Source organism: Pistacia vera, unplaced genomic scaffold (assembly GCF_008641045.1).
Source record: "Pistacia vera cultivar Batoury unplaced genomic scaffold, PisVer_v2 Contig403, whole genome shotgun sequence".
Taxonomy (NCBI): domain Eukaryota; kingdom Viridiplantae; phylum Streptophyta; class Magnoliopsida; order Sapindales; family Anacardiaceae; genus Pistacia; species Pistacia vera.
In genome coordinates, this window is record NW_022196228.1 from 1 (window position 1) to 72,089 (window position 72,089).

At 37.5% G+C, this 72,089-nt stretch overlaps 3 protein-coding genes and 1 non-coding gene across 5 annotated transcripts; 1 reads left to right on the forward strand and 3 right to left on the reverse strand.

The window, feature by feature from the left end:
- The first annotated feature begins 14,133 nt into the window (after window positions 1-14,133).
- Window positions 14,134-16,148, forward strand: LOC116141996. The gene is made up of 3 exons (XM_031427452.1): window positions 14,134-14,258; window positions 15,428-15,593; window positions 15,935-16,148. Exons 1-2 carry the CDS (start codon window positions 14,134-14,136, stop codon window positions 15,591-15,593), a joined length of 291 nt encoding a protein of 96 aa, XP_031283312.1. The 3' UTR covers window positions 15,935-16,148.
- On the reverse strand, window positions 15,929-21,244 carry LOC116141998. The gene is made up of 6 exons (XM_031427455.1): window positions 20,915-21,244; window positions 20,687-20,782; window positions 20,285-20,518; window positions 19,835-20,127; window positions 18,946-19,145; window positions 15,929-16,038 (listed from the first exon to the last, which is right to left on the reverse strand). Exons 1-6 carry the CDS (start codon window positions 21,242-21,244, stop codon window positions 15,929-15,931), a joined length of 1,263 nt encoding a protein of 420 aa, XP_031283315.1.
- Window positions 21,245-25,559: 4,315 nt separating this feature from the next.
- LOC116141997 (phosphatidylserine decarboxylase proenzyme 1, mitochondrial-like) lies at window positions 25,560-30,198 on the reverse strand. 2 transcript variants are annotated; one of them, XM_031427453.1, is made up of 12 exons: window positions 29,723-30,197; window positions 29,531-29,619; window positions 29,351-29,404; window positions 29,196-29,261; window positions 28,933-28,993; window positions 28,650-28,759; window positions 28,303-28,556; window positions 27,992-28,098; window positions 27,457-27,524; window positions 26,865-26,942; window positions 26,408-26,530; window positions 25,560-25,948 (listed from the first exon to the last, which is right to left on the reverse strand). In XM_031427453.1, the coding sequence occupies exons 1-12, from the start codon at window positions 29,880-29,882 to the stop codon at window positions 25,781-25,783; spliced, it is 1,338 nt and encodes a 445-aa protein (XP_031283313.1). In that variant the 5' UTR covers window positions 29,883-30,197; the 3' UTR covers window positions 25,560-25,780. The 2 variants fall into 2 exon arrangements, with proteins under 2 accessions (XP_031283313.1, XP_031283314.1); XM_031427454.1 differs by having other exon boundaries at window positions 25,848-25,948; window positions 26,408-26,514; window positions 29,723-30,198.
- Window positions 30,199-59,337: 29,139 nt separating this feature from the next.
- LOC116142000 lies at window positions 59,338-59,444 on the reverse strand. Its single transcript, XR_004129932.1, has one exon. It is a non-coding gene; the product is annotated as a small nucleolar RNA R71 (small nucleolar RNA).
- Between the last annotated feature and the right edge of the window lie 12,645 nt (window positions 59,445-72,089).

Below are 72,089 nucleotides of genomic sequence, written 5' to 3' on the forward strand. Positions count from 1 at the left end.
AATGAAGGGGTCTTCTTCATTTTATATCAGACTAAAGCGTATCATCATCACTAAATCCATGGTTTGGTGTGATTGTCAGGATGTAATCCGGCTTTACGTCCCCTTTCCCTTTTTCCAAGCTGACATCGCACAACTTGTTGCAGAAAAAAGGACGCGTGTGGGCTCCATATCACTTGGCAGGTCTGACGTGTTCGCGCTGCTCTGACGGGAGCAGGTCACCCTTCACGTGACTTTCCCACGTCAGCCCTTTATTTCCTTGGGCATAACAGAAATTGATAAAAGATTTGTTTGAAAAGAAATCATGTATTTGGGAAGAGTAAGTTTAGAATGGTAAGAGACTAAGTTAAATAACTTTTTGATAAACATTAAAAACTTTAATTCAGTTCAATTTTAAATGTAATTAAGACAAAAATTTAACTTTGATATATCAATTAAACTAATATTAATATTATAGAAAATAAATTAAATGTTATCCTTATTAATTGATTTTTTTTCATTGTTTTATGGAATATATTTTTGGGCTCCAGTTGGCACTGAGGCTACCATGTTATATGCAAGAAAGGAATAAATACTCATCTTATGATTGATTTTGGGTCGAAGATGAGAACTGGAATCTCTAACTCTGCTAAACTTCCTTAGATAAATAAAGAAATATTTTCAAAACAAAGCTAGAAGATTTGAAAAACTATAATTATTCATGCTAACACAAAAATACAAAAAACTCAAGCCCCTTTAAGTCTTAAAGTAGAATGTTGATGTAGAGTTTTACACCAACAAGAGATACGTGATTGACATCGTTAGAATCATATAAGATGTGTACGTGATTTTGCTAGATCAGAGATGAAATAATATACTAATGAATATACAAGGATTAATCTAGAAAATAAAGAACAAGAAGAGAGTTTTTAAAGTAGTTCAACTGCTCGTAATGCAAGGCCTACGTCCATTGTTATGTTACTGAGTGTATGTTATCAACAATCTGATCTACAAAGAGTTATTTGATTGATTTCCTCTTTTTCGAGTTATCCCTCTCGAATCCCTTTAAAACAAATTATAATGGGGTTTATATAGTACTAGTTACAAGGTTGAGTTGGAGATAAAACTCGAATTGGATAAAACAGGGAATAACGTGATCTCTGGCTTTGATTATGGAGTCTGTATCGTGAAATATCTTCATGCCAAAAGAGGAATCATCTGCTCTGGATTTCCTGCACAACATTTGTCCCCCAGTTTTTGAAGATCGAAGTCGGGCTTCAAAAACTACGAGCTTCTTCATCCGAGTTGACAATGTGTAGTCTACATGCTAATGCTGAGCATGTTAACTTCTAAGTTTGAGGCATGATCGAATGTTCTTGAGCTCTTATCGATGAGTTCTACTAATCGTCATGAGTCACATACAAGCTACAATGTTGTGTCGATGACAAGCTGTGACCCAATGAGACGTGCCCTTACTTAGCGTTGACAACAAACAAGTACTAGCACATCGAGCATTGAAGCAATAACAAAACAAGCCTTTTGTGTAACTTTGTTGAGGCAAAGTTGGTATTTTGCTTTCTGGGACGAGAAACGTCACATCCATGCATTTAATGCCATGTTCATCGAGCTAACATTCTTTTTCTACATGAAATGTGATATCCACTAGTCGCATCCAATTGACTTTTTCTCCGATGCATGCCATGTGGCGCATATTGGACAGTTGAGATTGCACATTCAGAGACCGTTTGGCTCCATGCTTCGATTCACACCACATGGTGAAGATTGGACAGTTGAGATTGCATCCTGCCCAAAGTATAAATTGAGGCTCCATCTTGAAAGTAGGGTTTTGTTTTACAAAAGCTTGCAAAACACTCTATCTCTCTTTACTCTTTTGAAAACTTCAACACTAATTTTTGGTGTTTTAACTTCTTCTGTGACGTTCTTCCGATGACTCTTACAAAAGTAAGTACACCATTCTTCTTTCTGCCCTTCTTATTGCCTTTATCTTTGTTGTGCTTGCTTGTATTGGTAGATTTATGCTTGGTAGTTGCATTAGGGCTACGAAAATTATTTGGTTGGTGGGAAGTTATCGCTGGGTAGTCTAGGAACCAACTCGATTTTGCCCACCTCTATTAAAAATTTAATTAATCCTACAAATATAATGCTTTCTTTGACACTTAAAGTTTTAAATTTAACACTTTGGACCCAATAAATGTAACTTCATGCTATTATGTGGCCTCTCTATTCATTGAAGATTGTTTTGACCCCCCATAATAAATCATTTGGCTCTACTTGCATATATATATATATATATATATATATATGAATTTATCACTTGTGGATATAGTATGATAGTCATTATGCATTTCAAACAATAAGGATAAAATAGACTTTTCAAAGTTTCTTAACCGTTAACTAATAGTATATTAATGGAATATGTTTGTAAGGATGATTTTTGACCAATTTGTTGAAAACTTAGGCGAAATTAATTAAAACCACAAACTAATCACCCGTATGTAATTCCTAAAATTTATTGGGTGTTGAAAGATTTTTCTCCAAGAAAAAAACAAAATGTGGTGACTTAAACTTAGGGGCATTTTATTAAAAGACCAAATCAAATTCAAATTTAATTAAAATGCCATGTAGTTTGAAAGTGTTAAGTAAATAGCCTTATTATTGATTAAGGTTAATTAAACATGATTAGTGGTTAATTAGGATTAATGAAGTATTGTGTAATCTTTTAAAAATTATAACATGTCCCCAAAGAGCTAAAATTCTTGCAAACAAACCCAAACACCTTCTTCTTCTTCCTCCCACCATTAACGCATCCCTCCCATGGTTGTTGTTTCTTCTAAACTTTGTCTACATCTTCTTCTGCATCTTCTGCTTCATCTACATCTTCTTCTTCCTCCTTCCTCTACATCTTCTTCTTCCTCCACCATTAACATTTTCTTCTTCCTTCGCCATTAACATCTTCTTCGCCACAGATCCGCCTCCTCCTCATCCTTCTCTTCCTGACATTTTGTCCAGGTATGTGTATATCCTCTTTGCATTTTATATTTCGATTTACCAAGATTTAATGATGGATTGGGTTTGGGTTATGATTTTGATTTAGTTGTTTAGGTTATCGAGTTGTGTTTGAAGTAATGCAAGTTGAAAGGAGTGAAATTTGTTGAATATTTTCTTGCATTGTGGGTAGCTGGGGGTGGTAGCACCGATTGTAGGTGGAGATGGTTAAAAATTATTCTGGATATGATGGATTGCTTAAGCGATTTGATGTATCGCTTGAGCGATCTGGTATGTCTGGTATAATACAGCAGATCGCAGATCGCTTATGTGATCAGGTATATGGCAAAAGATTGCTTAAGCGATCTGCTATAAGTCTGGTAAATGGTAGAATATCGCTTAAGCGATCAGGCTTCTTTATACCAGATCACTTAAGCGATATAATGGATCGCTTAAGCGATCCAATAAATGATATACTAGATCGTTTAAGCGATATACCAGATCGCTTAAGCAACTTTGCAGATGTTTTTTAAAATCTGTCAACCCTTAATACATCAGTTAATAATTTTTTTTTCTTGCATTATAGGTACTTGGCTATTATTAGACATGAGACAAGTTGTTTTAGGTGTTGAATATTTTGGTAAGTGGGTGGAGGAAGAAAGTTGCTAGAAGTGGATTGGGAAGAGCAAAGAAGTTATACCAATTGCTATGAGCACAGATGTTAGTTTTGATGAGTTGACTGATGAAATAATTAGAAGAGGTGATTTGAGTTGCTCACGTAGTGATATAGTTGTGAAGTATGTTTTAAGCAGAGTTCTTGAACATTATAAGGTACCTCCTGCTATATTAAAGTCGGATGAAGGTGTGAAGTTATATATAATTGATGTGGGCAATAATGGTTCGAGGCTGATTTTAAGGGTTTCTTTTGTAGATAAACCGTTGGAAGTTGGTTCAAAGGAAAGGGATAACGAGGAAGTTGGTGGAAAGAATGCTGATTTTAATTTTAACTATGAGGGCATTGATTTCTTAGTTGAAAATCAAGAGTAAGCGGTGATTTGGGTGTGAGGAGGACACTGTAGAAGAGGTTGGTCATGTGTGACAGAATGAAAATGTTGACAAGGAGGACCCCGTACATGTTCGCACAGATGTAGAGATTCCTATAAATACAGATTATGCAGAAGGTGTAGTTTGTGAGAAAGAGAACACTATGGTCCTTTATGCAAGTTCAGAGGTGACAATTGCGGGTAGTAGTGAATCAACTCATGTTTTTATTGATGGATCGAACTTGCTCATAGAGTATTTATTTGACAACAAAGAGGAAGTGGTGAGGAAGCTAAAACTTATTGCCGTGAGAGGTAATTTTGAGTTCATCACCAAAAAGTCTAATTCATTGGTAGTGACGGTTGCATGTCATGACCGAAAGTACAAGTGGCGGGTTTATTGTAAAAGGTTGGTGAAGTCTGAAAAATTTATTATTAGCACATATACCTGTGAGCACACATGTGGGTTAGGACATATTTCAGGTGAGCATCGACAAGCCTCCGCTGATGTTATTGGACAGTTTTTCAAAAGTAAGTTTGTTGAAGGGAAAAATCTATCTCCGAAGGACATTCAAAGACTTGTGCGCACAAAGTTGGGATGTGCTGTTAGTTATTGGAAATGCTGGAAAGGGAGACAACATGCATAGGATTTTGTGAGGGGCACGCCGAAGCATGGGTACGCAGTATTAGAAGCGTACCGTTATATGCTTGAGTTGACAAACCAAGGTAGCAAGACGGCTTTGAAGTGGGACAAGAATATGAGGTTTAAATATTTTTTTGTTGCTTACGGTGCTACTATAAGGGGTTTTGTAAACATGAGAAAGGTGTTGGCTGTTGATGGTTGCTTTTTGACGAGAAAGTATGCAGGTACATTGTTGGTGGCCACTGCACAGGATAGCGAGAATCACACATATCTAGACCTGGCAAAACGGGCAGTTGGGCTGGGTACTGGTCAGGTCTAAATGGGCACGGGTCTCACAGGTATGGGCCAAAAATGGGTTGATTTAAACAGGTCCAAAATATTAGACCCGCAACCTACCCTATGTGGGTACGGGTGGACCCGCGGGTGCCCGTACTATTCACTCCAGTTTTAGATTTTTGTAGTTACACCCCGAAATCTTCCTAAAATCTTGATTCTTGAGCAAAATTTGCCTTTCTCAAGTCCAAACAAAAATACTCTTATACCCAGTATAGTTTTAGTTTAGAAAAAACATATCAAAATTTCTATTATCATTCAAATTATCATCATAACGAATAAGGAGAATCAGAATAAACCAAATAAAGATCTATAATCCCCAATTTTAGATGTAAATTGAATCTTTTAACATAAAAGAAAATAACTGAAATTCTAAATAATTAATTTTGATGTACGCAAATTAACAACTCGGCTAACACAAGATTTAGATAAATCAATATGATCTCTTTTCTTTTTTCCCCACAATTTAGAATCATTTTCCCTAGTTTTTTGAGCTGCCAATCACGAACCAAAACCATACACACAAACAAGCCCAATTTAAAAAAAAAAAAAAAAAAAAAAAGTCCTTTACATTATTTTCTCCCAAGTTTTCTCACCAACCAAACAGAAACACAGAACCTAACAAAGAAAAAGATAAAAACTTTACCGATTGTCCTCTCATTCCTCATCAACCAAACAAACCCACATAAAATAAACTGAAAAAAAAGAAAAAACTTACAGAGAAAAGCAACAGCGACACAAGCTAGAAAGTAGCTACTAAGTATAGGAAATGGAGACAAGACAAATTAGAAAAACTTCTAGATTTACTTTGATCATGTTACTATGGTTTCCAAAAGAATACAAATGATTGACATCTGTTATCTGCAGAACAATAAGAATAAGGCAAGAAGAGCAACCTTCAATGTTACTAGATTGTAGCTGAGGAGAAGCTGAAGATGTTGGAGAATCGATTCCAAGAATTGGAGCTGTTGAAGAGTGAAAGTGAAGTTGAAGGAGATGAGATCAAATCGGCAACAGTGATATACATACCTTGATGCGTTGACAGTGGAGACTACAAACGTGGTTGATGAGAAGCGAAGACAGGAGAAGCGGCGATGGTGGAGGTAGGGAGTTCAATGATGATAAGTTTGAGAGAATGTTGATGAGAGAGTGAGTTTGAGTTAGGTTAGGGATTTCGTGATTTGGGGCAAAATGAAAAAGGGAAAGTTTTTTTTTTTTTTTTTAAACAAACGGGTACCCGCGGGTGTACCCGCTTCACCTATTGGTAAAACGAGTCAGGCCGGGTATAGGTCGTAGAAAAACGGGTCCAATATTAAAGACCCGCACCCTATATTTTTTATCCGAATATAGGGTTGACCCGCAGGTCCGAACCCGTTTTGCCAGGTTTACACATATCTCGTTGCATGGTGTGTAGTTGACTCTGAGAACGACAAGTCGTGGACTTGGTTTTTTCGGCAATTACGTACGATAGTGCCTGACAATGACGAGTTGTGCATAATATCTGATAGGCACAGCTCTATAAAAAAGGGGATTGTCATTATTTACCCTCAAACACATCACAGATTCTGTATGAGGTACCTTGGTGAGAACATAAATCAAAAGTTTAAATGTGTTGGCCTCCTTTAGACATACTACATGGCAACAAAAGCTTATCGAGTTGATGAGTTCAAGGAGCACTTTCGACAAATCCGAATCAAGGATGATAGAACTGCTAAGTATCTTAAGCATGATGTTGGTTTCGAGCGATGAAGTAGAGCTTACTTTCCTGGAAGAAGGTTCGATGTCATGACAACGAACATAACTGAGTCCATAAATTCGAAGTTGTTAATAGAAAGAGAGTTTCCAATAGTTGCCCTTTTTTATGCAATCCAGAGGATATTGTCACGGTGGTTCCATGAGCACCGTACGGAGTCAGATAATTTTACCACAACCCTTGTTCCGTCAACTGAAAAATTATTGTGAGAACGTATGGAACTATCAAATGCACTGTTTTCCTATCCTCTTAATGCTTAAGAGTTCACTGTGCGCAGCTATGATCCGAATGCCCTAGTTAACCTTCTTAGTAAAACTTGCAACTGTAAAGTGCTTGACATTCAACGTTTACCTTGTCCTCATGCACTAGCAGCACTGAAACACCAACGAAAGCCAGATTTTGGTTCAAGAATTTACATGAAACTTTGCTCCCCTCTCTATATGGTAAATCACTACATGTTGGCTTATTCATAAACGATATATCCAGTTCCTCCAGAAGAGCAGTGGGTGGTGTCGCCAGAGTTGGTTGACATTATCATCCATCCGTCATTCAAGAAGACAGAAAAGTGAAGAAAAAGAGTTAAGCTTATTCCATCAGCCTGTGAGGTTCCCCAAAGGATAAATAAGTGCTCTATTTGCAAGCAACCTAACCACAAGAGAAGTAGTTGCCAGAATCGATCACATGCAAATCCAGAAAATTAGGTTCGAATCACTCAAATGCAAGAAAGCAAGCAACCTACCGTAAGATCCGCAGATAAGATCAAGTATGGAAGTTGGACTTAGAGTTCTATAGTTTATGTAAAATGTTTTTCTTATTAGGTTATCTTGAATAATTGGATTGTCTTGAATTGGATCAACTGGTATTGTTAGGCGTGAGGCTGCTGATACTTTGGTTGTGTTATGTATGCTTTGTGGCTAAGGTCAAGGCTGGATAATGTTGGAAGGGATGTTGTAGAAGAAGACGAAGAGGCTGCTATTGATGTTGAAGGTGTGCTGAATAATTGTAGAGGATGGGGAAGTGGCTGAAGAGAATGATGAAGCGAGAGGTTGGAGGCTATCGGTGGTGCTTTTATTTTGGGTGTATATAGGACATTTATTTGTTGTATATAATGTTGTAATTTATTGTAATTGACACATTTCATATTTGTACAAAAGCAATTCAATATTTCTTTTCCTTTTTTGAGTTTGAGTTTATTTAGTATTCTTGTTAAATGGCCTTAATGTGTTGATGCAATTAGGTTGTCAAATTCAAGAGAAAAGATGGAATTAATATGTGTTGATGATTTTAGTTTGTCAAAATTCAGGAGAAAAGCTGAAAAAAAATTAAGTGTTGCCCATGATCGTTTAGGCGACTATATATATCGCTTAACCGATCAAGGTTAAAAACCAAGAATCGCTTAAGCAAGACCATAAATCGCTTAAGCGATCGTCTGTAATGATTTTGAATATGCCTTAGACTTAATTGCTTAAGCGATACTATATCACTTAAGCGACCAAGGCTAAAAGTGAAGAATTGCTTAAGCGAGAACATAAATCGCTTAAGCGATCGTGCATCTATGATGATTTTGATTCTGCCTTGCACTTAATCACTTAAGCGACCAAGGCTAAAAGTGAAGAATCCTTAAGTGATACATAAATCGCTTAAACGATCGTGCGTCTGGATAATCTTGATTCTACCTCGGACTTGATCACTTAAGCGATCAAAGATCGCTTAAGCGACCATGGGTAAAAGCGAAGCATCGCTTAAGCGATCGTGCGCCTGTGGTGATTTGATTCTGCCTTAAACTTGATCGCTTAAGCGATCATGCATCGCTTGGGTAAAAGTGAAGAATCACTTAAGTGATCTTGATTCTGGCTTCTACGTGCTTAAGCGACTATGCATCTCTTAAGCAACTAATGGTAAATATACTAGATCGCTTAAGCGATCCAGTATATTGAAATGATTTTTATTATGCCTTTAACAAGATCGCTTAAGCAATTTGTATTATCGCTTAAGCGGCAAAGGCTTATAAATACTGGATCGCTTAAGCAATCCCTTTTTTTTTCTGGAATAGGTTGTCAACCCCATATTAAGTGACGTCAATGTGAACTTCGGACGTTCACAACATCACATGATTAATAATGTTAATGTTAAGCGACATCGATTATTAACACATATTAAGGCCAATCAAGAAGGATTATTTGCAACCTAATTCCATCAACACATATTAAGGTTATAACCGTATGATATATAGATATGTCATAACACACTAGTGTGACACGTTAGTGGAAACGGACCGCATTTCACTAATATGGATGGTGTATTTCAGAATGATAATTGTGCTCTTTTTTCTAACCAAAATGCAGTCAAATCTTGTACGATGTGGGGGGAGTAGATTGAAATAAGCTTGAATTGTGATTATACAATTAGTTCAGTGGACCACTATCTGTCTTATGTCAACTGATTTGATTATTTAAATCACTTAATCGATTTAAAAAAAAAATTATATTTTAATTAAACTAATTTATTTACGTGTGTAGATAAACATGGAAAATAAATATGAAAGTATAAAATGATTCTATATAACACAAATTTTAATGTTTTTAAAGTACCAAAGTAAATTAGGTTTGATCGCTTAAGCGATGTATGGTTTCGCTTAAACGATCTTGTATATTTAACCTTGGTCGCTTAAGGGATGTATGTTATCGCTTAAGCGATCTTGTCAAAGGCAATATAAAGAAAATTCGAATATACAGGATCGCTTTAAGTGATTTCAGGTATCGCTTAAGCGATCCAGTATATTTAGCCGTAGTCACTTAAGCGATTCACAGTCGCTTAAGTGATCATATACAAGCCAGAATCAAGATCTCTTAAGCGACTCTTCACTTTTACCCTTGATCACCTAAGTGATGCATGATCACTTAAGTGATCATGTCCAAGGCAGAATCAAGTCAACCTAGGCGCATGATCACATAAGCGATTTAAGTTCTCGCTTAAGCGATTCTTCGCTTTTACACTTGGTCGCTTAAGCGATCAAGTCCAAGGCAGAATCAAGATCATCCCAGATGCACGATCGCTTAAGTACTGATTTATTTGTCTCTTAAGTGATTCTTCACTTTTAGCCTTGGTTGCTTAAGCGATCAAGTCCAAGGCATAATTAAGATCATCCCAAATGCACGATCACTTAAGTGATTTACGTATCACTTAAGCGATTCTTCACTTTTAGCCTTGGTCGCTTAAGCAATCAAGTCCGAGGTAGAATCAAGATCATCCCAGATGCATAATCGCTTAAGTGATTTATTTGTCGCTTAAGCGATTCTTCACTTTTAGCCTTGGTCACTTAAGCGATTTAGGATCGCTTAATCAATCAAGTCCAAGGCAGAATCAAGATCATCCTAGATCCATGATCGCTTAAGCGATTATTGATGTATCACTTATACGATTCATCACTTTTAGCCTTGGTCGCTTAAGTGATTTAGGATCGCTTATCACTTATACGATTCATCACTTTTAGCCTTGGTCGCTTAAGTGATTTAGGATCGCTTAAAAGATCAAGTCCAAGGCAGAATCAAAATCATTGCAGATGCACAATCGCTTAAGCGATTTATGTTCTCGATTAAACGATTCTTCACTTTTAGCCTTGGTCGCTTAAGCAATTTAGTATCGCTTAAACGATCAAGTCTAAGGCAAATTCAAGATCATCCAGATGCACGATCACTTAAGCGATTTATGTTCTCGCTTAAGTGATTCTTGGCTTTTAGCCTTGGTCGCTTAAGCGATCAAGTCCTAGGCAGAATCAAAATCATTCAAGATGCACGATTACTTAAACGATTTAGTGTCTCGCTTAAGCAATCCTATATGGAAAACCCTTGATTGCTTAAGCCATATATATAGTCACCTAAGCAATCATGGGCAACACTTATTTTTTCCAGCTTTTCTCCTGAATTTTGACAAACTAAAATCACCAACACATATTAATTCCATCTTTTCTCCTGAATTTTACAACCTAATTGCATCAACACATTAATGCCATTTAACAAGAATACTAAATAAACTCAAACTCAAAAGAGGGAAAGAAATACTGAATTATTTTTGTACAAATCTAAAATGTGTCAATTACATTAAATTACAACATTATATAAAACAAATAAATGCCCTATATACACCTAAAATAAAAGCACCACCAGTAGCCTCCATCCTCCTTCTTCATCATTCTCTTCAACCACTTCCCCCATCCTCCACAATTATTCAGCACACCTTCAGCATCAGCAATGACAACCTCTTCATCTTTTTCTACAGCAGCCCTTCCAACATTATCTAGCATTGGTCTTGGCCACAAAGCATACATAACACCACAACCCAAGTATCAATAGCTTGACACCTAACAACACTAGTTGGTCCAATTCAAGACAATCCAATAAGAAATGTATTTCGCATAAACTACAAAACTCTAAGTCCAACTTCCATACATTTTGATGACAACATCAACAATGACTTGGATTGGGTTCTGGTCAGTAAAAAAAGATCCATATGTTCATGGAAGCACTCAACAGCCAAGTGCTCTCGAAAGTTGCTCATTGTTTCGTCATTCAACCTGTCCATTGGGGTGTTGGTCATGTCGAACTCAATAAATTTTAGTGCATATGCCCCGAGCACTACAATAGGAGGAAGACATTAGCATTAGAATCAGCTTATAGAATAATTGTATTATGTAAGTTTTATACAAAATTTATCTCAAGTCATTTATCGAGGTGAGAAGGCGGTTGAGTGGCCACTTTCCTGTCAGTAGTTCATAACCCAAGTGCTGAAACATCTGGCTATCGCGCAATAGCTGCGGGAACAATATACACAGCAGCTGCAACTTCGTTTCTAACTGCCTCTCTTGACAAGTACTGTGGTTGCAATCAAGGATCTGCAACAAGCCCTCCTCTAGTACCCAAACAATGGTTATCCAATGCATATCCCTGATGTTCATGATATAGTATACTCTTTTTAACGTTTATCCAATTGTTGCCATATTTGGGTCTTTCCTCCCGTACATATTGCATCATCCTCTCATCAAATTGAAAATCATCAAGGGCACCGTCAAGGTCATCTGTGCCCAATCTTTTTCACTTGCCTCGCCTTATTGCAACTCCACCATTGGCCTTTTTCATTAAAGTGTCATATGTAGTTACTAGCCTTTGGCTAAAGGCCACATCGGTGATGGCACAGTGCGGATACAAAATATCACCATTACTTCTTTGTTGTAGCCCCATAAGTGTCAATAACTCATCGATGTGCTGCATCAAATAAAAACAACATGATAAGTATACAATACCTATGGAAAACATAAGGAAAAATAACTTACTGAGTTGTCGAGCCACTTGCCCATTGTCAACATCTTTTCACTCTTGAGGATAATCCCCGGTTATGCACTTCACACACCCATCACTTCCAGAATCATTGTAATAGGCATAGAGGAGTTTTTTCTTTTCCTCATCTATTGGCCTATACAAATTGACCTTTAGCTCCTCTGTTTTCACTTGCCCACTTCCTCCTCCATTTTCACTTTTTCACTTCTTTCGCATCTTGCCTCACCCTCTTTCATTTTCAATTCCCTACTTCCTCCGCCTTCCTCCTTAGCCTCCTCCATTTTTCACTTTCACGGACTTCCTCATTTTTTTTCTTTGTTTTCCTCTTCTTTCCATACTTTACTACCGTGTAAGGAGATTTTATGTGCTTACTCTTTCGACTCTCTCTTTTATGCTCAGGTTGCACTTCAACCACTTTCAATACCCCACCAACTTCCTCCTCCACCCTATCGAGTTTTTTTGCCACCCTATCAACTTTCTCCTCCACCATTTTCATCCCCTCTTCCATCTTCTCAAACCTCTCATAAACGGTTGTTGTAAAACTCTCAAACAAACTATTTATGAGGTTAACCACCTCATTCTCCCGATCCCGATGCCACGGCAAAGTGGTACTTGTTGTACCGGTTTGCTAATTGGGTGGAGGCATACAGACCTCTTCATCCTCCTCCTTCTCCTCCCTCCCGCCGATTGGAGCTTCATCATCCTCGACGTCAACAACATTCTCAATCAGTGGCCCTGCAACTGCACTCACATGTGTGACCCCTTCTAGGTCCTGCATTAGGCGGTCTATCCCTTCATCTGCTACATCGTCTAATGCTCTGAACGATGTAACATACTCCTCTCTCGCTTCACCTCTAGTAGGGGTGAGGAAGGGACAGATGACTCCCTGCAATAAGAAAAAAAATAAATCAAATTTAAGCCACATTTAAAAGCAAGTGCATATTCAAAAGATTAATCATTTAATCTTACCTGAGCCGCTTGAAAATCCATGTCTATTTTGCCGTAATCCCAATGGGTACACTTCTCGATGTGCCACCACAATATCCTAGGAAATTGCAGTCACTCATCCGAAGTCTTCTTCCTCCCTCCGCCTTAGCCAGGACAGGGACGACCTCATACATCCAAGCCTATATTGTAAAAAAAACAATCTATATCATAATTAAAACACATATAATACAAAAAAATATAACAAAAATCTATTAATATTTACCTGCATTGCCCATGGGAAGTCAAACAAATTGTACGGGCTCAGTCTATTCTTCTCAACAGATTGACGATGCTTTATCGCCATGTCTTTTCCATGTAGGGAGTCCATGGTTAGCTGAAATGATACCCGTCCCCACGAATAAGCATTAAAGAAGTACATGTTGCTTGCAAACTTCACTCAATCCATATTAATGGCTTTTGTTGAGTCAAAAGCCATTAGAATCGAATGCATGAACCACAGCAGACACATCTTGAACCTTTTTGAAGAGGTATACCCACCTTCTTCTAACCTCTTCTCTAAATCGCGTCTCATAATAGATGTCTTCCCCTCCAAAACCTTTTTAGCCAAGTTATCGGCTGCCTTACTTTTTGTTTTTCTCTCTTGCTCTTCCGCATCTGGAAATGACTCACATCTTAAGTCAGTCATTAGGACATATTCCATCATCCCAAAACGTGGTGGGTTCCCATCCACCACGAACCACATTTCATTTTTTTTTTTTTTTTTTTTTTGGCTTTTAACTGAGTGCAGCTACATATAATGCACTCCTTGCCCCCAAACACCTTTTTCAAATTTTCTCTGATGTCCGCAAAATGACTGAAACAACTCTCTTTGAATCGGTCCATATCCTTCTTTTGTTCCTTTAAAATCTCCATTATTCTCATAAAAACTTGTCAACTCGACCTAACTGTCACCCTTACAGGGAAGTACGGTACCTTATCGCTTACAACCTCTAACCCATAGTCTTTATAATTTACGCTTCGGAAAATCTGCGCAATCGATATAAATTAAATATCAACAAAAAAAGAAATCAAAACAACCAATAGGCTACCAATTTGGGGGATATGGGCTTCGAGGGCATCGAGGAGAGGGTGTTTTTGGCTTCGAGAGGACCGAGGAAGCCAATGGAGGCCCTATGGAGGCTGTTGTGGCAGGTTCTAGTCATGGAGATGGCTGAGGATGGCAGAAGGTGGCGGAATAGGGTGGTTGGATTGCAGGGCAACCCTCCAGCCTCCCTATTCCGCCACCTTCTGGCATCCCCAACCCTCCAACCTCCCACAAACAACCTCCCTACGACCTCCCTTGCCTTCCCCCATCCTCTAGAACCCAAACAAAGCCAATCCCCCGATGCCTGCCAACTGCTCGACAAAACGCCACAACCACTGTAACAATAAAACCAACTACATATTCCCTAAATTCGCACAAACCTATCAAATTTTTCATCAAATTCAAAACCACCAGTAAAAAACGTACCCTTCCTTCATCGGCATCCTTCTCTTTGCCTGAATTCTCGTCGGTGTCCTCCTCTTCAAAACCATTTTCTGATTCTTCTTTCTATTCTTGTGTCGCTGTTTTCTCCTCTACCTCTGGACCACCTTAACTCATCAGATGCTCCACCGGAGTGTCTTCTTCGACAACCTTTGAAGAGCCATCGCCGCCGGAGTCTAGAATTTGGAGTGGGGTTAGGTTTTCTTCCTCTTTGTGAATATCAGCCATGATTTTGTGTAACGAATCTTTATGATCGAATATTGGTCAAAAATTGGAACCTTTATCGCCGAAAATCATAGAGAAATCAAAGGTGTTTCATCGATCGTTTTTTGAGTATATTGTTCAATTAAGCGATTTTGAAGGGAGAAGGTCGTTTTTTATTTTTCAAAATTTAAACAAACTTTTGTTAATTATAATATTACCTACATGTATTTAAATTTTTTTCAGTTTAACCCATTTTACATGTTTAATGAATTCTAAGTGTATCACGTCAGTTTTTCTAACTTAAACAATAATTATAAAATAATTTGAAGGTTATTTTTTTAAATGTAAACTCGAGAGTTCTCGCGAGTTAAATTTCCTCCTTAAACTTACCGCATCAATTTAACAAGAGAGAGAGCAGCCGAGATCCCGTTGGTGGCAAACTAAACCCAGGAAGCGCTCTTCGTCAATCACAGAGCAAGCCCTCTTCGTCAATCACAGAGCAAACCCTCTACCTCGTTGAGTAGAATAACAGTGAATATTACTCTCGCTACCTTCCCCAGCTAAAATAATTAAGAAGAATGCCTGTAAGTTTTCCTCTTTTAATTCATATGAATTCACGGATCCAGATCTCTCACTGTAATTTTAAGTTCTAATCGTGCTATAATCTTGTGCGGTGCAGTTTCGGAGAATATCTGAGGTGGAGCCTCCGAGTCCGTTGAGGTATCTAATAGGAGCGGCGATCATGATGATCGGAGTTGTGTTACCCGTCGGTTATATGATGTTCCGTAACAAGCGGGTCCCCTCCACTTCCTCATACTCTAAGCAGACGTAGGTGTGCCTTTTTTGTATTATATTTTGTTCTTTGTTTGCCCATTTTCGATCTCGGTTAAATCGCTAAATTTCTCTTAAGTAATATCACATGAGCTGATTGATTAGGACCAAGTCACGGATTTTAGTTATTTAAGTTAGTTGAGACTTTGTGTTGTAATGTGAAAGTGTGTTAGTTTCTGAAATGCCCATGAACTAGAAGTCTGAATCTGAATTTGTCTGAGATGGGACCAAGTTATTATTTAAAAGATTTCGATTGTTTTTCTTTTGGTAATTTGGAATGTTTTGTATGATTCTTTTGTAAATAGAAACCAACTAACATGGGGTTTTCGGTTGGCGTCACAGGGCAAAGTTTTGATGTAGAGTAGCGAAATTGCGAAGACAGATTTTTACAGAATGATCAATGAATTTGAAGTCTGAAGATGGTGAGAAAGGAGACCTTGATGGATCTGCAAATATGAATGTACATGTATTGAAACACCATTCTGTTATATTGTTTAGTTGGGATTCAAACTGGTTAATGAAATGAAACGCTTCTGGTCTGATTCAATTCTTCTCATTGGCTTTTTTCATGTTGCTTCATTGATGTCTATTGTTTACTTGCCTTTCTTTTCTGGAATATATGTTGTGGCTTGTCAGTTTCTTTTTCTTGTAATTTTGTCCCAATATAATGGGTTGTCTCATAACTCTTGGTCATTCTTAAAGAGTTCATGATTTTGCTTCTTCTTTTTATTCTTGTCCCACCTCTTTCAGTGCATGAGTTGGTTTTCTTGTTATTTATACATGAGTTTGAATTTTCAATGTTTTCCTCAATTGTTGCTGAGAACTTCTGAGTGATTATCGTCAAAAGTAAAAATTACCTTGCAAAATCCTCCGCTTATAGGCTATTAGAGGCTCTTTATTTTATTTTTCCTTCCAAGTCTGTCTGTGGTTTGTCATTCTGTGTGCAAAAGTGTGATGGGATTAGTTATATTATGGAATTGTGTATTGGTTGGATTTTTCTTCATGGAACTGATCAAGCCAAGCAGTGTAGTGTTTGTTACCTGAATTAGATGCTGGAATTTTCTAAAGATTACTGGGATTAAAGTTATTTAATGGGATATTGTATTCCCAATTCATGTTCTTGATATTGATTTGAATGCCTATGAAAGATGGATTCATAAGGGACATGTTTAAATAAACAGAGTTATTCTCCTGCCGTCAAAATAAAGTCATATTTTGTTCTCTGGCAAGAAAAATATTCATTATGTTGTATTGTTATTCTGCTGTTGTATGGTAGGACATCCTAACATCATTCTCGTTAATATAAGAAGTTGCCCTGCTGTTTGAATCTTAATCTGAAATGGTTGTGGAGAACATAATACTTTAAGGTGGCAATGCGAGGGATAGAAGGGTGTAGAGATGAATACTTTAAGGGTTTGCTGGGTCCTAGATAGTGCATATTACACATAACTCACAAATTCAAGGGAAATCCTGGTTGATTTTTATAATGAATTTGGGCATCGTATGCATTGAATATTTTCCATGATGACATTAGTTTTAGTAGCAAATCATTTATAGGCACTGGAGTTGGGTATTTGAGGGTTGGAGTTTTATATTTTATTTTATCTTCTTATTTCATTGGATCTATATTTGTTGAACAAAATACTTTTTTATTAATACACTTTACTTGTCTACTAGTATCAATGTTTGTACATTAACAACGCTAATATACATGTTATACACACAAACAGTTATACTTTAATTACTAGTTTACTATTGTACACACTTGGATTCTTTTTTCACTCACATGACTCACTAATGCCTAGATCCCCTTGCCTGTTAGTATTTGCTCACTAATCACTTATCTCTCTTTTATTTTACAGTGATGGCTATTCGTTCATATTTAAAAATGTCAATGTTTGTTCCTTGGCCAACTTTTAGGCCTTCAAAGATGTCTTTATTAGAATATTTGTCTATTAATGAGAATTGATGTTATTTAGCATGACAGATGAATTTCTGCAGAAAGTTTGATTGATTATTCTGCTATGAAGAGATATAAAATATGAATGAATTGGACAATAGGAGAAAACGTAAACCGTTTCTATTTCGGTTGAACTTGAAGCCATCACAAATACATGGCTATATGTAATAAACTTGTATCAAAATGGGTGGTATGACTTGTATGCACCCACATTCAATTGTAATAAGAGTAATTTGCTGTCTTTTTATTATTATTATTATTATTTTAATATATATAATATTATATATATATATATATATATATATAATATATATAATATATATATTTGCTATCTTTTATTATTATTATTATTATTATTTTAATATATATATATTATATATTATATATATATATATAATATATTCCACTTATTTATATCTTATATTTATCCATGGTTGAAAATTTTTAGTATTGGTCTACAAGCTGTGAGTTGTGAACCCTTGAATTATTCTAGAACTATCTCATTGCTATAATGGAGAAAATATTTTAAGATCACGAAGCTTTGGTCCAAAGACAATAAGACATCTGAAATCAATTGAATTGTTTATTGCAAAATTAAGGTGCGAATTATCCTGCATGCAACTAGTGTCCAGTCGTCTATGGATGAAAAGTTACGCAAATTCGTTGTGTGATACAACTTTTCAGTGTATCAGTTACTCGTCCTCAAATTGGCAGTCTTTCTAAGTTGCATTTCATGCAACAAGCCATTTCCTTCTCTAATACCAGATTCTAGGTAGAAAAGCCTCACCAGATTTCGAATGACAGGAGTGGAAGAGATCTCTGTTTTGCAGCCTTGAGGGGCGTCCGCGTCAGTAACAAAAGCAAAGAGAAAAAGGACTCAAAAGCATTGTTTTAAAACCCGACTGGAGATAATCCGCTCTGCTCTCCGTTCACGGTTAACCAGTCCAACCGATTGGACCGATGATGTCATCACATCAGCACATGAAAAACTTTTTTTTTTTTTTTTTTTTTTTTAAAGATTTCCATTTTTTTTAATAAGACAATAACAACTTCATTACTACCTAATATGATTCAAAGTTCAAATTTAATAACAATCTCAACATAATTTAAGTATTTAACAACAATCTAAAGTCCAAATCCAAAATATGATATTGTGTTCATCCATTACATATTAAATGACAAAATATATAATAATTAATAACAAAACATTTGGTGCAAGTGTTTTTTCTTTGATCCGTCTCTATGTTGATTGAGCTTCACACACTATCATCAAAATTCATCACCATCATCATTATCATAACCATCACCATCATTTACATAAATTTCAGTAAAAAATGGAAATCATAAGTTAAAACTTGTAATATACTAAGTTGCTTAAATATTTGAAACCAACCTTCTGAACCATCGGTTGAATCATAAAAAGAAGGGTGATCAGCAACTCCAGCAGGAATAGATCCTTCTCCATATAACATTTGTTCCAACTCTTCATAATTAAGTTCATTGACCTCCTCTTCATCATCAACTATCCAACTTTCAGTTTTGTCAATACTTTCATAATCAATAGGATCGAAACTTATTCTCTTGTAACACCTCCTAAAATACCATAATGAAATATTAAAAGCATGACAAGTAAAATATCAAGGAAAATAATAGATAATAACAATAAGAGTAATGCATAATTGAGTAATTGACAATGTTTTATACTTGTTTTGCAAACGCAAGTTATAGTGAACAAAAACAAGATTATTCAATCTTTGATGCTCTAATCTATTCCTCTTTTTAGTATGTATGCACTCAAAAACACTCCAATTTCGTTCACATCCCAAAGAGCTTGAAGTTTAGCTAAGAATTTTGATTGCAAACTTTTGCAAATTTGGAGTACTATAAATAATAAATAAATTAGACTTAAAAAATAAAAGAACTCGTAAATTTTATAACTATTACGTACCAGGACGTGTGGTTTTGGAGGTTTCAAAAGCAAGCCCACAAGAAAAGCTTTCCTCCCGGTTTGAATATACTCTACTCTCTTCTATTAACCTTGACTTGTTCAAATTGAACGCACTTACTTTATTGTCAATAGTATCAAGGAAACCGCTCATGACTTTGGCTTGGCGCAAAAAGATTCTTCGTCATATTTAAAGGCAGGATTCGAATAATAAGCCGCAGCATAGATATCACGACGCAACGTCTTATCCCAGTGTAGCTTAATGATTTGTGTATAAGGCTTGTACAATCTCTTTTTATTCTTAAACAACTTCTTAATTGCATTTTTCGCTCAGTACATGCCATCATACACATATCCTATTGCAAGCTTCTCATCTGAGTCAACAATCCGCAACAAACGCATCAATGGACTCACAACTTTGGATATCTTACCCATATCATTCCAAAAATCGTTATCTAGAATTATGTCAATAGTCTGTTTGCCTTTATTACTTTTTGCATATCGAGAATCGACAAATGACTTATCTGTCACCATGGCTTGCAAGTCATGTTTGTGCTCATGAAGGCTTCTCATTGCAATGAAAGTTGTAGCAAAACCGGTTGCGTCCGGACGAATAATTTTTTTCCAACCCTGTTCAATTGATAAATAATAGATGTTAGTCAATTAAAAAAAATGCATATTATGTTGTGACTTGACAAAATGACAAGAACATGAGCTAAAGGTATATTACATGTCTTTTCCTCAACCAAGCTATCAAGAATGTATGATTATATACAAACTTCGTTACCTCAGAAACACGTCTCGCAAGATAAACTATATGATCCATCTCCACTATGTCTTTTAACACCAAATTTATGCTATGTGTTGCACAGGGCGACCAAGTAATACTCGGAAATTTCTCAGACAACATTCTTCCAACAGTTTTATAATTTGATCCATTGTCTAAGACAAAATGGACAATACTATTTGGTCTAATCCATAAAGCTATCTCCTCAAACATCTTCAACAACGTCCCAACATCCTTCACAACATCTTAAGCATCAACTGATTTCACAAAACAAACTCCCTTAGGACAATACACCATAAAATTTATCAATGACCTATGTGAATTATCAGTCCAACCATCAACCATTAAGGTACATCCAACATTTTCCCAAATCTTTCTATAACTATCAAGGAGAAGTTACACTTCCTTCTTAGCATCTCTTAACAAGTTGACACGCAAACCATGATAATTTGGGTGTTTATACCCAGGCCCAATTGCAGCTATAGCATCCACAAAAGGCTGAAGATAAATTGAATTTACAGCATTAATTGGGATGCAAGCATCGTAAAAGAATCATGCAAAAGTCATGTCTGCTCTCCATGTCGCATCTCTTCCAGCTAAACAACTCCTAATTGATGGTTGAGATCCAACAATTGTCCTTGGAGCAAAATAGTCACCAAGACCAATAGGTTTTTTTCTTTTTGATTTGTCTAGCATTGTACTTTGTTTTTGACTACCAAACCTACTTTCATTTATGTGAATTTCTGATGGACGAAACTCTTCACTATCTTCATTTAACATATCTCCCTCAAATCTATGTACGGCAGCACCGTAGGGAGTATTATACTTACTAGAATCAGCCTTCTCTTTATTTTTTATCCCAATGTCTTTTAGCGATTCTCTCATCAAGTATTGAACATCAAAATGAACTTTTAAACAAGCACCAACATCCCCTTTTATGCCAGCTAGATGTTGTTTCATTCTAAAAATACCTCATTCTCTAGTTACTTTCCCATAGTGAAGACATTTTAATGTCTTCCTTCAATTTGGATCTACACCCTCAATAACATGTGCCCATGTTATATCAGTCCTACCTCTACTAGATTGTGAAAAGACCCAGAGCCAGATGTTGACATTGTCTGTTTTTAATCTTTATCTACCTATCACACAATGAAATTGCAAACAAAAGAATCACATAATCACATATTGTTAAATGGGGAAGTATACAACAATTGCAAACAAAAGAATCACATTAATTTAGGTGTTACCTCTTTTGGTTCTTATACAAAATCTATAACCTAATTTACTCTTTTGATAGAATAATGTGACTATTCAAGATGCGATAAATTTATCCTATCATTTTCTAGAAAAGATAAACTAATGTATGTTTTATTACAGTTTAATATATATATATATATATGTATATTGAGAAGGATGTAGATAATAAACTAGTAATTTATTTGACCATTTCATCCTATAAATACTAGGTGTGCAACGAAGAGTATCAATAAGAGTAACGAGATGGCTTCAAGTCAAGTTAACCTCCCACACAACTTAGACCTCATTCTTGAGAATGCTGATGATCAATCCCTGAAAGACAAAGCCCGTGATGAGCTGATTGATGAGCTTGACGCTGGAGTTTTCCTGAACAACAAGAAGCAGGTAAGTCCTTGAATCATCTTCATATGGTTACTATTAACAATTTAGTACCAATTAACTTCAATACTAATACTTAATATTGATTCAATACTGCAAAAGTTTTGGGTTTCCAAAGATTCAAATCGCTTATCAATTGGATTTTTATTGAGCAAATTATGGCCAATTTGCTACTGATTGTTTAGTGAAAATCGAGAAACAAAGAAAATCGAAATGTGTGATGATAAAAGGAATGGTTCGGAACTGGGGCTACATTTATCCAAATTAAGCGTGTAATATACCGAATTAAAGCCTTGTATGTCTAGTTTCTAAAAATTCAAACCTCTTATCAATTGGAGTTTTATTGAGCAAGTTATGACAAATTTACTACTGACAGTTAAGTGGAAACTGAAATGTGTGTGATGATAAAAGAAATAGTTTTACAGTGGGGCTACAGTTATCCAAATTAAGCATATAATATATCAAATTAAATCCCTATCTTTCTAGTTTTCAAGTATTCAAACCACTCATCAATTGGATTTTTATTGAGCAAGTTATGGTTAATCTACTACTGACTATTCAGTGAAAATCAAGAAATAGGAGAAACCAAAATGTGTGTGATGATAAAAGGAATAATTCAGAAGTGGGGTTAAAGTTATCCAAATTAAGCATATAATATATCACATTAAAGCCCTATTTATCTAGTTTCTAAAGATTCAAACCTCTCATCAATTGGATTTTTATTGAGCAAGTTATGATCAATTAACTACTGACTGTTCAGTGGAAGCCAAAATGTGTGTGATAATGAAAGGAATGGTTCGGCAGTGGCGGATACAATTTTCCAAATTAAGTGTATAATATATCAAATTAAAGTCCTGTCTATCTAGTTTCTAAATATTCAATCCTCTCATCAATTGGATTTTTATTGAGCAAGTTATGGTCAATTTACTATTGATTGTTCAGTGGAAACCGAAATGCATGTGATGATAAAATGAATGGTTTACTTAACCCAAATTTAAGGGATTATCATATTAGGACAGANACTGGCCTATGCATCAATTGGATATTAAGAATGCTTTTCTTCATGGTGAACTTCAGGAAGATATTTATATGGAGCAACCTCCTGGTTTTGTTGCTCAGGGGGAGTCTGGTTTGGTATGTAAACTTCGTCGTTCTCTATATGGCCTCAAACAGTCTCCTCGTGCTTGGTTTGGACGATTTAGTACAGTTATTCAAGAGTTTGGTATGATTCAATGTGAGTCTGATCACTCTGTTTTTTATAGACATACATCACCAGGGCAATGTATCTATCTAGTTGTCTATGTCGATGATATTATCATTACAGGGAGTGATCAAGATGGCATTGGACAGTTGAAGCAACACTTGTTCAAACACTTTCAGACGAAAGACTTAGGGCTACTCAAATACTTTCTTGGCATAGAAGTCGCTCAGTCCAAATCTGGTATTGTTATATCTCAGAGGAAGTATGCACTGGATATTCTAGAGGAAACAGGGATGTCAGATTGCAGACCAATAGATTCTCCTACGGATCCTAATTTGAAACTCTCACCTGGACAGGGGGAGCCTCTTGCTGATCCTGGAAGGTATCGAAGACTTGTTGGAAAACTTAACTATCTTACTATCACCCGACCTGATATTTCCTTTTCTGTTAGTGTTGTAAGTCAATTCCTTCAAACTCCATGTGATAGTCATTGGGATGCAGTTGTCCGGATTTTAAGGTATTTCAAGGGAGCACCAGGTAAAGGCTTACTATATGAAAATAAGGGCCATTCACATATTATCAGATATTCAGATGCTGATTGGGCAGGATCTCCATCTGATAGATGTTCTACCTCAGGTTTTTGTGTCCTTGTTGGAGGAAATCTAGTTTCATGGAAAAGTAAGAAACAAGCGGTTTTTGCAAGGTCAAGTGCTGAAGTAGAGTATCGTGCAATGGCTGTGGCCACTTGTGAGCTTGTTTGGTTAAAACAACTAATTCAAGAGTTGAGATTTGTCAAAGTATCACAAATGAAGTTACTCTGTGATAACCAGGCTGCCCTTCATATTGCTTCAAATCCAGTGTTTCATGAGAGGACTAAACACATAGAGATAGATTGTCACTTTGTTCGAGAGAAATTTCTATCAGGGGATATTGCAACTAGTTATGTCAGTTCCAACGACCAGTTAGCAGACATCCTCACTAAGTCTCTCAAGGGTTCTCGTGTTGATTTTATTTGTAACAAGCTTGGTGCATATGACTTATATGCTCCAGCTTGAAGGGGAGTGTTGAAGTGTAAAATAGGAAATAAAATTATTCTCTATATTAGGTTAGGAATCAGATCAATTATATTAGGAATGTAATTATCTTCTTCCTAGATTAGTTTTTTGTTTTTGCTATAAATTCATTGTACATCTCATTATGAATATACAAGAAAATATTTCTTCACAGTAATTAATGCAAAAAATGCTATAAGTATACTGATACCAACAAGAAAGTAGTACTTGCTTCAACAACATCATTAAGCTAAAAGTAACCGAACAGTAAATATATCAATTAGAATTTGAAAAGAATGAGGTAGTATTTTATTGTCGTCATAAGTCCTTATTCCATCCCATACCATCCCATAAAGTTCCATCGATTGTAGACACACTTAGCAACAAACATACCACAAAACCAGTTGATAGTTGTACATAAAATAACTCAGTAAAAGAAATATTCAAGTAAAACATAAAGTATATCAATAAAAGTTCTGCTAACTACATAGACAGACGAAATTAAGCTCATAAAAGAAGAAAAAAATACAAAAAATCATGATAAATTGCTCATCCACAAATTATATAGTTGATTCACACCCCTTTTCTGCTAATTTGAAACATAATCTTTCCTAAGATATAATAGGACACGTGAATTCAAATACATAATCTAGAAATACATGCACATACACATAATCTGGAAATACATGCACTTACACATTGCTCCAGATAAAGTTTGCAACGAAATCATTATTGAAGTTGGATTGAAGAATGGCGTGTTTATTACCTAGATCGAGAAATGGAGCTGTCGCCGTTGATTTCCAATGAGAAAGGGAGTTGTCGTCGTCGATTTCCGACGAGGGAGAAAGACGTCGTCGTCGATTTCAGAGAGTTCAGTTGCGATTTGGTGAATGGTTGCGATTTTAGACTCCAAGGAGTGGAGTTGATTGCGATTTGAGTGGGATTTTAGAGAGAAATTTTCGTAAAGACAGAGAAGAAGCTAAGAAATTTTCATAGAGAAAGAGAAGAAGCTAAGAAACAGAGAAAGGAAATCAGATGGAATGGATTGCGATTGCGTAAGGTTAGGGGTTTTTGAAAATTTCGACCGGTTTATCAACCAGACCGGCAGTTCACTGATTTTATCCAGTTTTCCAACGAGGTTAAAGCGGTTTATTACATAATAGCGGTTTTCGTGTTAACTTGAACCGGACACGTGACCGGTTCCCGGTCGAACCAGTTGGATCGACTGGACCGGTTTTTAAAACAGTGCTCAAAAGTACCCTCATCATGTGAGGGTGGCTACAAAGGAAGCCAATAGCCATCAAAGAAAATGAAAATCATCTATTATCAATTACATCAGTCGAATATTTCTGCTCAATCAGATTCTTGAAAGTTATCTGGAACCAATAACCCAGGCATAATCTCAGTTTATGACCCAATTAAAGGCCTAGTCAAGCCAAACAGAATTTGGTAGACTACCAAGTTAAGCTTTTCCTTTGTTCAACATCAAGCCAACCAAGAGCTCTATGGCACAAGCATCATTCCCGCCCTTACTACTAATAGAAAACTCATGCCCATCAGAGCAGCATCATATTTAGAGCACACATATTCAATTGTATACCACTATGATCAGTTGCAAGAATCTTGCCACCTCCCCAGTGGTTCTCCAACACGAATCTTATCTCCACGTTTGATACTAAAACTGAACTCTGACAAAGTATCATTACTTTCAAGTGATTTCAAAGTCGTGGCTTGGAAGACAAGCACGACCGTTGATCCCATGTTGAAGGCAGCCACCTGGATAGGTTGAAGCAGGGAGGACAAAAAAATTATGAACATCAGTTTCTCCATTTTAATAAAAACAACTTTTAATTGGGAAGACATACACCGTATCTAATTCTTCCCAATATGAAAAATAAATGATAAGAGAATACATCAAACTCTGCTAAAGATTGATGTACTTTATTTATATCTTGGAATTCACAGTTAAAATTAACTAAAAAGGATTCACAGTTAGAACAAAATTTTAAATATTAGTTTATTTATATTTTAATCCAGTAAAGAAAAAAAAAATCAAAATAGACTATCAATTAATGTGTGCTCATTTGTTGAAATCCATTATAAAATTAAAATGGTGCTTTGAAAAACTTCTCTGACAGTCCAAGATTGTTCCAAAAACCAGATTTCACTTCCAGAAATAAAATAAATCATCAAGCACACAATTCTGAAAAGATACATTCAATGTGCATGTCTAACCTCATCTCCTTTCTTAAGCATCATTCCAACACCTTCAGGTTCATACACCCGTTGTTCTGGAGGCTCTGAGTGTAATAACTTCTTTCTTGGCCGGTTTGTCTTGAATTCTGGTTCAATGAAAAGCTGCCATAGTTATTTAAACCAAAAGTCAATGATAGAAGCTCAAATAGGAGAATCACTAATTGCACTACTGTTCTCTTGCACGTACTGTCTTGGTGGCATACAGTGACCTTGGGCCTAGAAGTTCTGACTTTTGGAGATGAATAATTCCGCAGTGGTTCAGTATTGTTAATTGTTCATATCACATGTATGAGCAAAGAGTTCAAATGAGAGTATTCGTGTGTGTGTGTGTGTGTGTGTGTGTGTGTGTGTGTGAGCTGATCCAAGCATGCTTTTGTTTTTTCAAATTCCTTTTCTGTGAGAAGTAGCTCATTGGTTCAGGGTAAGGGGTCCTAACCTCAATTGATCCAATATTAGTTGCTCCAATTGCAGCAATTGCCATATACCCTTCTTGCCACAGACCTTCAAGCACAACCTAGACACATGAAAATCACGAATCTAATTGGTGAAAATTCATATCTAGCAAGAAAGATGGGATTTCACAACTTGCAATCTGAACTCATTTGCAATTTGAGAAAAAAGAAAACAGAAAATTAGAAACATATCAAAATATCCAAGAGATAAAAAGATAATCAGCATCTGGGAATTTAATGATACTAAACTACAAAACAATCCACTGCAGCTGAGAGCAGAAAACTAGAACCAAGACTGAAAGATATATAGAGTGAAGATGAGATGCAACTGTTCCCATCTTATCAATTCTATTCATCTGTACTTTGTACATGATTTCAGTTCTTCCTAATCTCCCCTTTCAACGATAACATAGCAGAAATTTTCAAAATTTAACAGCTAAAACAAGCACAAATCCTATAACAATAAGATAAACAAAAACCAATAAAGTAGAATTGAAAGCTGCTCGGTTGATCCAAACCTTCATGTCTGGTTTAAGAAAATATAATAAAATGAATATGTTGAAGAAAGAAAATTACCCTTTCATTCTCCACATAAAGATTTCTAATTGTTCTTGTTGCACGTTCGTTCAAAGGAAAGAGGCGACCTGCAAAATAATGAATTAAAATAAAATATTAGAAGGGAAAAAATTGACTGTAGGAATATCCGGTGGGAACAAAAAGTTTGACAACAAAATTATAAACATCTGCAAACAAAGGGTGTACAGATTTCCTTATTTTAAGGGAAAAGAAGGTAACACAGGACAGATAAAACAGCCACAAAAGATAAAGCACAGATATCATTAGAGAACATAATTACACTCTCGCATCCCAGATCAAAAAAGTAAAGTTCTTTTGATAACTCAGAAGGTCACAAACCAAACACATACTTCTGCAAGACACAATTTTCTCTTTTTGTGGCTTTCCTCCTTCAATATGAGAAATAATTATCGATAATGACTTCCTGAAGACAGATATGCTGCCATAATAACCCCACCATCTCGTACCAATTTCTATATATTAGAACCATCAACAAAGACTACTTGGTGTAACAAACATGAAGGAATAGAGTTACCTGAAAAATGCCGACGAACTAGAACATTCCAATCAACTGGTGAGTGTATTCGATGGTAGTCTCCAGGCTTTAAGTATATCACACAGTAATAAAGGCCTTTCATTGGACTGCATTTAAAGATTTTAAAAACAAATGAAATCTGCATGTATGTTCAGCTCATGTAGCAATCAATCATGTACTGCTTATAGTACCATGCTACAAAGGAATTGGACAATTATTTTTCATTGCTCAATCATCCAAAACAAGAATCTTTATCCACATGAAGTTAATAATTGTTATCAAAACAAAATTGAAATATGATTTGAAATTACCGTGCTAACATGTTGTCCTGGACTTTGGGAGAAGCTAATGAAATTCTCCACCATGACTTCTTAGTGTTGTCTGTAAGAATGCTTTCTTGTTCACCAGTCTCTTCATGCATTTCACCTTCAGCTATCGTGGGAAGAAAGGTGCTAGCACCAAGAAGAGAAGAAACGGAATATGAAAACCCTTTAACTTGCTCAATCATAGCACCAACCCCTTTCAACTCTCCAAATCTTAGAATAGTACCATCTACAGGACTAACCTAGCAATGCATGAAACATAATAAAAAAATGTGTAGAACAATAAGCAAACTGCACATATGTATTGGATGACCAAGGTGCTAGTTACTAGTTACCAGACAATTAGGATCCTGGTCAATAGGCCTGGAACCTTGTTTCAGGGTACGAACAAAGAATTCTCTTAAAGAAGCATATTCATCCAGAGGCAGAGCTGCTTCTTCCAGGTCTGTAACGCAAACAAGAAACCTTTATCTATATATCATTTACAGAAACAATGATCAAACATGTATCCTACCACTTTCAACAACAGAATAAACCTCTATGAACACTTGTGAGATAGCTATATCAATTAATCAACAAAAAGAAATAGAAAAAAGAATAAGAAGTAAACAATCATACTTGAATGGAATGCCCGAGCCCATGCTTTATAAACATATGGACGCATCCAGACAGGAAATTCCTGAAAACATGTTAGCAAATAAACTCATAAAACAATCATACTTGATCATCAGGTGCATCCAAGATGAATGAGGCATACTGGAATCATAAAATATTTAAATTCTGATATGGCTTAGGAAATCAAGAGACCCAAAGATAACTTGTAAATAAATAGCTAAGAGAGTTATAAGCTTTTTCGCTTATACATTGTGAAGACAGCTTACCACACTTGTCAGGAAACCCCAAAACCTAGAAATTGAACGAAGAGGTAGCATTCTCAGAAATGTAGCCTGAAGTTGGCAATGTTGTGTAAAAGTTAGAAATGAAATCACAGGATGTGAAGCTTAAAACACATAGTAGATGTTGATAGAAAAATTACTTTTACGTCAGGTTTGAATTCAATGTCAGCCCCTTTCTCTCGTGCCTCTTCAACCTATCACCAAGGAAATTGAATACATAAAACAAAAGAAACAACCAATGAAACTCCTAAATGCTTTGCATTAGTATGCAACTTACTGCTAGCATCATCAATTTATGAAAATGCAAAACTAATATATACCTTCTTGTCATCATAGAGCCTGCGAGCGTGAAGAGCACCAAGCATAAGTAAAGTAGCAACCGTGGCACCAGGTACCAGGAAAATATTGCCTGCACAACAATGTTTCTTGTCAAATTCAACCACAAGCATACAAAGGACCAGCATAGTCATCAAACAAACAAACAGCTAACATGAAAGAAGTATAATAATGACCTTGACCATTGTTTGTGCCACCACTTGAAGACGCACGGGCTTGAGACGTTGTAAAGAGCTTCTTCACAAATGAAGGAGAAAATTGACGGCAGTGATGCTGCTCGTAATGCCATAAATGGTGAGGGAAAATAGGGACTTTATTGTGAAACCGAAATTTCATTTTCGTTTGGTGGCTTTAGTTGCAAAGACGCTCTTTAGCTAGGGTTTTTGCTTATAGTGCTTCTCTAATTTTTGAGTGATAGATAGATTGTGTGTGCGATGAATTGCGAAGGACTGTTTAAAATGGAGAGACAGGCTGTCGTTTTGTCACTTTTGTGTGTCTGCAATCAGACGCGCGTTTCCGCTTTAAAACCTGGATCACTTGCTGAAGTTCAAAGGGAGAGCGGCAACGCACCACCGTTTTTGTCTCTCATTCCCACACCAGAACCGGAAGAGGCGGAAGAAGTAGATAATTCCTACATTTGGACGACATGTCGTTTATTGTTCAACCACGCTTAAAAAAAAAAAAAAAAAAAGGGGGGGGGGGAAGTGTTAAAAAATGATGAGATAAGATTATATCAATAAGATGGTTATACAAATAAGATATGATCATGAGAATGGGTTTTTGGTATATTTTTTGAAAACATTTAGACTAATTTTAACCTCCATATATGTTAATTTAGCTAAACATTCCTCGTAATAAAAGTTTCTAAATTAACAAAAACACTTTTATCCATCCCACCAACTGCCTGTAGTCGGTCACTACCGTCAGACAATGGCTGACAATTATGAAATGGTACACGATCAATTGGATCTGGCAGTCGTGCGTCAGTCCGACCTTTTTCAACTAGATTTACCATGTATTTGGCCGAAAACGGCCAGATTTATAGCCAAAATTTGGCCGTTTTGAAGCCCAGATTTTATGGCCTTCGTAACTGCCAAAATCTAGTCGTCGTCAATGACCAGATAGATTTGGTCGTAGATTTGGTTGGAATCAGTGCACGATTAGCAAATCCATCGTTCTGACATCAGTGGCCGATGGTGGTTATGGCGGTCTACAGTAGCTTGGGTGGGTGGATGTGTGTAATGCCCCACTTGAGGTAGTAGTAAATTATGTGTCTAATTGAATGTTATTGCTTTGTTCTTATTGAGCTTGTATGTCATTATTTTCAGTTGGTTGGCCCTTAGTTGGTTTGGTTGAGTGTTTGCCCTGATTTTAGTTGGGTTTTGGTGAAGTGTGGAATTTCGTTCTTCGCCGCGGCGACGTTGGCTTGGTAATGCGGTGTAAGTTCTGTAATTTTTTGTCGGGGCGACGAAACTTTCTTCGTCGCGGCGACGGGACGGCATAAAAGTGTATTGAGGTTTTAGAGAATTCTCCATATGGGTAAATGACCATTCTACCCCTAATAGTAGGAAAAGTGGGGAGTAAATTGTAAGGAAATTTTATGGAGAATACGTTAGAATGGGGGTGTGTTTGTAATGAATTAAAGGACAAGGATGGAATCCAAGAAAGAGCAAGGGCAATATGGGAATGAATGAAGATAATTTGAGCTAAAAAGGGGTTAAGCTTAGTAAACCCTTCTCATTCTTCTTCTTACACCGCCTCTTTCATTCTCCATTCCTCTCAACTTCCTTCAAGTTTCAAGGATTTTGAGGGTTTTTAGTTGGATCTTGGTAGGAATTAATCTAAGGCATCCTAAGGTAAGGATTCTTGCTTTAGATGTGAAGTTTTTCATATATTGTGTATGAAAATCTTATGGTGTTATGGGTTTATGTGTAAAGTTGTAGAGAAGGGACAAGCATTTTAAAAGAAGGAAAATGCTTTACAAGGTAAGTAAATCAAACCCAAGTTGAAATTTGAGAAATCTTTTGAGTAGGACTAAGTAGAGATATATATGCATGTGTATGTTATGCTATTGAGAAATGGGTTGAGATGAGTATTTGCTTTAGGTTGTTGATTACACTTCATTGATGAGAAGTGTTAATATGTGATGAATATGTAGTGATGAGAGGATGTAGTTTGAAATGAAGTGGAGAGGTTGAGTATTTTCTGGGAGTGTTCTTTTAGACTAGATGTGAGGGAGTTTCCTCCCATTTTGGATGGTTAAAGAGAGGGATGGAACCATAGATGAAGTAGAGTTTATGTATGCACACTAGTTGTTTGATGAAATGTCTAAGAGAATCATGAGTAATAACTTTAATTCTGCAACAATGCATGTTGGCATTTATGAGTGCATTAGTGGAGAAGATTAATGTGCATTGAGAATTGGCTTGAGAAAGAGTAGAGAACCAGTGTATGAACTATTCTAAAAGTAGAGAGAATGAGAAATATGAAAAACAGGTTGGTGCTTTGTAATGTCCACCTGATTGTGATGAAAAATGGGTTGGTGCTTTGTGGCTCCACCCATAGTTACGAAAAGCGGGTTGGTGCTTTGTGATCTCCACCCGAAGTCACGAAGAGTGGGTTGGTGCTGTGTGAACTCCACGGCCGTGCCTCCGGTAAGATGAGGCCGTGACATAGCAGAAGTAAGTAAGAGAGCTGTGTGAAAGAGAAAATAAATGAGATGAGAAAGGTAAGGAAGAATTAAGAGAAGGAATTACGGGGACAGTCGAGTAGAGGATTTACTTACTGAGCATTGTTTTGTGCTCACCCGTTGTTTTCTTGTGGTTGCAGGATCTAAGTGAGAACGCGGTCGGATGGGCATCGGCACGCGAGGAGAAATGGTTACACTATCCATCATGTTTTTGATAACTTTTGTACATAATCCAAACTTTTTATAAAGAATGTATATGTTTCATAAAAGAAAAATTTGGGCCCAACTCTTTTACTATCTTATGTGAATTTCATTATGTATATTTTATGGTACTTGATTAGAAAGTAGATATTACATTTTTGGTATCAGAGCAAAGATTTTGGGATTTGACAGTGTACTATTCTCATCGCTACGAGTCGATAACCGACGTGTGGAGTTACATTCTTCTACTACCATGTGTCTCGAATTGATTAAATGTGATTGTTTGTAGATGAGGGGAGTAACGCAAAACGTGTTAAGGGTGTGATGAATGAGGGAGAATCTTCTAACCCACCAGAAGCTATGCCCCCTCCCTTGGATGAAGCTAGAGTTCAGGAGATTATACAGCAAGTTATGGCAGAAACCCAAGGGATAGTTGTAACCCCCGTGCAAGTACCACCAACTATTAATGTAGGAAGAGAACAACCGGTACCTCCCCCAGTACAGAATAGAGTTGAACCAATTTATGATCTTCCCAGTCAACACCAACCCTCAAAGTTTAAGGGTACTACGAACCCAGGAATAGCAGAAGAGTGGTTTAGGGCCATAGAGCGAATAACGGGTTTATTCCCCATGACGGACCCGGAGAAGATCCGATATGCTAGTTTCTTGTTTCGGGGTGATGCCCGAATTTGGTGGGAACTAATGGAAGAAACCCATGATGTGGCAACAATGACTTGGGAAGAGTTCATGCAAAAGTTTGAGGTCGAGTATAGGACAGAGGACCGAGTTCATGAGAAGGTCCAAGAATTTATCAGTTTACAGCAAGGGTCTAGTACCGTGAAGGAGTACTCAGTGAAATTTAACTCCCTTGCAAGATTTGCACCTGGAATAGTTAGTACTCCGACATTGAGAAGAGATAAGTTTGTACATGGGTTGAAGCCGGAGATAGCGCGGGATATAATGACGAGTTTCGATCCCCCTTGAACTTATAGTGAGGCCTTGAGGCGAGCAATGAGGGCGAAAATATTTGAGAATAAAATTCCCCTAGTAGGTTCCTCAACAGGAGGACCAAGTGAGCCATCCTCCGCCCCGCAGAGAGAGAAATTTGAGAGTGTGAAAGGCAAAGAAATGAAGAATTAGAAGAAGAAGTTTCAGTTTAGACAGAACAGAAGAGAGTGGAAGAATAAGCCCCGAACGGAAGGGTTTCCTCTTTGCCCTAAATGTGGGAAGAACCACCTAGGAGAGTGTCTGAGGGACCGGATGGTGTGTTTTAGGTTTGGACAACCAGGGCACTTGATGAGAGATTGTAAAGCTCCTCTTCCACCACCCGCACAGAGTTTTGAAGGTACTACGAATGCCAGAGTGTTTACAGTGGTACAGGGTGAAGCAGAAGCTAGTCCATCAGTCGTTACTGGTTAGTTAGTATTTCATTTTGTTCCTTTGTATGCTTTAATTGATTCAGGAGCCACTCATTCTTTTATATCGTATGGGATGATTGAGAGGTTAGGTTTGAAACCTACTAGAGTGACTCAACCCATTAGGATAGAGTTACCCGATAGGATTAGTGTCCTGACGCAAGAGATGTTGACGGGAGAGTCTGTGGTGATCCAGGGTAGAGATTTACCAGTTGATCTAATAGTTTTTGATATGCTCGACTTTGATGTGATATTGGGCATGGATTTCCTAGGGAGATATGGGGTAGACATTGATTGTCGGAAGAAGAAAGCGAGATTTAATCTCGATAATGGAGATAAATTTAGTTTTGAAGAGGGCCATCAGTTGAGCATGCTGATTAGTAGTGTGAAGGCTAGGAAGATGTTGAGGAAGGGGTGTTCGGGATATATCGCCCATGTAGTGCAAAATGGTGTTTTTCCACAGCCAAAGAGTCAGAAGGTGCTAGTAGTTCGCGATTTTCTAGATGTGTTTCTGGAAGAGTTACCGAGTTTGCCTCCAGAAAGGGAGGTTGAGTTTAGTATTGAATTAGCACCAGGGACAGCACCAATATCCAAAGCCCCTTATCGAATGGCCCCAACAGAGCTTTAGGAATTAAAGAAACAACTTTAAGAGCTTTTGGACAAAGGCTTTATCCGACTGAGTCATTCTCCCTGGGGAACTCCAATTTTGTTTGTGAAGAAGAAAGATGGGTCACTACGGATGTGTATCGATTATAGAGAGTTGAATAAAGTGACAGTAAAGAATAAATACCCGCTACCTCGCATTGATGATTTGTTCGATCAGTTAAAAGGAGCTGCAGTGTTCTCTAAAATTGATTTGAGGTCAGGGTACCATCAGGTAAGAGTGGCTAAGCAAGATGTGGCTAAGACTGCTTTTCGTACAAGGTATGGGCACTATGAGTTTGTAGTGATGCCGTTTGGTTTGACCAATGCCCTAGCAATTTTTATGGACTTGATGAATCGGGTATTCCATGATTACTTGGACTGGTTTATAGTGGTTTTCATTGATGATATCCTGGTTTATTCTAAGTCGAGGGAAGAGCATGAGGAACATTTGAGGATAGTGTTACAACGATTGAGAGAAAGAAAGTTGTACGCTAAATTTTCTAAGTGTGAATTTTGGCTTGATCAGGTGATATTTCTGGGCCATACTGTGTCTAAGGAGGGGATTTCAGTGGATCCGAGTAAAGTACAGGCAATCCTTGAATAGCAGAGGCCGAGGACAGTGAAAGAAGTCAGGAGTTTCTTAGGCTTAGCAGGTTACTACCGGCGATTTGTAGCAGGGTTCGCCCAGTTGGCTAAACCGTTGACAGCTCTTACTAAACAGAGAACTCCTTTTGTATGGTCAGAAGCATGTAAAAAGAGTTTTTAGGAGTTGAAGAAGAGATTAACGACAGCTTATGTGTTAGTGTTACCACAAGAGGGTGTAGATTATGACATTTATACAGATGCCTCACTGCAAGGACTTGGTGCTGTGTTAATGCAGTTAGGTAGGGTAATAGCATATGTCTCTCGGCAATTGAAAGAGTATGAGACGAGATATCCTACGCATGATTTAGAGTTGGCAGCCGTGGTCTTCGTACTAAAGATTTGGAGGCATTACCTTTATGGTGCAAAAAGTAATATCTACACTGATCATAAGAGTTTAAAGTACTTCTTCACTCAAAAGGAGCTAAACATGAGACAGAGAAGGTGGTTAGAGCTGGTCAAGGACTATGAGTGTGAGATCACAATCGGGAAAGGCCAATGTAGTAGCCGATGCCTTGAGTATAAAAGCTTATTTGTCTCGGCTCACTAAGCAGAAAGAGTTGATAGAAGACTTATGTAGAGAACAGATTGAAGTATTTCCAGGAAGGATTACCAGGTTAGAGATTCAGTCTACTTTACTGGAAGAAGTCAGAGTTAAGCAAGTGGCCGATGAGTGGTGTCAGAGAATAGTTCAGCAAGTGCATGAGGGCAAGACAACAGAGTTTCAAGTAATATATGGTGTCTTTTATTTTAGGAATCGGTTGTGTATCCCTCAGAATGATGAGTTACGGAAGAGACTACTGACAGAGGCTCATGACACACCATACACTGCTCATCCTGGAGCAACCAAAATGTATCAAGATGTAAAGAAAGGCTATTGGTGGCCAGGTATGAAAAGAGATATTGCAGAATTTGTAGCTAAATGTCTGGTTTGTCAGTAGGTGAAAGCAGAACACCAACGGCCGTCAGGGTTGCTTCAGCCACTAAGTATTCCCGAGTGGAAATGGGAAAGCATTTCAATGGATTTTATTACAGGTCTCCCCAGAGTACAGAGAGGGTATAATGCTACATGGGTAATTGTGGACAAGTTAACCAAGTAGGCCCATTTCCTTCTAGTAAAGGAGAGCACCATTACAGATCAGTTGGCTCAGATTTATATTAGACGATGTAGATCTCCACTGCATTGGGATGAGATCGGCGAAAAGGATGATTTGAGTACCGCTCTTGGGCTAGAGGTGACTCAGAAAATGATAGAGGATGTGAGGTTAATTAGAAACAGAATGAAGCAAGCCCAAGATCGACAGAAGAGTTATGCCGACTTGAAGAGGAAAGAGGTTGAATTCCAAATGGGTGATAAAGTGTTTCTGAAAGTTTCCCCCTACAAGCGAGTAATGCGCTTCGGAATCAAAGGGAAGTTAGCACCGAGATATGTAGGTCCATTTGAGGTATTACAACTAGTAGGAAATGTGGCCTACAAATTGGCACTACCACCTAGCATGGACAAGGTGCATGATGTGTTCCATGTCTCGATGCTTCGGAAGTCCGTAAGTGACCCCTCCCATATCTTAAAAGTAGACGATGTTGCCTTAGACGAGAATCTTGTGTATGAGGAGCGTCCAGTACAGATTTTGGACCGAAAGATTGTAACGCCCCGCTTGAGATACGTACTTAAGATTTCTGTATTACTTAAAAGTTCATTGATTCAGTTTCAATTGAGTTTGTATGTTATCATGGTATGTTGTATTGGTTAAGTGTTTGCCTTGGTTTTGGTCAAGATTTGGTGAATTTTGGAAATCCAATCTTCACCGGGGCGAAGGAGAATCTTCGCCGCGGCGATGAGGTGCTACACCCACGGGTAGGTTCTGCCGTGTTTCGCCGGGACGGCAGAATGTTCTTCGCCGCGGCGAAGAGCCTAATAAAAAGTTTCTTGAGTTTTTTAGAGAATTCTTCCTTTGGGGCATAATGACCATTCTACCCCTAATTAGTAGGAAAAGTGGGGAGTAAAATGTAAGAAAATTTAGTAGAGAATGTGTTGGAGATGGGGGTGTATTTGTAAAGAATCAAAGGATATAGATGGAATTTCCAAGGAAGAGCAAGGGCAAAATGGGAAATGATGGTTATAATATGAGCTAAAAAGGATTAAGTGTAGAGAAAACCTTCATTTCACCCATTCCCACCGCCATACCCATTCTCTAACTTCTCTCAATTCTCCATCCAATCTTCCAAGATTTCTAAGGAGCTTTTGGGTAATTTTTTTAGTAAAGATTTCATCTAAAACATTCTAAGTTGTAGAGAAGGGACAAGGTACTAAGGAAAAGGAAAAGTATTAGTGAGATCTCTTCATTAAAGGTAAATAAATCCAAACTAAATTGAGATTTAAGAATTTATTTGAGTAGAGATTGTGTATGCATATGTATGTATTATGCTTGCTAAGAAATTGAGATGTTATGAGTATTTATCTATGTTGATATGAATTTAATTGAGTTATGAGAAGTGTTGTGATTGCATGATGATGAGTTGAGTTTGATTAAAGTTGGAGGGAGTTTTGAGCAAACCCTGTGGGAGTGTTTTTGCCTTGACAGGAAATTAGAGTGTATGAGGGAGTTTTCCTCCCATTTTGGATGATTAAAGAGAAGAGTAGAGTTATAGATAAGTAGAGCTTTGGTATGCACATGAGTTGTTTGAGGAAATGCCTAAGTGAAATCTGCCCTGTGACAGCCGTGACTTTCTAAGTGAATTTTGGACATCTTACGGATTGAACTGGGCTGAGACCAAAACATCAAAGTTGTAGCCCTGTTTTTAAGCTTTAAAACGAGACTAAAACCATAGCAATCCGATGTGTATAACACAAGTTATGCCCTTTTTAGTGCGACCTGTGCAGAATGACTGTTTTGATGCAATATTGCATTTGGCATTTCATAAGTGCATTAGTGAGCATGAGCTGCCCATACGCATTTTTTTTATGCACTTAAGAAGTAGCTTGAGACATAGTAGAGAATTTGAGTATAATCTACCTCAAGAGTAAAGAGAAAGAGAGAATGAGCACTAGAGAACGAAGAGAAAAGAGAATAGAGTAGGTTGTGCGATGGGGAACCCGTGAGTAATAAGTAGAGTATTCCCGCATGTACGCCGCATTGAGAGAGCGGCATGAGTATGAGAGAGAAAAGTGGTGTAGCCCGTGAGAGTGCATGCAGATGAGGGCTATACCCGAGTACCCGAGAGAGAGATTATACACTCACATGGCCAAGGGTTCCGAATCCATGCATAACCGAGTCCGATCGGCTAGAATGAGTAGAAGTCACGTAGAGTGGGAGCGAGTCCCAGCCGTGCCTCTGGTAAGATGAGGCTGTGACTACTAAAGAGAATTAGTAGAAAAGAGTTATGAGAAAGAGAAAGTAGAGAGAAGTATAAACAGAGAGTAATTGAGAACTGTAAGGAAAGAATTAGAGAGATAGAGTTACGGGGATAGATGAGTAGAGGATTTACTTACTGAGCATTAGTTGTGCTCACCCCGCTGTTTTCTATGTTTTGCAGGACTAGGTGAGGATACAGTCGGAAGGGCGTCGACAAGCGAAGAGATATGGCAACACTGTCCACCTTGTTTTAATGCTTTTGTACATGATATAACTTTTTTTGTAAAGAATAGATAAGTTTAATAAAAGAAAAATTTGGGCCCAACTTTTTATACTACTTTATATGTATTTTATTATGTACATGTTTTATGAGTATTTGAGTAGAAAGCGACTATTACAAAGATTAAAGAACTCCGGAATAAAAGTATTCCATTAGTAAAGGTCCTTTGGCGAAATCACAAGGTCGAGGAGGCCATATGGGAGGTAGAACAAGACATGCAGAATCGTTACCCGGAGTTGTTTGTGTGAATTTCGGGGACGAAATTCTTTTGGGGGGGGGAGAATTGTAACGCCTCACTTGAGGTACGTAGTAAATTATGTTGTCTGATTGAATGTTTATTGCTTTGTCCTTATTTGAGCTTGTATGTCATTATTTTCAGTTGGTTGGCCCTTAGTTGGTTTGGTTGAGTGTTTGCCTTGATTTTAGTTGGGTTTTGGCGAAGTGTGGAATTTCGTTCTTCGCCGCGGCGATGTTGGCTTGGTAATTGCGGTGTAGGTTCTGTAATTTTTCGCCGGGGCGACAGAACTTTTTTCGCCGCGGCGACGGGACGATAGAAAAGTGTATTGAGGTTTCTAAAGAATTCTCCATATGGGTAAAATGACCATTCTACCCCTAATTAGTAGGAAAAGTGGGGAGTAAATTGTAAGAAAATTTTATGGAGAATATGTTAGAATGGGGGTGTGTTTGTAATGAATTAAAGGACAAGGATAGAATTTTCAAGAAAGAGCAAGGGCAATATGGGAATGAATGAAGATAATTTGAGGTAAAAAGGGGTTAAGCTTAGTAAACCCTTCATTCATTCTTCTTCCACCGCCTCTTTCATTCTCCATTTCCTCTCAACTTTTCCTTCAAGCTTTCAAGGATTTTTGAGGGTTTTTAGTTGGATCTTGGTAGAGAATTAATCTAAGGCATCCTAAGGTAAGGATTCTTGCTTTAGATTTGAAGTTTTTCATATATTTGTGTATGAAAATCTTATGGTGTTATGGGTTTATTGCGTAAAGTTGTAGAGAAGGGACAAGCATTTTAAAGGAAAGGAAAGTGCTTTACAAGGTAAGTAAATCAAACTCAAGTTGAAATTTGAGAAATCTTTTGAGTAGGGACTAAGTAGAGATTTATATATGCATGTGTTTGTTATGCTATTGAGAAATTGGGTTGAGATGAGTATTTGTTTTATGGTTGTTGATTACACTTCATTGATGAGAAGTGTTAATATGTGATGAATATATAGTGATGAGAGGATGTAGTTTGAAATGAAGTTGGAGGAGGTTGAGTATTTTCTTTGGGAGTGTTCTTTTATGACTAGATGTGAGGGAGTTTCCTCCCATTTTGGATGGTTAAAGAGAGGGATGGAACCATAGATAAAGTAGAGTTTGTGTATGCACACTAGTTGTTTGATGAAATGCCTAAGAGAATCATGAGTAATAACTTTAATTCTTGCAACATTGCATGTTGGCATTTCATGAGTGCATTAGTGGAGAAGATTAATTGTGCATTGAGAATTGGCTTGAGAAAGAGCAGAGAACTATGTGTATGAACTACTCTAAGAGTAGAGAGAATGAGAAAATATGAAAAACAGGTTGGTGCTTTGTAATGTCCACCTGATTGTGATGAAAAATGGGTTAGTGCTTTGTAATCTCCACCCAATAGTTACGAAAAGCGGGTTGGTGCTTTGTGATCTCCACCCGAAAGTCATGAAGAGTGGGTTGGTGCTGTGTGAACTCCACCCGGCCGTGCCTCCGGTAAGATGAGGCCGTGACAATAGCAAAAGTTAAGTAAGAGAGCTGTGTGAAAGAGAAAATAAATGAGATGAGAAAAAGTGTAAGGAAAGAATTAAGAGAAGGAATTACGGGGACAGTCGAGTAGAGGATTTACTTACTGAGCATTGTTTTGTGCTCACTCCGTTGTTTTCTTTGTGGTTGCAGGATCTAGGTGAGAACGCGGTCGGATGGGCATCGGCACGCAAGGAGAAATGGTTACACTGTCCATCATGTTTTTGATAACTTTTATACATAATCCAAACTTTGTATAAAGAATGTATATGTTTCATAAAAGAAAAATTTGGGCCCAACTCTTTTACTATATTATATGTAATTTCATTATGTATATTTTATTGGTACTTGATTAGAAAGCAGATATTACAATGTGTTTTTGTTAATTTATAAAATTTTATTGAGAAAGTAATTGTTAAATGTTTTAAATTGAATAGAATATAATTGGATTTTGAATTGAATTCCGTCAATATTAAAATAAACACGTTTTTTGCTGTTTACTTTAAATAAAATAATAGAATGGAGTTTCAAAAAGTCAAACAGACAGTGGGTAATTTTTTAACTTCCTTGATATTTATTCGAATATTAATAAAACTCTTTATATATAGTTAGAAATTATCATTTACTTCCTTAGCATATCCTTTATTAGGGTTATTTCCCTTTTATCCTTAAGGTTTGGAATATATCACTTACCTCCAGTACTATTGGATACAAACAGTTTAGTCCAATCAAGTGAGACTTTTCAATAAAAAGACTATATTACCACTGTTGTCTCATTTACATGTTGTTAGAACTGAAGAAAAAAAATATATATAAAAAAGTAATGTGCTAAAACTGATTCATATTACAGTATATTTAGATAACAACTATTACTCTTACGAAAATTTGATTTATTTTTCAGGTGTACAATATACTTTTTTACTTTTTTTTTAATATTTTATTCATTTCTAATAACATGTGTATAAGACAATAGGAGTCCTAGACTTTTTATTGAAAAATTTCACTTGACTGGATAAATTGTTTGTATCCCATGGTAGTGAAGGTATATAAATTTACGTCAAATCTTAAGGATAAAACTGTAAATAACCCGCTCTACTGTAACAGTTTAGCCAATTTTTACTGTGAAAAATTTGAGGGAAATATTTTCAAATGACGACATTTAAGGCTTTCTAATGCAAAAATAATTCAGTTGAAATTCCTCTCTATATTAATCAAGTTATATCAATCATTGACAATTTAGCCCCTAAACAAGTAAACCCTTTCATTTCATTTTATGTTGAAAACTTAAATTCCTAGGTTAGGTTTAAGATTTGATGTTGATCAGTAGGTTCAATACGATTTGTTGTTGAATGAATTTATTGTTTAGATTAAGATTGTATATTGATTAGTAGCTAAGATTATGATTTGTTGTTGAAAACCTAAATTTTTAAGTAAATTTTGTGAACTAATTAAGATTTGGGTATTCATCCATTTTTCCACATACACTTAAAAAAAATTACAAATATAGAGACAATTTTCTTCTTACACTTAAAAAAAATTATGAGTATGGGGAAGATTTTCCTATTATTGTGATTTTTATAAAAAAAAAAAATTTGGGATATTTATAAATGAGTTTATTTTATTTACACCCTTACAAGATTGATTAATATTAAACCAATAAAGCTATAGACACCAGCATTTTTACACCGAAAACGTATACCAGCCTACGTGTCCGCTGACTCACACCTACAATCTAGACTCGTTATTAAATATTTTTCTAGTGAACGGCCGTCCATCAAATATGGAAGATCGTTCACTTACATGGACCCCCGTCCATATTATATGGACAGGGGTCCATTTACTACGGACGGTTGTCCCCATTTAAGTAAAATAGAATAAATTTTTTTTATAAAATTAGAGACGGTCGTTCATAGGTTATGGACGGCTATCCCTTCATTTTGGACGGGTGCCCGTAAATAAGGGACGCCTGTCCTTAATCCAAATATGAAAATTAAAAAAAAAAAAAAATTTGGGGATGCCCGTCCATAAATTGTGGACGGCCGTCCCTTTCGTTTGGAAGGACGTCCGTAAGGAATGGACACCCGTCTATTATTTTAGTTTTAAAAACAAAACAAAAAAACTCTGAGAATGCCTATCCACAAATTATGGACGGTTGTCCCTTACTTTTGGACGATCGCTCGTCCATTATTTTGCCTTTTAAAGAATAAAAGAAACACTTTGGACGGCCAGTGTCTAGATACAGAGTTCTCTGGCAGATAAAAAGTGTTTCAAAATAAATGAAAATTCAAAACTTATTTTCAGAGGTCAAATTAAGCAGAATGTACTGTTTTGGCATTGACTTACAAATTAAATTTCACTAATAACAACGACCACACAAAAATTAATAAGAAATATGGAGCAACTGGGTAGCCCTGGCAAATGTATAAACCACGATAAGGGATGGACGTCCATTCCTTATGGACACCCATCCAAATATAAGGAACGTCCGTCCATAATTTGTGAACGAACATCCCAAAGTTTTTTATTTTTTTTATTTTCATATTTAGATTAAGGACGGGTGTCCCTTATTTACGGGCGCTCGTCTAAAATAAAGGGACGACCTTCTATAACTGATGAACGGTCGTCTCTAAATTTTTTTAATGTTTTAAAAACAATTGTTAATGGACGGGCGTCCATTAAAATATGAACGCCCGTCCAATATTTAGGGATAGCCGTCCATAACCTATGAACGACCGTCTCTAATTTTTATAAGAATTTTTTATTCATGGACGAGTATCCTTTAAATAGGGACGTCCGTCCGTAGTAAATGGACCCCCGTCCATATAATATGGACGGGAGTCCATGTAAGTGAACAGCCGTCCATATTTGATGAACGGCCGTTCACTAAAAAAAATAAAAATAACGTGAAACGTGTCTGGTTTACTGGTATAAATCAAGGAACACATAGGCCGGTATAATATTTTGGTACAAAAATCCCGGTGTCCCTAGCATTTTTGATATTAAACTCATCTGCTTCTTTAAAAAAGTATTTAAAATACCCCTGCTATTAATGACATATTAAAGTTCCATCCCATTTAAAATTCCAAAGCATTGACACAAACACTAATGCCATACCGTGACAGGCTAGTTAAATGAGTATGCTAATTCTTGGGCGAGTTGTTGAGAGGGAAATGAGGGTCAATTATGCAAACAACAGCTACACCTTCGCTGCGAAAACGATGGAGATTGATGAGATACTGTCTTCCTATCATTCCTATTGTATCTTTAGCCTCCATGATTTCTTTTCTTATCCTCAGTCTCAAAGTCCACTGGATCACCCTCACGTCTGTCAAGTCTCAGGTCCACTAATAAAACAATTTCACTCTCAAATTCTACTCGATCACCCTTTCGTAATTTATTTATTTCGTTCATGTCCGCTGTGACACTTTCCACTAGTGGTGGAATAAATAGGCCGGGGTTAGGCGGTCAACCCTAACCCAGCCTACATTAAAGAGGGTTCAACCCGGACCGCCAATAAGACGGGCCCGGTTGAACCCAACCAGCATGCAACCCCCGGGCGGGCTGGGTTGATATATGGCAACCCGGTGATCCACCGGTTGCTATTTTGTCCTTTTCGGAGAAAGGATCGCCAACCTGTCGAGTTGGCCGAAAAAAAAAAAAAAAAACAAAATTAATTTTTTTTCGAATTCCCCTTTTACCCTTGAAATATAGTCATTTTATAGCAATTAAAGAGGTCTTTTTCGTCATTTTCTTTTCCCCCTTTTTTTTCTTCTATAAATTGACCATAAACTCTCATATTTTCTTACAACTCAAATTCTCTCATTCTCTCATTTTCTCTAATCTTTAATCTCTATTGAAATCTCTCAGTTATTCTCTTAATCTCTTTGTTATCAATTTGCTCTTATTTTAATTTTTATTAGTTTTTGCAATTTTCAATTCATATTTCCAATTTTCCATATTCCAATTCTCCTTCTTTAATTTTTTATTTCTTCTGCATCAATTTTTTTTTTCAACTACAATAGATAGATATTTCTCTCCCATCAATTCAATGATGAAGGAAACTACTATCCTAGTGTAATGCTTTCTTTCTAGCTAGTATACTCGTAAAATAATTAATAAAACTCATTAACAATATATATAAGAAAATACATATATATACAAGTAACAAAGTATGGGCCGTATTTAATTTTTCTTTATATACAAATATTTACAAAATATACTCAAAATAGCAACGTGACAGTGTAGCCCAACCCGTCCACTGCGCGATGTTCCGTGCGACTGCAACTCACCTATTACTTGCAAAACATTAAAAACAACGAAGTGAGCACTAATTGCTCAGTAAGTAAACCCGCTATGCTACCCTTCTCTCTCTGTTGCTTAAAATTCCGAATTTTCTTTCCTTACATCACATTTCCCGATTATTCTCTATTCTTTCCCTGTTCTTCTCTCTGTTCTTCTCTCTGTTCTTTCTCTATTCTTTCTCTTTCTTCTATTTTCAACCAATTTCAGGGCAAGCATTCAACACACACTCAATCAAACAATAATACCAAAAACCAACTCAAATAAGAGCGAAAGAAGAAACAATAACTACGTACCTCAGGTGGGGCGTTACAATAATCCATAGATGAAATAAAAGTATTAAGCTCACCAAAATATGTATTTACATGCCATAAGATGTTAGAGATACATATAGACATGATGGGAAATGCGTAAGCATATCCTCGTATACCGGTTGAGGAAAGATGAATATATGCTTTAGATGTTAAATAACTCGTAAGCACGCCTGTCGATGATATGAACTCTAGATGAATTTGAGGCTAGATGATATGAAGTGCTTAAGACGCTAAGAAAAGTCCGATCGGCTACACGTTAAATGCTTCATATGCATTTAGTTGCACTACATGAGTTATGATGTTATTTACATCATGAGATGATTTATACTCATGTTAGATGACATTTAGATGTTATATCATGACATGTAATGAGCGTGTACTATCTTTACATCTTTACATACTTAATTGTATGTGTATGCATTGATGTTTATCTAGCCATTGCATAAAATGATGAAAGACATATGAAATAGAAAGGAAAAGAAAAATAAAATAAAAGGGGAAGTATCCCATGTAAAAGATAAGTGATTTGTTAACAAATATGTTTAAATAAAGGTCAAATAGCACATTTAGAATGAAATGGATCATTCCTTACTGAGCGATTAGAGCTTACCCATTTATTGTTGATTGCTTTACAGGTAGACCAGAAGCGAAGGATGCTAGAGACAGCGGGGCTACACATGAGGGGAGATGATTTATTGTCATCTCGATGTTTTTATGTTGATGTAAATAATGTAAATGATAAATATTTGTGAAACACCTTTTGGAATATTCCACCCCATAAATATGTTTCGATTGTGTATTTTACGGATAAATTCCTAAAGTTTTGAAATTATATGTTTGGATCCTACATGATATTTTATATGCATGTTTCGGATATTATTAGTCTTATCCTTACAAAGGTTGTTTTTTTTCTAAATACAACTCGTTCTCCAAACATGTATCCCCGGGATTCTCATTGAGGGATATTTAGAGGATATCTGACTGGAAGAGGGTTTTACACAGGGTGAATTTGATCGGTAGGAAGAGAAGTGAAATTGAAAATTCAGAAGAATCAAGTGCATCAAATTCAGAATCCAAAGAAGAAATGGCAAATCCACCCCATTTGATAAAGAAGTATGTGTGTCCTACCATTGGACCATCACCCTCCTATATTGTTTCGAGTGTTGTAACAAGGAATTATGGGTTGAAGAGTATCCATTTTCAGATGCTTCCTTCATTCCATGGGATGGCCACTGAAGATCCATTGATTTTTACTCAACCGTCCAAACTTTTCCTATGTAGGGTTTGACTGAAGATCAATTAAGGATGATATGTTTTCCATATACATTAAAGGACGTAGTGACCAGTTGGTTCATGTCATTGGCACCAACTTCACTTACTGCTTGGGATGCGATCTACAAGAAGTTCATAGGTAAATTTTATTCTCATGTGAAGACTGCAGAACTAAGAGTTAAAGTTGCTACTTTTTCTCAACTTGATGGTGAGCCGTTCCCTAAGGCTTGGGAAAGATTTACATTGATTTTAGTTCAATGTCCACATCATAAATACCCTTTAAAATTGTCGAATCAGTTTTTCTATGATGAACTGACACAGGCTTGCCAAGCCATAATTGATAATGCTGTAGGTGGTGCCATGGGAGAAAAGACCAAAGAGCTAACATATGAGTTGTATAAGATGCTTGGTGCCAACTCACAACAGAAAAGTGTTGGAGGGAAAGCAAAGGGAAACTATGAAGCAAGTGCTAACACCGAGTTAGTGATGCAAGTGTCCGAATTGACCAAGCAAGTCAAGACCATGTGCAACATGATGAGTGATGCGTTTTTCCTACAACATGCAAAAATAGCAAGTGCACTAGTCGCACAAAGTAATAAAGTGATGAGTGAGTATCGTTCTGTAACACCCCACTTGAGGTACGTCGTAAATTATGTTGTATGTTTGAATGTTTCTTGCTTTGTTCTTATTTGAGCTTGTATGTCATTATTTTCAGTTGGTTGGCCCTTAGTTGGTTTGGTTAAGTGTTTGCCCTGATTTTAGTTGGGTTTTGGCGAAGTGTGAAATTTCGTTCTTCGCCGGGGCGAAGAATAGTCATCGCTGCGGCGACGTTGGCTTGGTAATTGTAGTGTAGGTTCTGTAATTTTTTGCCGGGACGACAAAACTTTCTTCGCCGTGGCGACGGTACGGCAGAAATGTGTAGTAAGTTTCTAGAGCATTCTTTCCATAGGGGCAAAATGACCTTTCTACCCTTAGTTAGCAAGAAAAGTGGGGTGTAAAATGTAAGAGAATTTTATGGAGAATATGGTATAGTGGGGGTGTGATTGTAATGATTTAAAGGACAAAGATGGAATTTTCAAGAAAGAGCACGGGCAATATGGGAATGAATGAAGATAATTTGAGCTAAAAAGGGGTTAAGCTTAGTAAACCGTTCATTCATTCTTCTTCCACCGCCTCTTTCATTCTCCATTTCCTCTCAACTTTTCCTTCAAGCTTTCAAGGATTTTTTAGGGTTTTTAGTTAGATCTTGGTAGAGAATTAATCTAAGGCATCCTAAGGTAAGGATTCTTGCTTTAGATGTGAATTTTTTCATATATTTGTGTATGAAAATCTTATGGTGTTATGGTTTTATTGTGTAAAGTTGTAGAGAAGGGACAAGCATTTTAAAGGAAATGAAAGTGCTTTACAAGGTAATTAAATCCATCCCAAGTTGAAATTGAGATATCTTTTGAGTAGAGATTTATATATGCATGTGTATGTTATGCTATTGAGAAATTGGGTTGAGATGAGTATTTGTTTTATGGTTGTTGATTACACTTCATTGATGAGAAGTGTCGATATGTGATGAATATGTGATGTAGTTTGAAATGAAGTTGGAGGAGATTGAGTAATTTCTTTGGGAGTGTTCTTTTATGACAAGAATCATAGTTATGGGAGTTTCCTCCCATTTTGGATGGTTCAAGAGAGGGATGGAACCATAGATAAAGTAGAGTTTATATATGCACACTAGTTGTTTGATGAAATGCCTAAGAGAATCATGAGTAGTAACTTTAATTCTTGCAACATTGCATGTTGGCATTTCATGAGTGCATTAGTGGAGAAGATTAATTATGCATTGAGAATTGAGAATTGGCTTGAGAAAGAGTAGAGAACTATGTGTATGAACTACTCTAAGATGAAAAACGGGTTGGTGCTTTGTGATCTCCACCCGATTGTGATGAAAAATGGGTTGGTGCTTTGTGATCTCCACCCAATAGTTATGAAAAACGGGTTGGTGCTTTGTGATCTCCACTCGAAAGTCACAAAGAGTGGGTTGGTGCTATGTGAACTCCACCCGGCCGTGCCTCCGGTAAGATGAGGCCGTGACAATAGCAGAAGTTAAGTAAGAGGGCTGTGTGAAAGAGAAAATAAATGAGATGAGAAAAAGTGTAAGGAAAGAATTAAGGGAAAGAATTACGGGGACAGTCGAGTAGAGGATTTACTTACTGAGCATTGTTTTGTGCTCACCTCATTGTTTTCTTTATGGTTGCAGGATCTAGGTGAGAATGCGATCGGATGGGCGTCGGCACGCGAGGAGAAATGGTTACACTGTACATCATGTCTTTGATAACTCTTGTACATAATCCAAACTTTGTAAAAAGAATGTATATGTTTAATAAAAGAAAAATTTGGGCCCAACTCTTTTATTATCTTATATGTAACTTCATTATGTATATTTTATTAGTTCTTGATTAGAAAGTAGATATTACATTTTTGGTATTAGAGCAAAGATTTTAGGATTTGACAGTGTACTATTCTCATCGCTACGACGTCCGATAACCGACTGTGTGATTTAATTCTTTCCTTACTATCCATCTGTCTCGAATTGATTAAATGTGATTGTTTTGTAGATGAGGCGTAGTAACGAAAATGTGGTAAGGGTGTGATGAATAAGGGAGAATCTTCTAACCCACCAGAAGCTACGCCTCCTGCCTTGGATGAAGCTAGAGTTTGGGGGATTATACAGCAAGTTATGGCAGAAACCCAAGGGAGAGTTGGAACCCCCGTGCAAGTACCACCAGCTACAAATGTAGGAAGAGAACAACCGGTACCTCCCCCAGTACAGAATAGGGTTGAACCGATTTTTTGTCTTCCCAGTCAACATCAACCCTCAGAGTTTAAGGGTACTACGGACCCAGTGATAGCAGAAGAATGGTTTAGGTTCGTAGAGCGTACAACAGGTTTATTCCCCATGACGGACCGGGAGAAGATCCGGTATGCGAGTTTCTTATTTCAAGGCGATGCCCAAATTTGGTGGGAACTAATGGAAGAAACCCATGATATGGCAATGATGACTTGGGAAGAGTTCAGGCAAGAGTTTGAGGCCGAGTATAGGACAGAGGACTGAGTTCATGAGAAGGTCCAAGAATTTATTAGTTTACAACAGGGGTCTAGTACCGTGAAAGAGTACTCAGTGAGATTCAACTCCCTTACAAGATTTGCACCCGGAATCGTTAGTACTCTGGCATTGAGAAGAGATAAGTTCGTACATGGGTTGAAGTCAGAGATAGCTCAGGATATAATGACGAGTTTCGGTCCCCCTCGAACTTATAGTGAGGCCTTGAGGCGAGCAATAAGGGTGGAAATCTTTGAGAATAAAATTCCCCTAGTCGGTTCCTCGACAGGGGGACCAAGTGAGCCACCGTCCGCCTCGCAGAGAGAGAAATTTGAGGGTGTGAAAGGCAAAGAAATGAAGAATCAAAAGACGAAGTTTAAGTTTAGACAAAATAGAAGAGAGTGGAAGAATAAGCGGCCCCGAACGGAAGGGTTTCCTCTTTGCCCTAAATGTGGGAAGAACCACCCAGGAGAGTGTCTGAGGGACCAAAGGGTGTGTTTTAGGTGTTGACAGCTAGGGCACTTGATAAGAGATTGTAAAGCTCCTCTTCCACCACCCGTACAGAGTTTTGAAGGTACTACGAATGCCAGAGTATTTACAGTGGCACAGGGTGAAGCAGAAGCCAGTCCATCAGCCATTACTGGTCAGTTATTATTCCATTATGTTCCTTTGTATGCTTTAATTGATTTAGGAGCCACTCATTCTTTTATATCATGTGGGATGATTGAGAGGTTAAGTTTGAAACCGACAAGAGTGACTCAACCCATTAGGATAGAGTTACCCGATGGGATTAGTGTCCTAACGCAAGAGATGTTGACGGGAGAGTCTGTGGTGATCCAGGGTAGAGATTTCATAGTTGATCTAATAGTTTTTGATATGCCCGACTTTGATGTGATATTGGGCATTGATTTCCTAGGGAGATATGGGGTAGAGATTGATTGTCGAAAGAAGAAAGCGAGATTTAATCTCGATAATGGAGATAAATTTAGTTTTGGAGAGGGCCATCAGTTGAGCATGCTGATTAGTAGTGTGAAGGCTAGGAAGATGTTGAGGAAGGGGTGTTCGGGATATATCGCCCATGTAGTGCAGAGTGGTGTTGTTCCACAACCAGAGAGTCAAAGGATGGCAGTAGTTTGCGATTTTATAGATGTGTTTTTGGAAGAGTTACCAGGTTTGCCTTCAGAAAGGGAGGTTGAGTTTAGTATTGAATTAGCATCAGGGACAACACCAATATCTAAAGCCTCTTATCGTATGACCCTAGCAGAGCTTCAGGAATTAAAGAAGCAACTTCAAGAGCTTTTGGACAAAGGCTTTATCCGACCAAGTCATTCTCCCTAAGGAGCTCCAATTTTGTTTGTGAAGAAGAAAGATGGGTCACTACGGATGTGTATCGATTATAGAGAGTTTAATAAAGTGATAGTGAAGAATAAGTACCCACTACCTTGCATTGATGATTTGTTCGATTAGTTAAAGGGAGCCGCATTGTTTTCTAAAATTGATTTGAGGTTAGGGTACCATTAGGTAAGAGTGGCTGAGCAAGATGTGGCTAAGACTGCTTTTCGTACAAGGTATGGGCATTATGAGTTTGTAGTGATACCGTTTGGTTTGACCAATGCCCCAACAGTTTTTATGGACTTGATGAATCGGGTATTCCATGATTACTTGGATCGGTTTATAGTGGTTTTCACTGACGATATCCTGGTTTATTCTAAGTCGAGGGAAGAGCATGAGGAACATTTGAGGATAGTGTTACAACGATTGAGAGAAAGAAAGTTGTACGCTAAATTTTCTAAGTGTGAATTTTGGTTTGATCAAGTGATATTTCTAGGCCATATTGTGTGTAAGGAAGGGATTTCAGTGGATCCGAGTAAAGTGCAGGCAATCCTTGAATAGCAGAGGCCGAGGACAGTGAAAGAAGTCAGGAGTTTCTTAGGCTTAGCAGGTTACTACCGACGATTTGTAGTAGGGTTCGCCTAGTTGGCTAAACCATTGACAGCTCTTACTAAACAGAGAACTCCTTTTGTATGGTCAGAAGCATGTGAAAAGAGTTTTCAGGAGTTGAAGAAGAGATTAAGGACAACTCCTGTGTTAGTGTTACCATAGGAGGGTGTAGATTATGACATTTATATAGATGCCTCACTGCAAGGACTTGGTGCTGTGTTAATGCAGTTAGGTAGGGTGATAGCATATGCCTCTTGGCAATTGAAAGAGCATGGACGAGATACCCTACGCATGATTTAAAGTTTGCAGCCGTGGTCTTTGCATTAAAGATTTGGAGGCATTACCTTTATGGTGCTAAAAGTAATATCTACATCGATCATAAGAGTTTAAAGTACTTTTTCACTCAAAAAGAGCTGAACATGAGACAAAGAAGGTGGTTAGAGCTGGTCAAGGACTATGAGTGTGAGATCAAGTATCAACTAGGAAAGGCCAATGTAGTAGCCGATGCCTTGAGTAGAAAAGCTTATTTGTCTCGGCTCACTAAGCAGAAAGAGTTGATGAAAGACTTATGTAGAGAACAGATTGAAGTACTTCTAGGAAGGATTGCCAGGTTAGAGGTTCAGTCTACTTTACTGGAAGAAGTCAGAGTTAAGCAAGTGGCCGATGAGTGGTGTCAGAGAATAGTTTAGCAAGTGCATGAGGGCAAGACAACAGAGTTTCAAGTAATAGATGATGTCCTCTATTTCAGGAATCGGTTGTGTATCCCTCAAAATGATGAGTTACGGAAGAGACTACTGACAGAGGCTCATGACACACCATACACTGCTCATCCTGGAGCAACCAAAATGTATCAAGATGTAAAGAAAGGCTATTGGTGGCCAGGTATGAAGAGAGATATTGTAGAATTTGTAGCTAAATGTCTGGTTTGTCAGCAGGTGAAAGTATAACACCAACGACCATCAGGGTTGCTTTAACCATTAAGTATTCCCGAGTGGAAATGGGAAAGCATTTCAATGGATTTTATTACAGGTCTCCCCAAAGTACAGAGAGGGTATAACGCTATATGGGTAATTATGGACAGGTTAACCAAGTTAGCCCATTGCCTTCCAGTAGAGGAGAGCATCACTACAGATCAGTTGGCTAAGATTTATATTAAGGAGATAGTCAGGTTGCATGGTATGCCCAAGACAATAGTGTCAGATAGAGATTCCAGGTTTGTCTCAGCTTTCTGGATGAGTTTACAGAAGAATTTGGGTACCCGTTTAGCATTCAGTATTGCTTATCATCCGCAGACGGATGGCCAAACAGAGAGAACTAATCAGGTGCTTGAGGATATGTTGAGAGCTTGCTGTATGGATTATAAAGTATTCTGGTATGAGATGTTACCCTTAGTGGATTTTGCCTACAACAACAATTATCAATCTACAATCAAAATGGCACCTTACAAGGCCTTGTATGGTAGACGATGCAGATCTCCACTACATTGGGATGAGATCGGCGAAAGGGGTGATTTGAGTACCGCTCTTGGGCCAGAGGTGACTTAGAAAATGATAGAGGATGTGAGGTTAATTAGAAACAGAATGAAGCAAGCCCAAGATCGACAGAAGAGTTATGCCGACTTGAAGAGGAAAGAGATTGAATTCCAAGTGGGTGACAAAGTGTTTCTGAAAGTTTCCCCCTACAAGCGAGTAATGCGTTTCGAAAGCAAAGGGAAGTTAGCACCGAGATATGTAGGTCCATTTGAGGTATTACAACGAGTAGGAAAAGTGGCCTACAGATTGGCACTACCACCTAACATGGACAAGGTGCACGATGTGTTGCATGTCTCGATGCTTTGGAAGTACGTAAGTGACCCCTCCCATATCTTGGAAGTAGACGATGTTGCCTTAGATGAGAACCTTGTGTATGAGGAGCGTCCAGTACAGATCTTGGAACGAAAGATTAAAGAACACCGGAATAAGAGTATTCCATTAGTAAAGGTCCTTTGGCGAAATCACAAGGTCAAGGAGGCCACATGGGAGGTAGAACAAGACATGCAGAATCGTTACCCGGAGTTGTTTGTGTGAATTTTGGGGGGGAGAATTGTAACGCCCCACTTGAGGTACGTCATAAATTATGTTGTATGTTTGAATGTTTCTTGCTTTGTTCTTATTTGAGCTTGTATGTCATTATTTTCAATTGGTTGGCCCTTAGTTGGTTTGGTTGAGTGTTTGCCCTGATCTCCACCCGAAAGTATGTTTTTAGGCTATGTTTTCCTACTTTTCCTTATTAAACTTCCGCACCCAACAAATTGAAGATTAATAGTTCTAAGCTCGTTAAGCACCTAGAATCCTAGATTGATTTAATTGATTCTTAAATCTATCTCTAGCATTTAATACTACAATGGTGATTACCCAATAGCTTAACATGACTCATATCGCAATCTCATCTTGTTCATCAATTAATAGCATTAAAAACAGAATAACCCCACAATCATTGCAATAGCATATGAAAATAATAAAAACCAATTGCTTAATCCATGAGAATCCGAACTACATCAAAACCCTAACCCAAAATGGGTTAGTTCATAGCTAAATCAATACAATAAGCAAGAAAAACGATAAACACAAAGTTCAACATGATAAAATGAGAGAAAAGACAAGAGATCTTGATAATCTGAGAATTACACTGTTTTTATTAGGCTTTTAGGGTGGATTTTAGATACCTTTTAGTTCATTTATGCTTGAATTGCTACTTATTTCTTTACATTTTGTGTTTCAGGCTAAAATGGACATTTTGAGCAAATAATTACCGAATTGGAGTTTCTGGACTCAAAGTAAGCGGATCTCAGAATTTGGGAGAGTTCTGAAGCAGAGTGAAGTACTATGAAGCTTGTTTCCATGGGAGAGCATCGAAGATCGAAGATTCAAGCAAAGAACAAGCGGAGGGCAATTCTATAATTTTAGAATTCTTTATGGAGGTTCGCCACGTGAAATGAGTCACGCATGAGAATCCCTTTTACTTCGTCGCCGCGGCGAGTTTTCTTCTTCGCTGTAACAACTCCTCTTTAGTACTATTCTTATAATACGTACTATGTAAAATATAGATATGTATATTATATGAAAGATAGTGGGCTCAAATTTTTCTTTACTCATAAAATATACTTCTTTACAATACAAAATACCATGTATTAAAAACTTTCTAATTAATACAAAATATCATAGCTGGTGGACAGTGGTGCCAATACTCTTCGCTCCTCGACGTCCATCCGACCGCTGCTCCTAAATCCTGCAAAACAGAGAAGAACAACGGGTGGAGCACAACAATGCTCAGTAAGTAAATCATCTACTACCTGTCCCCAAACTCACTCTTGGTTCTTTCCTTACTCGACTGTTCTGCTATTTCTATTTCTCACTGTTTTTCTCTTTCTTTCTAATACTGTTATTCTCCTTTAACTCTGTTTTGCTCTTATTTCTTTCTTTCTCTTTGTTCTCTTTCTCTATTCTTATTACCATGAAAAACAATCATGGTTCTCTCTTATTCTCATCTCTACCATGAAGGAAGTCATGGTTCTCTTTCTCATTCGCGATATACTCTCACTAACCATGGAAGAACTCATGTACATGCATATATAGACGTACATGCAACTAATGTAAAAGACTGCATGTTTCTTTCTTCTATTCTTTAGTCTTACTAACTCAAATTTTCGCATTCTTTCTCATACTCTCTCTCTTTCTATCTCATTCTTTCTCAAGCTTTCTCAGCTTTCTCATTCTTAATTCTGTCAATTATCTCATTCTCATTTCTGTTTCTCTTTCTCATAACTCTTTTCTGATACTCTCTTTAGTAATCACGGCCTCATCTTACCGGAGGCACGGCCGGACTCGCTCCCGCTCTACATGACTTCTACTCATTCTAGCCGATCGAACTCGGTATGCATGGATTCGGAACCCTTGGCCATGTGAGTATAAATCTCTCTCTCTCGGGTACTCGGGTATAGCCCTCATCCGCATGCACTCTCACCGGGCTACCACCACTTCTCTATCTGATACTCATGCCGCTCTCTCAATGCGGCGTACATGCGGGAATACTCTACCCATTACTCACGGGTTCCCCATCACATAACCTAGTCTATGCTCTATCTCTCTCTTACTCTTTCTCAGTTTGCTCTATCTCTTCCAAGCTATACTCATAATACGTTTAACTTTTAACTTGTCTCATCTCTGTTCTTTCTCATTCTTACTCATTGGAATGTCACGACCTCATCTGACCGGAGGCACGGCTGGCGCTACCACTCTACGTGACTTCCGCTCATTTCGCTACCGATCGGTGTAGTTAGGCATGGATTCGGAACCCTTGGCCATGTGAGTGTACAATCTCTCTCTCCTGAATGTCATGGCCCCATCTGACCGGGGGCACGGCTGGAACCTCATGTTCCACTCTGCGTGCGGTCACGGCCTCATCTAACCGAGGCACGGCTGGAACCTCGCGTTCCACTCTACGTGACTCTACTCGTCACTCACAGGTTCCCCATCGCACAACTTACTCTATTCTCCTCTTTCCTCTTGTGCACAAGATCTCTATTCTTTCTCTAGCTACTCATCATAATGTAGCTTAACTTCTAGAGCAATTCTCTACTCTTTCTCACCTCTTCTCTTTACTATCAGAGTTTCTCATTCACTTTACTCTTAAGGGTTGCTATTCTCAACATTCTCTACTCTTTCTTACTCAAGCTATTACTTATAGTATAGCTTATCTTCAAAATTCTTTACTCTTAACTAGTACTCACGAGATAGCTCATACTCAACATTCTATATTCTTTCTCAAACTACTTCTTAATGCACAAATTATGCATATGGATGGTTCATACCTATTATGCACTTTTGAAATGCCAAATGTATATTGCTCTAAAATCGTCATTCTGCACAGGTCACACTAAAAAGACCATAACTTTGTTATACACCTCGGATTGCTACGGTTCTGGTCTCGTTCAAAGCTTAGAAACAGGGCACACACTTCTATGTTTTGATCTCAGCCCAGTTAAAACCGTAGATACTCAAAAATCACTTATACAGTTACGGCAGTGACAGGGCAGATTTCACTTAGGCATTTCATCAAGCAACTTATGTGCATACAAAAACTCTTCATTATACAACTCTCCTTCTCTTGTTAACCATCCAGAATTGGAAGTAAATCTCTTCCATGGGCATAAACCCTACCATAGAAAAACACCCAAAATACATACTCAATCTCCTCCAACTTCATCTCAAACTATTACTCATAAACACTTTCCATAAAGGAAATATCCAACAAACATAATATAAATACTCTTCTCAACTCAATTTCTCAACAATAAACATACATCTCTACCAATTTCTCAAAAGCATCATATATACATGCATAAATAAATCCTACTTAAGATTTCTTAAACTTTAGCTTGAGTTGGATTTACTTACCTCATACTTGAGTAGTCTCCACTAAGCTCCTACTCTTGTTGGATCATAACTTTCCCTTATTTCCTAAGCATAAACTTAGTAGAACTTAACCCTTACATGATAAAATTCATCTCTAAAGTAGGGATTCTTACCTCTTCTTGCTTAGGATCACTTCTTTGTCAAATTCCAACTCAAAACTCTCAAAAATCCCTTTGAAAATTGAGTGAGAATTGAGAGAAATGGGAGATGAAGAGGCGGTGGAAATGGGTAGAATGAATGGGTTTTGAGAATTCCCCTTATTAACTCTATAATATCCACTCTTCCCATTTTGCCTTACTCTTTCTTGAAAATTCCACCTTTATCCTTTAATTCTTTACAAACTCACCCCCATTTAACATTACTCTCCATAAATTTCCTTACATTTTACTCCCCACTTTTCCTACATTAGGGTAGAATGTCATTGTGTCCCAAAGAAGAATTCTCTAGAAACCTCAAGGAACTTTCTGCCGTAACGTCGCCGCGGCGAAGAACTTTCTGTCGCCCCGGCGAAACATTCTAGAACCACACTGCCAACACAAAACCAACGTCGCCGCGGCGAAGCTTCTCCCTCGCCCGGCGAAGACTGAAATTCCAAAATTTGCTAAGTCTTGGTCAATTCCAGGGTACACACTCAACCAAACCCCAAAGCCTAAACTCAACCAAAGAACATGAATCATTATAAACTCATTTAGGGCAATTCAGAATTCTTTAGGCCATACCGTAAAGTGGCTACGTATTTCAAGTGGGGTATTACATTCGCCGCAGCAAAGTCTGTAGTTTTCAGTTTCTTTAAAACGCACAGTTTCAATTTTAGGCAAAGTTTTAGGTTTTTGGGTGAAGTATAAAAGTGAAACTTTACCATCTTGAGAGGGGGTCGCGTTTTCCTTAGTCTGAACAGCTTTTTCATCTTCTTAGTTTGTTTGTGATGAATTTGTGTTAAAAGTGAGACGATTCGGATTAACTCCGTGGATTCTCAATTAGGGGAGATCTCTTGTTTTTTTCTCTCATTTTATTATGTTGAACTTTGGGTTTAATTTTTTTTCTTGCTTATTGTATGGATTTAGCTATGAACTAACCCATTTTGGGTAGGGTTTTGATGTAGTTCGGATTCTCATGTTAGCAATTGATTTTATTATTTTCATATGCATTGCAATGTGTGGGGTTATTCTGTTTTAATGTTTTTAATTGATGAACATGATGAGATTGAGAAATAATTCATGTTAGCTTCTTGGGTAATCACCATTGTAGTATTAATGCTAGAGATAGATTTAAGAATCAATGAAATCAATCTAGGATTCTAGGTGCTTAACGAGCTTAGAACTATTAATCTTCATTTGTTAGGTGCGGAACTTTAATAGGAAAGTAGAAAACATAGCCTGAGAAGGTATGTTTACACTTTAGAGAATTCGATTTACAATCATGCATGTAATATGGAAATAGCATAATCTGTAGGTTTAATCCATAGAGTCCAAATGAAATCAAAACCCTACCTGTTGTTTTCAACTGTAGTATCCTGTTTTTAATCTTGCTTTCATAATTTAGTTTTGAATATTTAGAAATTTTGTTTTAGTTTTAAGTTTAATTTTCTCCTTTCAATCCAAACAACTCGATTGCTCCAACTTGAAAACAGTAGAAAACTTAGTGGTTAGCATCCAATCCTCGTGGGAACGATACTCACTCATCACTTTATTACTTGTGTGACTAGTGCACTTGCTGCATTTGCATGTTTATGAAATCACGCATCAAGTTTTTGGCACCGTTGCCGGGGATTGAGTTTTGTGTTAACATTAAAATTTTCTTGTGTTAGCTAGATTGGAGTGTTAACTTTTTTACTTAATTGTTGTTTGTTTAATTTTCATTATTATTATTATTTTTTTTTGTTTTGTGTGATTTCACTCTTGCTATTTTTCAGTGTAGTTTATGAGAAGAGCAAGACGTTAGCCAATGGTTCCTGTTGATCCTGAGATTGAAAGAACCACTCGAAGACTGAACAGAGAAATAAGAGAAAGAAAAGCTACAGTTAAACCAGAAGTAATAGTTGTAGAGATGGCAGAGAATAGAACACTGAGGGAATTCTCAGTTCCCACAGTTGGAGGTAGTGGGTCAAGTATTACTAGACCAACAATACAAGCCAACAACTTCGAGATAAGGTTGGCAATCATCCAGATGATCCAGTAGTTGGTTCAGTTCAGGGGTGATTTGAGGGAAGATCCAAATCTACACATTGCCAATTTTTTGGAGATTTGTGATACTTTCAAGTCAAATGGAGTATCAGATGATGCAATCAGATTAAGACTATTCCCATTTTCATTGAAAGATAAAGCTAAGGGATGGTTGTTGGCACTACCAACAGGAACGATCGCCACATGGAATGATTTAGCACAGAAGTTCCTGACCAAATTCTTTCCTCCAGCAAAGTCAACAAAGTTGAGAAATAACATCACGTCATTCATTCAAGAAGAGTCAGAATCATTGTATGAGGCTTGGGAGAGATACAAAGAGTTACTGAGAAGGTGTCCACATCATGGGTTACAGTTTGGATGCAAGTCCAAACCTTTTTATAATGGATTAACAGTGAATGTGCAGACTATGGTGGATGTAGCCTTGGGAGGAGCATTATAGAATAAGACTCTGGAAGAAGCTCACGAGTTGCTTGAGGTTCTGTCAAGCAACAACTATCAAAGACCTAATGAGAGGGTGCAACCGAAGAAATCTATGGGTCTTTATGAAGTTGATGCATATACAGCCATTTTAGCCTAACTGACAACACTTCAAAAATAGTTGAGAAGCATGCAGGTAAATTCCATTCAAGCTCCTCAACTAACTTGTGATTTTTGTGCAGGTAATCACATGAGTAGTGAATGTCAAGTAGGGAACACGTTTGCCTCAGCATCGTCATCATCAGAGCAGGTTAACTACTTGGCTGGAAATCAAAGGCAACCGAACAATCCATACTCCAACACATATAATCCTGGTTAGAGGAATCAGTCGAACCTGTCTTGGGGCAATCAAAACCAACAGAATCAGCAAAACAATCAATGGAATCAAAGGGCATTGCCAAACAACCAACAAGGAGACCCAAGAGTGACAAAATTGGAGGACATGTTTGGGAAGTTTATGCAAGAGACCACAGGTTTTATGAATGAGATGAGAATTCAGAACTTGGAGGTACAAATGGGGCAGTTAGCTGAAAAGCTAAATGAGAGACCACAAGGGTCTTTACCAAGCAACACAGTGACTAACCCACGTGAGCAAGCAAATGCAATAATTTTTAGGAGTGGGATAGTTTTGGAAAAGGTGGAAAAAGCAAGAGACGAAGAAAAACCACCAAGGGAAAAGGAAGAATCTAATGAGGAAGTAGATGAAGAGATAGCTGCAAAAGAGGCAAGAATAGAAACGGGAAGAGAGGCAAAAAAGAAGGAAAGAGAAATTGCCATTTGCCGAGATACCACCAGAATTGGCACATCACACTCCACCTGTGCCGTTTCCTCAAAGACTGGAGAAAAATAATCAGGATAAGAAGTTTTCCAAATTCATTGAAATATTTAAAAAATTACATATTAACTTTCCTTTTGCAGATGCATTGAAACAAATGTCGAGCTAAGCAAAATTTCTTAAGGAAATTTTATCAAACAAAAGGAAGTTAGAGGATGAGGAAACAGTGATACTGACGCAGGAGTGCAGTGCCATTCTCCAAAAGAAGCTACCTCTAAAACTCAAAGATCTAGGGAGTTTCACTATTCCTCGCATTATAGGAGATATTACTTTTGATCATGTTTTATGTGATTTAGGTGCCAGCATCAATTTAATGCCTTTTTCTGTTTTCAAGAGATTGGGAATTGGTGAAGTGAAGCCAACGACCATGTCATTGCAACTTGCAGATAGGTCCATAAAACATCTACAGGGTATAGTTGAAAATGTGTTGGTGAAGGTGGACAAGATTATCTTTCTGGCAGATTTTGTTATATTGGACATGGAAGAGGATAAGGAAATGCCTCTTATTTTGGGCCGACCATTTCTGGCCACAGGAAGAGCACTCATAGATGTGCAAGAAGGAAAGTTATTGTTGAGGGTTCAGGATGAAACAGTAACATTCAATGTGTTTGAGGCTATGAAGTTTCCATCTGAGACAGATTCATGCTTTAGTGTTGATGTGGTGGATAAACTAGTAGTGGAGACCATTGAAGAGAATACTCCACAACTACCTCTAGAAGCATGTATTGCACAATCAAGAATAGTAGAGGTAGAGGAATCGACAAAGAATGAATGTGCTAGATTGTTGGAAGCATTTCAGCCGATTAATGAAAACCAAGATCTTGAATTTGAGGAATTTGATTATGGGAAAGAGAAGGCAAAGGAAAGAAATGAGGAACCTCCAAAGCTTGAATTGAAACCCTTACCTTCCTACCTCAAATACATGTATCTTGGGGAATCGAAAACATTCCCAGTAATCATCAGTTCAAAGTTGAGCAACTTGGAAGAAGAGCGATTGATTCGGGTTTTGAGAGAACATCGATCAGCAATTGAATGGACTATTTCGGATATTAAAGGCATTTCTCCATCTTTTTGCATGCATAAGATACTCATGGAGGATGATATAAGCCTAGAGTTCAACCACAACGAAGATTGAATCCTTCGATAAAGGAAGTGGTGAGAAAGGAGGTGGTGAAACTTCTAGATGCGAGAATAATTTATCCCATTTCTGATGGTCCATAGGTGAGTCCAGTGCAAGTGGTTCCAAAGAAGGGAGATATCACAGTGGTAAAGAATGAGAGCAATGAATTGATACCAACTAGGACAGTCATAGGATGGAGAGTATGCATTGATTACCGAAAATTAAATGAAGCGACAAAGAAGGATCATTTCCCACTTCCTTTCATCGATCAGATGTTGGAGAGGTTGGTAAGGCATGCTTAGTACTGTTTCCTCTATGGTTATTCAGGGTACAATCAGGTTGCCATCGCTTCTGAGGATCAAGAGAAGATGACCTTCACTTGTCCATATGGCACCTTTGCTTACCGAAGGATGCCCTTTGGGTTATGCAATGCACTAGCCATATTTCAGAGATGCATGATGTCGATCTTTGGTGATATGGTAGAGAGGTTTATAGAAGTCCTCATGGATGACTTCCCTGTTTTTGGTTCATCCTTTGATTATTGTTTGTCTAATCTTTTGTTTGTTTTGTAGCGATGTCAGGAGACGAACTTGGTGCTCAATTAGGAGAAGTGCCACTTCATGGTCTAAGAAGGGATAGTGCTTGGTCATAAAATCTCTAAAGACAGAATATAAGTGGATCGAGCAAAGACGGACGTGATTGAGAAGCTGCCACCACCTTCCAATGTTAAAACAGTTCGAAGTTTCTTGGGGCATGTGGGGTTTTATAGATGGTTCATCAAGGATTTTTCTAAGATTTCTAAACCCCTTTGCAATTTATTGATTAAAGATGTTGCTTCTGATTTTAATGATGAATGCATGCATGCCTATCAAACTCTAAAAACGTTATTAGTCTCTGCACCTATTGCAGTCCCCGATTTCGGACTACCATTTGAATTGATGTGTGATGCTAGTGATTTTGCTTTAGGAGTAGTGTTAGGACAGAGGAAAAACAAAGTGTTGCATGTAATTCAATATGCTAGCAAAACACTCACTGATGCACAGTTGAATTACACCGCCATTGAAAAAGAATTGTTGGCTGTGGGTTTTGCTTTTGATAAATTTCGTTCATATTTGTTAGGTGCCAAGGTGATAGTCTACACGGACCATTTAGCACTCAAGCACTTGTTGGCAAAGCAAGAAGCGAAACCTCGGCTGATAAGATGGATCCTATTGCTACAAGAGTTTGAGTTGGAGAAACAAGATAAGAAAGGGTCAAAAAATGTGGTAGCGGACAACTTGTCAAGGATTGAACGACCAACTCAGGGAAATGAAGAAGAAACCCAAATCAGAGAAACTTTCCCGGATAAGAAATTGATGAGAGTGGAGGAAGCACCGTGGTATGCAGATTTTGCAAACTATTTGTCAACGAGAGTGATCCCCATTGGCATGACCTTCCAACAAAAGAGGAAGTTTTTCTCAGATTTGAAATACTATTTCTGGGAAGAACCATTCCTTTATAAACACTGCGCCAATCAGATGATACGTAGGTGTGTGCCGGAAGAGGAAATGGAAAGTATTCTAAGGCATTGTCATGAGAGGGAAGTAGGTGGCCGTTTTCGAGGAGCTAGGACAGCAGCCAAGGCTCTTCAATCTGGGTTTTACTGGCCAACCCTTTTTAAGGATTCTTTTCAGATGGTTTAGGAATGCGATCAATGTCAACAAAGTGGTAATATTTCAAAGAGGGATGAGATGCCATTGAACAACATCCTTGTAGTTGAGTTGTTTGATGTGTGGGGAGATGATTTCATGGGACCCTTCCCAAATTCTTTTGGGAACACATACATTTTGGTGGCAGTGGATTACATATCAAAGTGGGTGGAAGCAGTTGCATTGCCATCTAATGATGCCAGGATAGTGATTAATTTTGTGCAAAAGAATATTTTCTCAAGATTTGGAGTACCAAGGGCAATCATTAGTGATGGAGGATCGCACTTTTGCAATATGCAATTTGATGTCCTATTGGAAAAGTATGGTGTAAAACATAGAGTTGCAACACCTAACTATCCACAAATCAACGGGCAAGTAGAACTGTCGAATAGAGAACTGAAGGGAATTTTAGAAAAGACAGTAAATGCATCTAGGAAAGATTGGTCACGGAAATTGGATGATGCATTATGGGCATATCGAATTGAATTTAAGACTCCGATTGGAATGTCTGCATTCAAGATGGTTTATCGGAAGGCATGTCACTTGCCGGTAGAACTTGAGCATAAGGCCTATTAGGCAGTAAAGCAGCTCAACATAGATTTACGAGCTGTTGGAGAAGAAAAGATGCTGACTTTGAATGAGCTTGATGAGTTTCGTCAAGAAGCTTATCAGAATGCTAGAATGTACAAGGAAAATACCAAGAAGTGGCATGACAAGCATATCCGGAAGAAGAACTTTGAAGTGGGTCAGAAAGTGTTATTTAACTCTAGACTTAGGCTTTTCCCAGGAAAACTTAGGTCAAGATGGTCCGGACCCTTCATAGTTACAAGAGTCTACCCATTTGCAACGGTGGAGGTGTCACATGAAGAAAAAGGCACATTTATGGTCAATGGCTAGAGATTGAAGCCATACATCGACAGAGTGATGAGTTGCAAGTCAATTCCTTTCTGGCTCGACATTCCAACATGAGAATTCAAAAGAGTTGAGCTTTTCGACTATAAACAAGCACTCCCTGGGATGCAACCCAAGTGTATTCATTTGATGTTGTTATTTTTAATTGTTTAGTTTCCTTATAATTTTAGATGAAGTTTAATTTGTGTGTTTTTAAGTGTTTCAGTGTAACGCCCCACTTGAGGTACGTAGCTAAGTTATAGTGTATTGCTTGAATGTTTATTGTTTTGCTTTTATTTGGGTTGATATATTGTTAATATTGGTTGGCTGGCCCTTAGTTGAATTTTTGTTAAAGTTATTTTGAGAAAAATATGAAGAAAATCCCTTAAACTTTCATTAGGGGTAAAATGGTCTTTTCACTCAAAATTAGTTGAAATTGTTATTATGGTCATATTAGTTGAAAAATATGAGGGCATTATTATAATTGACTAAGGGACATAGATGGAATTTCTAAGAAAGAGCAAAGGAAAAATGGGAAGACGTGTTAATTGTGAGTTAATAAGGGTTTGGGTCTAGAAAACCCTTCATTCTTCTTCTCCACCGCCAACTTCTTCTCACCACTTCCTCTCAACTCTTTTGTTCAATATTTCAAGATATTTCAAGAATTTTAGAGAGTTTTTTGAGTAGTTTGGGATAGAAACTTAATCTAAAGCACCCTAAGGTAAGGAATTTTGCTTTAGATGTGAAGTTTTGCTTATATATATATATATTGAAGTCTTAGGGTTTTATTGTTTAAAGGTGTAGAGAAGAGACAAGCTATCAAAGGAAAGGAAAAGTGTTAGTGAAATCTCTCTATTACAAGGTAAGTAAATCCAACCAAGTTGAGATTTGAGAAATCTTTGAGTAGAGATTTATATATGCATGGTAGTTATGCTATTGAGAAATTGAGTTGAGATGAGAATTTATTCTAGTATTGTTGGATATACTTAATTATGAGAAATGTTTGATGTGTGAAGAGAGATTGAAATTCAGTTGAAGTTGGAGGAGTTTTGTATGAATATTTTTGGGAGTGTTTTCCTTGGCAGGAATTATGACTATATGAGGGAGTTTTCCTCCCAATTTGGATGGTTAAGAAGAGAAGAAAAGTTATAGTTAAAGTAGAGTTCTTGTATGCACATTAGTTGTTTGATAAAATGCCTAAGTGAAAACCTGGTAACTGCCCTGTCACAGCCGTGACATTCTGAGTGATTTTTGGGCATCTTATGGATTTAACTGGGCTGAGATCAAAACATAAACATTATAGCCCTGTCTCTAATCTTTAAAACAAGACCAAATCGTAGCAATCCGATGTGTATAACTTAAGTTATTCCTTCTTGAGTGTGACCTGTGCAGAATGACTATTTTGATGCAATATTGCATTTGTGCATTTCATAAGTGCACTAAGTAAGAAACTTTAAGCATGAACCATCCTTATGCATTAATTGTGCATTGAGAAGTAATTTGAGAAAGACTTGAGAACTTTGTGAATGGGCTACTCTAAAAGTAAAGAGAATGAGAAAATCTAAGAATGGGTTGGTGCTTTGTGAACTCCACCCGGAAGTTATGAAGAATGGGTTGGTGCTTTGTGAACTCCACCCGGAAGTTATGAAGAATGGGTTGGTTCTTTGTGAACTCCACCCAGAAGTTATAAAGAATGGGTTGGTGCTTTGTGAACTCCACCCGGAAGTTATGAAAAATGGGTTGGTGCTTTGTGAACTCCACCTGCAAGTTATGAAGAATGGATTGGTGCTTTGTGAACTCCACCCGGAAGTCACGAAGAATGGGTTGGTGCTTTGTGAACTCCAGCGGGGGTCACAAAGAGTGGGTTGGTGCTTTGTGAACTCTACCCAGCCGTGCCTCCGGTAAGATGAGGCTGTGACATTCAAGTGACAAAGAATGAGAAAATATGAGAAAGAATAGAGGAAGAGAATGAGTAGAAGTCAAGAAGCGTGGGTGGATGCTTTGTGATCTCCACTCAGCTGTGCCTCTGGTAAGATGAGGTCGTGACATACAGCAGAAAGTTAATAGAAAAGAGCTTTGTGAAAGAGAAATAGAAAGAGAAAATAAATGAGATGAGAAGAGTGTAAGGAAAGAATTATGAGAAAGAGTTACGGGAACAGACAAGTAGAGGATTTACTTACTGAGCATTATTTTGTGCTCACCCCGTTGTTTCTCTTTGTGTTTGCAGGATCTAGGTGAGGACGCGGTCAAATGGGCGTCGGCAAGTGAGGGGCAATATCTACACTATCCACTGTTTTTGATAACTTTTACAAATGATACCTTACTTTGTATAAAGAATGATTATATGTATTAAAAGAAAATTTTGGGCCTATTTACTTTTGCTAATATAAATGTATTTTACTTGATGTATTTCTATGAGTATCCTAGTATGAAGTAGTTACTACATTCAAGTGAGTTATCAAATCAAGGCAGAAAATGGAATTGTCCAGTTTTCGCCGCGGCGAAGAGCATTTGTGAAAAATTGGAATTCCAAAAAGTCCCAGACTTTGTCGTGGTGAAGTATCTTTTTCGCTGCAGCGAAGAAAGTTGAGCAAAATTTACAAAGGGAATTTTCGCTGCTGCGAAGATAGTTCTTCGCCAGGGCAAGTAGCTACAGGAATTGTTCGCTGCGGCGAAGAATTTGTCTTCGCCGCGACATCGACTAGGTTTTTAAAAACCCTAATTTCGACCTGATGAACTTCGCCGCGGCGAAGTCTGCTTTATATAAATACCCACTTTATCTTCTTCATTTTTCACGCCACCCTTCAAACACATTTGAGAGAAAATTCTTCCACCTTCAATCTCCATCCTTTCCAGTGAATTTCCATCACTTCTTTTAACTCCTAAACCATCCCAAACAAAATATAACTCGATCTAACCAAGATCTTTGTAAAAAATTGAGGGAAATTTTGGGTTCAAGAAATTGGGGGTTTTTGCAATCTAGGTGATTTTTAGCTAAATTGGTGGCAAATACTCCATTGTTTTGGTAAGATTTCAAGTTCCCTAAGCTTTCAATCGAAATTTTTCATGTTTATGTTTGTGGATCTGAAAATATTGATTGTGGTTGAGTTGTGGATTTTGGTGATTTTATGCGTTAATTTTGTGTTGGACAAGGTGTTGATTTTGCATTGTGTGATATTGAGGAGTGTGTATTTTGATTTTTGGTGTATTTGGTTAATTGTGGAAAATTCGTAGTTTGGGGGTCATTTTGTAGTTTTTAGAAGTTTTGGTGCTTGTGCAGGATTGAGTGTGGTTGTTCGTAGGGTGTTTAGAATTGAATTTGTGAGTTAAATTGTTGTGGAAAAAATGCTGGTCAAAGTACCATCCAAAGGTAAAGGAAACGGGAAGAAAGTGGACAACCGATTTGTGAGTGATGAGGCCAGGAAACTCTATGAAGGGGCAGCCCAAAGGAAAGATAAATGATTTATCCCCGAGCATGCGGCCGTAGAACCGATTGTGAGAGAGTTCTATGCCAACCTCCTTGAGTGTAATGAGGGGGTTGTCTATGTGAGGGGGATTGATGTACCTTTTGATGTTAAGGAGATCAATAAATTCTTTTAGGTACCTAAAATTTCCTGTGATGAGCATACAGAGTGGAAGTCGAAACGATTTGATTCTGATGTAATACTTTCAGTCTTAACAAAACCGAGTACCACTTGGGAAGTTTCGAAGAAAGGAAAGAAGTCTATCAAGGGAACAAATCTGACTCCGATGGCTCGGTTGTGGCAATACTTTGTGAGTGCGAGGCTGATTCCGGAGACATATTATAGCATCGTGAACTTATGAAAAGACATTGCTTCTTTATTCCACTGCCACGGGAAGACAATTGATGTGGGGAACATCATCTTGAATAGTATCAAGAATGCAGCTTAGCCAGGGCAAGGCAGTTTCCCATTTCCATAGCTCATTACAGCATTGTGCCTCAAAGCAGGAGTCGAGAAGACTGAAGATGAACCACTGATCCATGCTGCCCCAGTCCTCAACTCAGACTACTATCACAAGCACCTTGAACGTACATACGATGAGCAACCTAGCGTCAGGACAAAACGACAAGAACCACACAGGTAGCTGCCACATCATCCAGTTCCACAGCTACTATGAAGGAAATGATACAGCAGATGATGGGTCAGATGAGACGTATGACAAAACGTCAGGAATGGCTAGCAGAGCAGACCCGGATAATGTTTGACATGCAGAAGAGTAGCTTCAACAAGCTCAATGTTGATATTGCGGCATTCCAATGGGTTGACTAGGATTCAGATGAGTGGATGGGCTCCGAGTCAGAAGAGGACGACGTCAATGATGCGTTGTAACTACAACATGCATAAATAGCAAGTATACTAGTCGCACAAAGTAATAAAATGATAAGTAGAGTATCATTCCCATGAGGATAGTGTTACTAAGTACCAATTTCCCTAGTTTAAGTCCTAATTAAAGCAACAATAAATTGGATTGATGGAAAATTAACAACCAAATACAAATTAACAAAATAAAAAATGAATGATAATGAAATTAAAGCAAAACCCAACAACTTACCTAATTAAACAATGCTAAAAAAATGCTAGGGTGTTGATTTCACCTAGATACGCTAACCCAATTCATAGAATCTATTACCCAAGTTCTAATTCCTTGATTGAAAATTGAATTCCCTAAGTTGTAAAACATACCTTCTCAGGCTACATTTCCCTACTTATCCCTATTAAGCTTCCACACCCAACAAAATGAAGATTAATAGTTCAAAGTCTTTTAAGCTTTATGGAATTCTATCTAGATTTCATAGATCGCTAAACCTATCTCTAGCGTTTGCTTAATCTATGGTATTTATCCCAAGAGGCACAATCACAAATCACTTCTCAGTCTCATTGTGAACAACACACATTTGAATGGTGATCAAGCATCCAAAAGTCATTAAGCAAAGAGATAAACACTCAATCATGAAATTAAAACTCAAAGTAAATCAATTCATATAAATTTGAATCATTGTATCAAGATTACATCAAACCCTAGCTAAACAACTCAGTTCATACTCAAAAACGAAATAAAACAACAAAAACAAACTGAATCAAGATTCATCATTGAAAAGCAAGCAAAAGATGGAGAAATCTTCTCTAATTTGAAGCCCAAATCTTTATCTTCTTCTTCAAGAGCCGCCTTCCAATGACGAACCAAGCCTCCTTTTCTTTCCTTTTTGCTCTAATTTATACCTGTTTCACTTAAGGACCAAGCCCTAGCAAGCCAAACACGTCGTTTTATTTTTACAGCTGATGCAGTTTCGCTGCGGCGAAGCTTTTTCCTCACTGCGGTGAAGACTTTCAGGCAAATTTGGCCTGATAGAGTCTGAATCTGGAACGTGTTAAAAATATAATTTTCCCCTTTCAATATATTCTGTTCGTTCAAGAACAGCATAATCCGAGGTCTACAGCTCAAGTTATGGCAGAAAATACGGAAGCACGTCCAAAGACATTTTTTTTTCTCAGTTCCAGCATACTTTCCACGACTTCAAGCCAAGTTTTTCACCCTGTCCAGTCATAATTAGGAAAAACCCAAACATAAAAGTTGTAGATCTTCTTCTTAGCTTTCCAAAGCTTCTAAATTCAGGTCATTTCAAGTTTCCAAGCTCAAGTTACACAATTACGCTCAAAACTGTCATTTATGCTAAAAATCTCATTTAGGCCGGCAAAGACAAATTAATAGAATTAGGGAGCAATTATGGCCCAAATTGTATGAAAAGTATCCTAAATCCTATGAAATCAATGCAAAATCATAGTGTAAATATGATTATCAATACCCCCAAACTTAAGATGTGCTCGTCCTCGAGCAAAAGGAAATAAAACTCAAAGAAGAAAAACAAAAACAACCAAAAACACAAAACACAAAACTGAAAATAACAAACAAAATTAGACTAAAACTCAACACAAAATGCCTGAATTTAGCAAGTCTCTAAGTTTGTGAAAATTATTACTAGAAATGTTCAACAATCCAAGAAGTTATAATTTGCATCGACTATCTTTCTCTATTAGTCCCCGAGTAGGTGATCCCCACTTCAGTCCACATTCCGACTTCCCGGATTATTTTATTAGAAATGTAAAGTTTATCAATGGTGACAGACTCCATAAGCCTAAGTATGGAACTACTCTCCACTAATGTAGACTAGACATCGCTAAGAATCAAAAGGTCCTTGCAAGCTTATAACGTTAGGCTCGGTAGTGGGCTCCAAGGAAAGATAGGATAAACAAAGTAAGAGAACTCGGTTTTCCTCATGCAACCCTAAAGCTACATCAATCTCCAATTTCTTTCTCAACCACCAATCAAAGTATCAACCATTTTACAACCCTCAAACTTGTGCATTTCTTATTTTTATTTTGAATCGATCTAAATTTTTTTTTTTTTTTGAAATTAACAAATATTACAACACCATTGAGGTCTCTTGCCCCTTCTTCGTGCCATTTTTGCAACCCCCAAACTTAAGATTTTGGTCCACCACTTATTCACACACCTCCAAGCTCTTTTGTGTCATACATTAGGTCCATAATTCTCCTAAAGGGTATGATAAATGTTTAGGGTATAGGGATTGGCCAATTTTTTTTGGTTTGCAAGGAAAATAAGGCAATGATAATCATTAAGGCTCAAATGGGTGACTAGGGAAAGATTCATTCATGGTCGGCTGGAAAGGCTAAAACATTCCGAAAAATGCCTAAGTCATTTCCTCAACAATGTCTAATCCTAGAATTTCGCCTCAAGCACTTCTCTACTAGGTTCTAGAGTCCACCAACATTATCACCTTCACCTAACCACATAAATGTTTCTAAGCATGCCGAAATAAATGAAAATGGTGGCTGAACCACTCAACAAACCTCAACAAAATTCAGTCAATAAACATAAACTTGAAGCAATGCTTAACATTTTCCAAAAAAATTTCCCAACAATTCTAGTTTCATCATAGACTTATGCAATTCATCTAGGCAACAACAACACAACACACCACAACACCACTGAACAAATAACAATCAAAGAACTTAAAAACAAAAGAAACACAATTTCGAGCTAAAACACAAACAAACTAAACACAAAATTTTGAACGTTTTCCTATCTAACCCTATCTCTAGCGTTGCTTAATCTTAGGTATTTTCCCAAGAGGCACAATCACAATCACTTCTCAATCTCATGTGAACAACACACATTTGAATGGTGACAAACTCCAAAAGTCATTAAGCAAAGAGATAAACCACTCAATCATAAATAAAAACTCAAAGTAAATCAATTCATATAAATTTGAATCATTGTATCAGGTTATATCAAACCCTAGCTAAACACTGAGTTCATACTCAAAACGAATTAAAAAAAAAACAAACGAATCAAGATTCATCATTGAAACAAGCAAAGATGGAGAAATCTTCTCAATTTTAAGCCCAAATCTTCATTAATCTTCTCTTTCAGAGCTGCCTTCCAAATGACGAACCAAGCCTCCTTTTTTCTTTCCTTTTTGCTCTAATTTATACCTCTTTCACTTAAGGACCAAGCCCTATAACCCAAAACACGTCGTTTTATTTTTATAGCTGATGCAGGTTTCGCCGCGGCGAAGACTTTCGGAAAAATTTGAGCCTGATAGAGTCTGAATCGGGAAATGTTAAACATATAATTTTATACCTTTCAATATATTTCTGGTCATTCAAGAATCAGCACAATCTGAGTTCTACAGCTCAAGTTATGGCAGAAATACTAAAGCACGTCCAAAGACGTTTTTTTCTTCAGTTCCCAGCTTACTTTTCACGACTTCAAGCCAAGTTTTCACCGTTGTCCATTCAGAATTAGGAAAAACCCAAAACATAAAAGTTGTAGATCTTCGTCTTAGCTTTCCAAAGCTTTTAAAGTCAGGTCATTTCGAGTTTCCAGCTCAATTTACACAATTTACGCTCAAAACTGTCATTTATGCTAAAAATTAT

Bases quoted from the DNA above. Each gene is read 5' to 3' on its own strand.
- LOC116141996 (XM_031427452.1), top strand. From the start codon at position 14,134: ATGGGCTTCGAGGGCATCGAGGAGAGGGTGTTTTTGGCTTCGAGAGGA. The intron at 14,259-15,427 runs GTGGCGGAATAG...CGTGCTATAATC, and splicing joins ATGGCTGAGGATGGCAGAAG to TTGTGCGGTGCAGTTTCGGA.
- LOC116141998 (XM_031427455.1), bottom strand. From the start codon at position 21,244: ATGAAACAACATCTAGCTGGCATAAAAGGGGATGTTGGTGCTTGTTTA. The intron at 20,128-20,284 runs GTAACGAAGTTT...TCAATTGAACAG, and splicing joins TTGCGAGACGTGTTTCTGAG to GGTTGGAAAAAAATTATTCG. The intron at 16,039-18,945 runs GTTGGTTTCAAA...TCATATTTGCAG, and splicing joins TTCAACCGATGGTTCAGAAG to ATCCATCAAGGTCTCCTTTC.
- LOC116141997 (XM_031427453.1), bottom strand. From the start codon at position 29,882: ATGAAATTTCGGTTTCACAATAAAGTCCCTATTTTCCCTCACCATTTA. The intron at 28,557-28,649 runs GTAACTAGTAAC...ATGCATTGCTAG, and splicing joins ACCAGGATCCTAATTGTCTG to GTTAGTCCTGTAGATGGTAC. The intron at 25,949-26,407 runs GTTAGACATGCA...CAACCTATCCAG, and splicing joins TGCTTAAGAAAGGAGATGAG to GTGGCTGCCTTCAACATGGG.